Here is a 72,089-nt window from a genome sequence, read left to right on the forward strand (position 1 = left end):
AATCGGTTAACCAACAGCCATTAAACGAGAAACTCTTGTGAGAGGACTTGTGTTGATGAAGAAGAAACACCTGCTGCAAATGTTCAAATTAGGGGTGCATTTCAATAGTCCTCTTTTCCTCTCCTTTCCTCAATCTGCATTGACTTGTAATTGCTGGTAAGAAGTGACAGCTAGACTATTGAGATCTACACCCTGTTCATCAATTAAGTATTGTTAGAAAGGGCAGGTGCTGATTGGTTTGGGGGAGTGTATAGTAACTTGGTAAATCAGTATAAGAAGGGAATGAGCTATCCAGTAAAGCAATTTGAAATAATCAAACATGATGAGTTTTGTTGCAAAGTATAGCAGTGTCTATGCTGTGATTTTGGGACTGCTGCTACATCAGGTAAAAATATATAATTGGGCTCCACTATTACAATTTGAGTAGTGTAACAATACAGATCACGTAGTGAATAGAAATCAGAGACTTGCTTTTACTGCCTGTTTTAGATACATTTCATGACATAGTATATCTGCTGTTATTGACATAGTAGTGGTGACCTTATTTTGCATGTGTTCTTCCAGGCAATCCCATGTAATGTGACGGGAGTGTGGCGAAATGAGCTGGGCTCTGTGCTTGAAATTGAGGTGGTCGGTTCTGAGCTCCGAGGCCGTTATCAGAGTGCAGTGGAGACTGCTCCAGGAGTCACGGGTCCAGAACAACAGGCCAAGCTACTGGGTGTGACTAGTAATCGGGGTCTGCAAACCTCTGTGGCTTTCTCTGTGTTATGGGAGGCAGGTGTGTAAACCTTGATGTGTTCAGCAAGGTCTAATGTTGTGCAATATTTAGATAAGAAATTCATCTTAACCGTCCACAATGTGTCCCAGGTTTAAATCTGAATTACCTTGACTGTAACAATGGATGTGACTGGTCAAATGCCAAGGTTATGCAACTGCATCACATCGCCTGCCCCCCCCCCCCCCCCCACCCCCACCCCCAGGTTCCTGTAGCTCTTGGGTTGGTCAGTGTTTCCAACTGCCTGATGGGATGCGAGTGCTGAAGACCCTGTGGATGCTGCGCTCTGTCGCTTCATGCCCTGCAGACAACTGGAAGAGTACCAGGTAGCCTACAGCTCCTCACTACTTAGCATAAGGGGGGGGGGGGGATGTTACTGTAGAATACAATTGCCCTTCACTAAAAGCCTACTGACATGAGAGCTACAGAGGTATACTCAATGTTTTTAGTGATAATTTAGCACTATTGGGCATATTTGTATTCCACTTGTGTTTTAGACATTCTTTTTATCATTAGGATGGGAGCGGATACGTTCGTCTTCATTTCCTGAAAGCAGAATGTACTGATCATCTGACTGCTGCATTTGGTTTGCTGCCCTCTACTGAATTTCCTTTGAACTCTCTCTGTAGAAATAATCTGTTTTATACTCCCTGGGTTGCTCTCTCATCCATGCAATAAATTATGTAACTTGTTCAATTCATGAATACAAATGTGTTATTTACCTTGTCTTGCCTGACATAAATACAAGTTTAAACTCAGATGGGGATATGTTTGGGTTTATTCTCCAACAAACGGTCTGTCAAATGAACATGGGTGGGATAAACTATTGTTTAAGACATTACAGAGCATTAGGTTTCTATGCCAAGTTAATAAACCTATTGACCACTTACATGCGCACCAACTTCCTGTACTGGTCAGGGTAGTTGGGTAGTCTACTTGAGTGGTTGCATGTAAACATTGTTTACAATGACCAGAAAAAGCTTGTATCCCGGTTTAGATTAAATATATTTTTGGACTGGCTACTATGGCATGTACACATCTTATCCAGTTTGCTGTTTTTTGCAGGGTGTGCAGGCCCAGTATTGCATAGCATGGGTGATGGTGTTGCAGGAATTAAATTCCTGTTTTAATACCCAATTAAACACTCTGTCAATTCATAAGAATTTGTATGACTCATTTGTATAAAATGGACAGAGCCCAGTCTTAAAGTCAACCAGCAGCGTTTATTCACGAGAGTACTGCCCATTATACATTTTACCACAGGTTATAAACTGAAAATGACGTCATTAGTTTAAGTACTAGCCCGTGTCATCTCCGCTCTAGTACAATGGCTGTATGGTTCTCACATCGTCTCTCCCTATTAAGATACTTTATGACCGAGCCAAGGCCAGCTTGTGTAGATAAGCCTTCTAGCCAGTCTGGCTATAAGTTCATTTCTACCATGGTACAGACAGTCATTGTTCTAATTCTTGATTATATTTACACATTCAGTACTAGGATTAAAAAGAATTCATACATATACAGTACCATAATAGGTTTCTGATTAGTACATACAACGTAACATAACAGAATTCTGATTAGTCAGTCCTGATTGAAATGTATACATTAGTCATTGTTAAAAATTCCTTTAACAGATGGTCAAACAAATCACATCAATTAGTAGGGTCCCCGTGCAATTCAATCCATTAATTTGTTGATACTCTGTATTGGACTGTAGCTTAGTGGCTACCTTCACCCCTAATTTAGAGAACTTTCTACTTATTGAAATTACAGGTAGGCCATATTTCTGACATTGTCAACTTATTAGGCCTACGTGTAGCTTCTGTCAACTTGTTGCCCCAGAAGACGGAACGAGTGCTCTCCAGAATGTCTTGCATTAATTATTGCATTAGTAATCAGTAAAGTTGCCTGTTTTGTTTAGGCACCGGGGAGAAAAGATTGGTCTTGAGCAAAATGTCCATGTCATCTGTTTGACTGTTTTTAAGGAAATTAATATTAACTTGTCTTGGGTGCATATTTTGTGGTTGAGATACTGTCTGCGTAAGTGTCAACACATTACACATTTGCATTTTCTCGGTGCTGAAAAATCATTTCTCCACTCCAGTTCCCAAGATGAATTAACATTTTACTGCCGGAAATGCATATTTCTGCAGGAGTAAATAAATTATGTGAGATGTTGTAGGCCTACAGTCAGTGTTCATATTTCAGTTACTATTCTATTTAGCCCATATGAATTTAAGAGGTATATTCTGTTTATTCAGGGTCACTCATTGCGGGAAATCAAAGGTGCGTGTTAACAGCTTATCCTGAATAAGACCTTAAGCGGGACATGAGCTATTAACCGGAATACTGTCGGCATGTACTCATGGTCAATGATTTCGGTCCCTACATACTGCATAGGATATCTCTATCCACAATAGTGGAGGTAGACTATAAACCTCTAATTACATGTTGACGGTTATCTTCAGTCTTTGTTTTTATCATGTAGTTTAACTACTTTAACTGAACTAAATTAGGTTTTTAAATACTATTAGGTTTGCAATAGATAAACCAATGTGCCACTGGATTATTTGTCAGCATTTTGTACAATCAAGCAACTGATTTCAGGCACTTCTGTAACCTCGGTGCTGTCAATGCAAGTCTTTATTTAATTTTATTCAATGTACTCAGTGACTGTGATACAACTAAACACGAAACTTTTGATAAAATATTTATTGACCCATTTGACCTTCCAGAAACATCAGGTTCTCATGTACAAACACGGTCAGTTCTCACATCTCCATGCTCACCTCGCAAAGAGCAGGAAGCCACTGATTGAGTTCTGGTTTTGAGTATCATCATAGACTTTTGCTTAGGACCCAAGCGCATGTTGACCGTGTCCCATTTCTCCAGCTGTAGTGTGATCCCACTGGAGAAATGATCAAGGCCTGTGACTCTCTCATTGTCTAAAATATACATCATCGTAGCAGTGTTCTTAATAAGTGCTGCACCCCTGCTGGATGCACTGTCAGCCCCTGCAACAGTAAATCTGAAGTAGTATGCTCCTCTCACTGGTGCAGTGAATTTACCTGTATCAGAGAAGAGACGAAATCACCATACTTAATTCAACAATGTGGGTTACTGTGCTATACTTTCATGTGCTGTAATTGAAAGTCCAGTGCCTCTGAAGCTCATTGTGGTGGCTCTACATACTAATCTATAGGTCATTATAAATATATGACATGCTGTGTAGATTATCCCACAGCAAGAAGATATGGCCAAATATTTTATAAAGAATTAAAACGATGCAATATATTTGCTGTATAAGAAACACTTAATTTATTTGTTATTTTACCAGATAAGTTGACTGAGAACACATTCTCATTTGCAGCAACAACCTGGGGAATAGTTACAGGGGAGAGGAGGGGGATGAATGAGCCAATTGTAAACTGGTGATTATTAGGTGACTGATGGTTTGAAGGTCAGATTGGGAATTTAGCCAGGACACCAGGGTTAACACCCCTACTCTTACGATAAGTGCCATGGGATCTTTAATGACCTCAGAGAGTCAGGAAACCCATTTCACGTCTCATCCAAAAGAGGGCACCATACACAGGGAAATGTCCCCAATCACTGGCCTGAGTCATTGGAATATTTTTTTTTAGACCAGAGGAAAGAGTGCCTCCTACTGGCCCTTCAACAACACTTCCAGCAGCATCTGGTCTCCCCTCCAGGGACTGACCAGGACCAACCCTGCTTAGCTTCAGAAGCAAGCCAGCAGTGGTATGCAGGGTGTTATGCTGCTGGCATCAATGGAATGGGAATATACATATGAATGCAGCAGGGTACCTGTGGATGTACTGTAAGCTTCTCCGATGTTTACATCTACTCTCTTGTTGATCAGGTCATAATAGTAAATAATAGTAAATATCGTTGAGGAAGGGTCCAAAGTAGCCACCAATTTCTAAAGATGCAGAGAATGACACCTCTGGTGTGTCTGTGAGCACAACTAATTATCGAAGCACGGATTGTTACGCTACTGTAAAGTCAACAACTCAAAACACTATATGTAATGATGTCTAATGTGTACACTTCGCCGTACATGAACTGGCTTTCTTAAGCTCGTCAACCTCTCCTCTAAGCTCCACCACCTCTGACTCCTGCTCTTGTAGCTGGATCTCTCAGTGTTGTTTGAGCTAGTAATAAGGGCCTTTAGTTCCCGGGCTTGAGCTAAGGGAAAGATATCAGACTACCTCCCATGACAACATTACCAAATAACATCTGTGTAATAATGTATTGTTCTCTTTAGCAGTACCACAAACCTTTTTTTGTATGACAGAGGTAATTTTGGACTTATATGTAAAATAGCACGCACCATAATGCTCCCTCCACAGTGCTACTACTTCAACCTTCTTCAGGTTATCCACCATAGCTCTCAGCTTCCCCACTTCTGTCCCCTGCTCCTCTAGCTGGATCTCAGTGTTGTTTGACTTGCCATTAAGGGCCTTCAGTTCCCGGGCTTGACCCAAAGGAAATATATCACAATTAATACACTAACTCCCAACGACAACATTACCAAACACCATGGTGTTGTTTTTGAGATTAATCCTTTAATTTGTTCTCTTCAGCAGTAACAGACTTTGTAATGTCACTGCCAGAGGAGATTGTTGACCTGTAAACAAGAGGGTCTGTACTGTGTGTACGTACCAAAATGCTCCCTCCACAGTTGCACTACTTCTGTTTTCTGACGTGTCAGGTCCTTCTTCTGTTCCCCGACCTCAGCCACAGTGCTGTTCAGCCTGACATCAAGGACCACTAGTTCCTGGGCTTGCAATTATACACATTTTGCTATGGGGCAGAGAGAAAATGTTGATGTAAAGATAATTTCTTGCTATTCTATTCATTTTGACATGAGGCTGAGAGAAAATATTGCAGTTTTAAAGCTAATTTCCTGTAAATCTAAACATTTTGCAATGGTTCTTGACGTGTTCATATTGGGGAGGGACCCGACCTCCAGGGGACCCTAAAAAAATATAAATCATATATACACTGCTCAAAAAAATAAAGGGAACACTTAAACAACACAATGTATAGGCATTTAGCAAGACACCCCCAATAAAGGAGTGGTTCTGCAGGTGGGGACCACAGACCACTTCTCAGTTCCTATGCTTCCTGGCTGATGTTTTGGTCACTTTTGAATGCTGGCGGTGCTTTCAATCTAGTGGTAGAATGAGACGGAGTCTACAACCCACACAAGTGGCTCAGGTAGTGCAGCTCATCCAGGATGGCACATCAATGCGAGATGTGGCAAGAAGGTTTGCTGTGTCTGTCAGCGTAGTGTCCAGAGCATGGAGGCGCTACCAGGAGACAGGCCAGTACATCAGGAGACGTGGAGGAGGCCGTAGGAGGGCAACAACCCAGCAGCAGGACCGCTACCTCCGCCTTTGTGCAAGGAGGAGCAGGAGGAGCACTGCCAGAGCCCTGCAAAATGACCTCCAGCAGGCCACAAATGTGCATGTGTCTGCTCAAACGGTCAGAAACAGACTCCATGAGGGTGGTATGAGGGCCCGACGTCCACAGGTGGGGGTTGTGCTTACAGCCCAACACCCTGCAGGACGTTTGGCATTTGCCAGAGAACACCAAGATTGGCAAATTCGCCACTGGCGCCATGTGCTCTTCACATATGAAAGCAGGTTCACACTGAGCACGTATGACAGACGTGACAGTCTGGAGACGCCGTGGAGAATGTTCTGCTGCCTGCAACATCCTCCAGCATGACCGGTTTGGCGGTGGGTCAGTCATGGTGTGGGGTGGCATTTCTTTGGGGGGCCATGTGCTCACCAGAGGTAGCCTGACTGCCATTAGGTACCGAGATGAGATCCTCAGACCCCTTGTGAGACCAGATGCTGGTGCGGTTGGCCCTGTGTTCCTCCTAATGCAAGACAATGCTAGACCTCATGTGGCTGGAGTGTGTCAGCAGTTCCTGCAAGAGGAAGGCATTGATGCTATGGACTGTCCCACCCGTTCCCAAGACCTGAATCCAATTGAGCACATCTGGGACATCATGTCTCGCCCCATCCACCAACGCCACATTGCACCACAGACTATCCAGGAGTTGGCGGATGCTTTTAGTCCAGGTCTGGGAGGAGATCCCTCAGGAGACTATCCGCCACCTCATCAGGAGCATGCCCAGGCGTTGTAGGGAGGTCATACAGGCACGTGGAGGCCACACACACTACTGAGCCTCATTTTGACTTGTTTTAAGGACATTACATCAAAGTTGGATCAGCCTGTAGTGTGGTTTTCCACTTTCATTTTGAGTGTGACTCCAAATCTAGACCTCCATGGGTTGATAAATTTGATTTCCATTGATAATTTTTGCGTGATTTTGTTGTCAGCACATTCAACTATGTAAAGAAAAAAGTATTTAATAAGAATATTTCAGTCATTCAGATCTAGGAAATGTTATTTTAGTGTTCCCTTTATTTCTTTGAGCAGTGTATATATTTATAGTATTAGTGATACGTCAGTGGCACCCATTCAATGTCATTATTTTCAGTGGATTAGATTACAATAACAAATCTGTGCCTATATGGTTTGTATATGCAGCTTTAACAAATAAAAATCATTGAAGTTGACAAAGAAAATAGGAAAAGTACAGAATAATGTGGCTGGTGTGGTAGCAGAATCTTTTAGGTAACATTGATAAAAATGTTTTTTTATTTTTTCATAAGTATGCTTATGTGGCAAAAGTTCATTGGGCCCAGAGAGTGGAGAGGTCGGGTTAGTCTTATCTGTAAATGTGTCTGTCACTATTCCTAAACCATGTGAAGGGATGGTGTGATTAATGGGGAACCAGTTAGGTGGCTCCACAAAGTCTGTGTGCCAGTCACTCTTTTCTCTGTAAGCTTGTCCAAGAGGGGTTGTATTTGTTATGGGAGTATCTAGAAATTGACAATTGATATATGCCATTGGAAGAGGTAATGTTTTGGTTCTAAGTGGTACCAAGAACGAGATAGGAACTTCGGTTTAGGAGACCAAAATGAAGGATAATTTATAGCTAATGCTGTCTGCCTATAGGATTCTCCTTTTTTCAAGTAAAAGGTTTGTGTAATGTTCCTAAGATCTGTTATTTGTCATGTGAGTTTAGATGGGTGTGTCTTTGCTATAAAGGATATCAGTTGCCATTATGTTGACACTCTCAGAGAATTAATTTATGGACACTGAATTGATCTGAGAGTCACAGGGCTATGGTGAAGCTCATATACAGTGCCTTGCGAAAGTATTCGGCCCCCTTGAACTTTGCGACCTTTTGCCACATTTCAGGCTTCAAACATAAAGATATAAAACTTAATTTTTTTGTGAAGAATCAACAACAAGTGGGACACAATCATGAAGTGGAACGACATTTATTGGATATTTCAAACTTTTATAACAAATCAATAACTGAAAAATTGGGCGTGCAAAATTATTCAGCCCCTTTACTTTCAGTGCAGCCAACTCTCTCCAGAAGTTCAGTGAGGATCTCTGAATGATCCAATGTTGACCTAAATGACTAATGATGATAAATACAATCCACCTGTGCGTAACCAAGTCTCCATATAAATGCACCTGCACTGTGATAGTCTCAGAGGTCCGTTAAAAGTGCAGAGAGCATCATGAACAACAAGGAACACACCAGGCAGGTCCGAGATATTGTTGTGAAGAAGTTTAAAGCCGGATTTGGATACAAAAAGATTTCCCAAGCTTTAAACATCCCAAGGAGCACTGTGCAAGCAATAATATTGAAATGGAAGGAGTATCAGACCACTGCAAATCTACCAAGACCTGGCCGTCCCTCTAAACTTTCAGCTCATACAAGGAGAAGACTGATCAGAGATGCAGCCAAGAGGCCCATGATCACTCTGGATGAACTGCAGCTGAGGTGGGTCTACAGCTGAGGTGGGAGACTCTGTCCATAGGACAACAATCAGTCGTATATTGCACAAATCTGGCCTTTATGGAAGAGTGGCAAGAAGAAAGCCATTTCTTAAAGATATCCATAAAAAGTGTCATTTAAAGTTTGCCACAAGCCACCTGGGAGACACACCAAACATGTCGAAGAAGGTGCTCTGGTCAGATGAAACCAAAATTTAACTTTTTGGCAACAATGCAAAACGTTATGTTTGGCGTAAAAGCAACACAGCTGAACACACCATCCCCACTGTCAAACATGGTGGTGGCAGCATCATGGTTTGGGCCTGCTTTTCTTCAGCAGGGACAGGGAAGATGGTTAAAATTGATGGGAAGATGGATGGAGCCAAATACAGGACCATTCTGGAAGAAAACCTGATGGAGTCTGCAAAAGACCTGAGACTGGGACGGAGATTTGTCTTCCAACAAGACAATGATCCAAAACATAAAGCAAAATCTACAATGGAATGGATCAAAAATAAACATATCCAGGTGTTAGAAAGGCCAAGTCAAAGTCCAGACTTGAATCCAATCGAGAATCTGTGGAAAGAACTGAAAACTGCTGTTCACAAATGCTCTCCATCCAACCTCACTGAGCTCGAGCTGTTTTGCAAGGAGGAATGGAAAAAATTTCAGTCTCTCGATGTGCAAAACTGATAGAGACATACCCCAAGCGACTTACAGCTGTAATCGCAGCAAAAGGTGGCGCTACAAAGTATTAACTTAAGGGGACTGAATAATTTTGCACGCCCAATTTTTCAGTTTTTGATTTGTTAAAAAAGTTTGAAATATCAAATAAATGTCGTTCCACTTCATGATTGTGTCCCACTTGTTGTTGATTCTTCACAAAAAAATACAGTTTTATATCTTTATGTTTGAAGCCTGAAATGTGGCAAAAGGTCGCAAAGTTCAAGGGGGCCGAATACTTTCGCAAGGCACTGTAATTAAAGATGGGACTTTATGATAACTCTGACTTGTGTGTGGTTTGCTCTCTCATGATTTGGTAATACAGGAAATTTCCACAACAGTGGAAAATCATTGAAAAACAATAAGAGTTCAGAGTCCAGGTTATTATAGGATCCCTCTGGTTTAGCCTAATCGATGGCCTTGCATGACCCTTAGATGCCAGGATCAATGGCTTTGATTACTGGAGGAACACCTCTGTCATGAGTGTCGAACACCCACACTGCTCAATGCTGTTTGATGGAGAGCCCTCCGTGCCTGGTTACCAAGCTGCTCTGACAACTGTGGAGCTCCAGGAAAACATTTCCCGCAAAATTAGAGTGAAAATTTGCAGTTTACGAAAAAGAGTATCATAATATAAATGGAGGCTACTTAACATATGTTATATTACTGGGATATGAGAAAATGTATAATGAGTAATGGTGGTATAGGCCTATATGCTGTAAACATATGGATAGACACAGAATGTCTGATATTTAAAATGAACTAAGCTGCATTATGAATATTTTGAAGATCTACTTTGAATATCAAAGACAATGTAAATAAACTACCACATCAAAATATTTCAAAAGCTCATTTTTCCAGCTTCACACGATTCTGTAAATATATCACTGTTTATAATGCTGTTTCTGTCTGTCTGACAGAAACCTGTCACGCTCCCTCCCTCCTACATCCCCCCCAAACACCTAAAGCAATAAAGTTTGATCATCATAATAAAATAATTTACCCCATGTGAGGCCATTCGAGTGTGTTTCACTCATTAATATATATTGTTTTTTAAGCAAGACCATAAAACCATAGTGTGTAATTTCCGTCAGTTAAATTAAGACAGGATATTGAATGCTAGTATAAATATACAATTACAACCAATCAAGCCCAAAAGAACCACCATCTATTTCAAAAGTCACAGTTTTTGAGGTGGGGTAGAATATGCCAAGTCATGGAAAAATCTAAATAGCATACTCCTTCCTACTGCTCAAAGCCCATTGGAGGATAAGGTCAAAGGGACGGGACCTCTGGATTTCTCATCCAATGGGTTTTGAGAAAGACGCAAGGTCATAATTGGAGTATGCAATTGAGATTCTCTCATGGTGTTGATTACATAAGGTGACTGGCAAGTCTTGATTGCTTTCACAATGTGCTCACTGCTCTACTCTGACTGACACATTTACCCCTCAAGCCTATAGTAGAATATAACCCAACGGAGAGTGTCTGGTATGGGGTTTATTAATTAAAAAGTGAAAATCCATTTTGAAAAATGTTGATATTGGATAAGCTGTCTGAAAATAGTTAACCACATCAAAACACGATTAACCTCATGCTACTGGTGAGGTGATGCGACAAAGGAATGTATCTGAGTTGGTACTTTTACCTGTGAATCAAAATTGCATCGCTGTAGTGGCCTACCAATTTCAAAGACAGATTTCAGAATGATATATCTATGTGAGGAAGATATACAAACCCAATGTTAGTCCAGTCATACATTGACTAGGGCACATGGTTCTTTACAGTTTAATTCATGTTTGTTATAGGTTGTTAACAATTATGCTTTCCAGCTCTCACGGAGTGATGGAGTAACCTTGTTCAAGTCCAATAAAATATTACCCTCTATTGATCAACATAACACATCGTTTTCTGTATCGATTGAATTGATGATGCGTATCAAATATATGCCCAGGATGATATAATGCTGAATTTATCATCGTCCATAGCTAGATTTCCATACAAATGGCGACAGATTATCATGCGAATATTCTAAAAATGTGCATTTTCACACCAGAGACGTGTTTCCATCAAATGGACTTGTTGCGGATAACTTTTGTGGTTCAATTCCCATGTACTGAATATAAAATACAAGTTAAATGGGTTTCCGTTGCATTTTCAACTCTACTGATGGTTTTGTCACAAAAATGTTGCGTTACGTAGCCAATGTGCCCATTCTGGTATTGGCACGTGCGCTCTAGCCAAAACAATGACATTATAGGACAAAAGAGCGATGTTATTTTTGTCAAATGTTAGTCAATCATTATTATCACCAGAATAAGACCCTCGATATTTATTGGAAAGGGGCGTCACGCATATACCGTGCACTATCACCACCCTGTGAAATTCATCATGTATTTAATTTGTAGCCTAATAAAGTGCATGCTTCCCCGACGAGTAGTAGTGGGAGGACCTCACACCATATCATTGCGTGACTCCCAAGTTTATTTCGATATGATGGTTATTTTATGAATATTTTCGCATTAAGTCGTCTCCACCGACATTGCTCGCATAGTTAATTTTACCGGCACAAAAGATCCACCATGTCTAGGTTATTTTGTTTCGTGGACATTGTGAAAGTTTACAGACAAAATGCTTATTTCGATCAGGCCTGTTATGACATTTTCTATCCGACGTACCTTACTCACATAAAAAGTTTGGATGGAAACCTGGTTCATGTGTGAGAATTGTCGAGACAGGGGTGTACATTTCATTGGCCAATCGGTTAACCTACAGCCAATAAACTAGAAACTCTTGTGAGAGGACTTGTGTTGATAGAGAAGAAACACCTGCAAATGTTCAAATTAGGGGTTAATTTCAATAGTCCTCTTTTCCTCAATCTGCATTGACTTTTAACTGCTGGTAAGAAGTGACAGCTGAGATTGAGATCTACACCCTGTTCATCAATTAAGTCTTGTTAGAAAGGGCAGGAGCTGATTGGTTTGGGGGAGTGTATAGTAACTTGGTAAATCAGTATAAGAAGGGAATGAGCTGTTCAGCAAAGCAACTTGAAATAATTGAACATGATGAGTTTTGTTGCAAAGTATAGCACTGTCCATGCTGTGATTTTGGGACTGCTGCTACCTCAGGTAAAATTAATCAGTTGGCTCCACTATTACAATTTGAGCAGTGTAACAATACAGATCACGTAGTAGATAGGTCAGGGACTTGCTTTTACTTCCTGTTTTAGATATACTATGTCATGAAATGTATCTGCTGTTATTGACACAGTGGTGACCTTATTTTGCATGTGTTCTCCCAGGCAATCCCATGCAATGTGACGGGAGTGTGGCGAAATGAGCTGGGCTCTGTGCTTGATATTGAGGCGGTCGGTTCTGAGCTCCGAGGCTGTTATCAGAGTGCAGTGGAGACTGCTCCAGGAGTCACGGGTCCAGAACACCAGGCCAAACTACTGGGTGTGACTAGTAATCGGGGTCTGCAAACCTCTGTGGCGTTCTCTGTGTTATGGGAGGCAGGTGTGTAAACCTTGAAGTGTTCAGCAAGGTCTAATGTTGTGCAATATTTAGATAAGAAATGTCTCTAACTTCTTGCACCACTTCTCTCCAACTTTCCACAACGTGGCCCTTGTTTCAATCTGAATTACCTTGACTGTAACAATAGATGTGACTGGTCAAATGCCATGCACCCCCAGGTTCCTGTAGCTCTTGGGTTGGTCAGTGTTTCCAACTGCCTGATGGGATGCGAGTGCTGAAAACCCTGTGGATGATGCGTTCTGTCGCTTCATGCCCTGCAGACAACTGGAAGAGTACCAGGTAACCTACAGCTCCTCACTACTTAGCATAAGGGGGGGGGATGTTACTGTAGAATACAATTGCCCTTCACTAAAAGCCTACTGACATGAGAGCTACAGAGGTATACTCAATGTTTTTAATGATAATTTAGCACTATTGGGCATATTTGTATTCCACTTGTGTTTTAGACATTCTTTTATCATTAGGATGGGAGAGGATACGTTCGTCTTCATTTCCTGAAAGCAGAATGTACTGATCATCTGACTGCTGCATTTGGTTTGCTGCCCTCTACTGAATTTCCTTTGAACTCTCTCTGTAGAAATAATCTGTTTTATACTCCCTGGGTTGCTCTCTCATCCATGCAATAAATTATGTAACTTGTTCAATTCCTGAATACAAATGTGTTATTTACCTTGTCTTGCCTGACATAAATACAAGTTTAAACTCTGATGGGGATATGTTTGGGTTTATTCTCCAACAAACGGTCTGTCAAATGAACATGGGTGGGATAAACTATTGTTTAAGACATTACAGAGCTTTAGGTTTCTATGCCAAGGTAATAAACCTCTTGACCACTATTACATGCACACCAATTTCCTGTACTGGTCAGGTTAGTTGTGTAGTCTACTTGAGTTGTTGCATGTGACCATCCTGTTTACAATGACTGGAAAAAGCTTGTCTCCCGGTATAGTTTAGTTTTTTTGGATGGGCGACTGTGGCATGTACACACCTTATCCAGTTTGCTGTTTTTTTGCAGGTTGTGCAGGCCCAGTATTGCATATCATGGGTGCTGTGTGATTTCATGTGATGGTCAAACAAATACTTCAAAAAGTAGGCTCCCTGTGCAGGTCAATCCACTTTTGTTGATACTCTTAGTGGCTACCTTAACCCCTAATTTAGAACTTTCTACTTATTGAAATTTCAGGTAGGCCATATTTTGTACATTTGTCAATTTATAATTAGGCCTACATGTAGCTTGTCAACTCGTTGCCCCAGAAGATGGAATGACTGCTCAATAGAATGTTGTGCATTGATAATACATTAATCACCAGTAAAGTTGCCTGTTTCCTTTAGGCACCAGGAGGAACACAACACAAACAGTGGAATGATATGTCTTGCACAAAATGTCAATCTAAGTGAATTAACATGACTTGGGTGGGTATTTTGTGGTTGAGATACTGTCTGCATAAGTGTCAACACATTACACATGCATTTTATCTTTGCTTGTTGGGGTTCATTCCTTGTTAGTCATTTGTGATGTTAGCATTCTGACCATATCTAAGTAAATCAAAAACCTTGAATGCAATTGCAGACAGGTTGACAACAGGAAAAAAGCATGTGTTTGTGTAAAATGGATGGTTTTATAGAACCACCTCTCCAAAACCAAAATAAGTATTGATCGCTGCATTACTTCCCAATATATAAAGGATGATTAAGCAATGCGACTCGATGTGGTATATGGCCAATAAACCCCGGCTAAGAGCTGTTCTTATGCACTACACAACGTGCCTGGACACCACCATCCCTGAGGTGCCTTATTACTATTATACACCGGTTACCAACGTAATTAGTAGTAATGTTTTGTCGTACATGTGGAAAACGGTCTGATTTACCATGGCTGTCAGCCAATCAGCATCCATTGCTTGAACCATCCTGTTTATAATGCACAACATCCTTGGTCTGAGGTTTTTTTATTGAGCAACTGGATGACAGGTGTTGGTCTCTATGGAGAGAGGTGTGATCGGCATCTGTTGAATTCTGATGGCTTTGATTGAAAGCCAAACATTTGCTGTACAGTACTAGCTAAGCAAAACATATCCCGAAGTCCTGATGGGGACTTCTGTCTCAATCCAGTCCTCTCTATATAGAGGAGTTCATATGCCCAGTTAAATAAATGCAGCCTCATGGTGTTCTTTAAGTAACCTACACTCAGAAAGCTGTACAATCTGTTCAGTCCAATGACAGCGGCCCGGCTACTTGTAAAATGCAGCGGAAGGATGGGCCCGGGGATATGTTACCACCATTCATAGCCCCAATTCATAAATGGGGCTATGAATGCAAGGCCTGACAGTCCATGTGATCAACAGGATACAATAGATTTACACATATTTGGCTATATGTTTGTTTGCAAATGCTCAAAATGGGAGCGTTATAAATAATATATCATAAACAGGCCTACTCATAATTTGGATTATTTCAAGGTAAAACAGGTGTAGGAAGGTGGTTGTACTAGACTCATGAGCAGTGCTGACACATCATTCACGTTAGGTGGGGCTCCAAGAAATATATACACAGTTGAAGTCGGAAGTTTACATACACCTTAGCCAAATACATTTAAACTCAGGATTTCACAATTCCTGACATTTAATCCTAGTAAAAATCCCCTGTTTTAGGCCAGTTAGGATCGCCACTTTATTTTTACAATGTGAAATGTCAGAATAATAGTAGAGAATTATTTATTTGAGCTTATATTTCTTTCATCGCATTCCCAGCGGGACAGAAGTTTACATGCACTCAATTAGTATTTGGTAGCATTGCCTTTAAATTGTTTGACTTGGGTCAAATGTTTTGGGTAGACTTCCACAAGCTTCCCACAATAAGTTGGGTGAATTGTGGCCCACTCCTGACAAAGCTGGTGTAACTGAATCAGGTTTGTAGGCCTCCTTGCTCGCACACACTTTCAGTTCTACCCACACATTTTCTATGGGATTGAGGTCAGGGCTTTGTGATGGCCACTCCAATAACTTTACTTTGTGGTCCTTAAGCTATTTTGCCCCAATTTTTGAAAGTATGCTTGGGGTCATTGTCCATTTAGAAGACCCATTTGCGACCAAGCTTTAACTTCCTGACTGATGTCTTGAGATGTTGCTTCAATATATTCACATGATTTTCCGTCTTCATGATGCCATCTATTTTGTGAAGTGAACCAGTCCCTCCTGCAGCAAAGCACCCCCACAACATTATGCTCCCACCCCCGTGCTTCACGGTTGGGATAGTGTTCTTCGGCTTGCAAGCCTCCGCCTTTTTCCTCCAAAAATAACAATGGTCATTGTGGCCAAACAGTTATATTTTTGTTTTCTCAGACCAGAGGACATTTCTCCAAAAAGTACAATCTTTGTCCCCATGTGCAGTTGCAAACCATAGTCTGGCATTTTATTGCGGTTTTTGAGCAGTGGCTTCTTCCTTGCTGAGCGGCTTTTCAGGTTATGTCGAAATAGGGCTCGTTTTACTGTGGATATTGATACTTTTGTACCTGTTTCCTCCAGCATCTTCATAAGGTCCTTTGCTGTTGTTGTGGGATTGATTTGCACTTCTCGCACCAAAGTATGTTCATCTCTAGGAGACAGAATGCATCTCCTTCCTGAGCGGTATGATGGCTGCGTGGTCCCATGGTGTTTAAACTTGCAAACTATTGTTTGTACAGATGAACTTGGTACCTTCAGGCATTTGGAAATTGCTCCCATGGATGAACCAGACTTGTGGAGGTCTAAAAATAAAATTGACTGATTTCTTTTGATTTTCCCATGATGTCAAGCAAAGAGGCACTGAGTTTGAAGGTAGGCCTTGAAATACATCCACATGTACACCTCTAATTGACTCAAATTATGTCAATTAGCCTATCAGAAGCTTCTAAAGTCATGATAATTTTCTGGAATTTTCCAAGCTGTTTAATGGCACAGTCAACTTAGTGAATGTCAACTTCTGACCCACTGGAATTGCGATACAGTGAATTATAACTTAAATAATCTGTCTGGAAATAATTGTTGGAAAATTTACTTGTGTCATGCACAAAGTAGATGTCCTAACCGACTTGCCAAAACTATAGTTTGATAACAAGAATCTTGTGGAGTGGTTGAAAAACGAGTTTTAATGACTCCAACCTAAGTGTATGTAAACTTTCGACTTCAACTGTACAGTGCTTTCGGAAAGTATTCAGACCCCTTAACTTTTTCCACATTTTTTTACGTTACAGCCTTATTCAAAAATGGATTAAAAAAATAATTCCCACTTATAAATCTACACACAATACCCCATAATGACAAAGCAAAAACTGTTTTTTAGAAATTTGCAAATTTATAAAAACTCATATCACATTTACATAAGTATTTAGACACTACTCAGTACTTTGTTGAAGAACCTTTGGCAGCAATTACAGCCTTGAGTCGTCTTGGGTATGACGCTACAAGCTTTGCACACCTGTATTTGGTGAGTTTCTTCCATTCTTCTCTGCAGATCCTCAAGCTCTGTCAGGTTGGATGGGGAGCATTGCTGCACAGCTATTTTCAAGTCACTCCAGAGATGTTCAATCGGGTTCAAGTCCGGGCCCTGGCTGGGCCACTCAAGGACATTCAGAGACTTGTCTTGAAGCCACTCTTGCGTTGTCTTGGCTGCGTGTTTATAGTCGTTGACCTGTTGGAAGTTGAGCGCTCTGGAGCAGGTTTTCAAAAAGGATCTATCTGTACTTTGCTCTGTGCATCTTCGTCTCGATCCTGACAAAAAAAAAAACAGCATGATGCAGATTTTGAAATGATGCTTTACAGCGAAAGCAATACAGGCGTTTGGGTAAGTTTATCAATCGCTCGACAAAACAATAAGTACACTTAGCATCAGATAACTTGGTCACGAAAATCAGAAAAGCAATCAAATTAATCGTTTACCTTTGATGATCTTCGGATGTTTTCACTCACGAGACTCCCAGTTAGACCACAAATGTTCCTTTTGTTCCATAAATATATTTTTTATATCCAAATACCTCCGTTAGTTTGGTGCGTTATGCCCAGGAATCCACTGGAAAGAGCGGTCACGACAACGCAGACAAAAATTCCAAATTATATCCATAATGTCCACAGAAACATGTCAGACGTTTTTTATAATCAAGCCTCAGGGTGTTTTTCAAATATTTATTCGATAATATATCAACCGGGACAGTTGGCTTTTCACTAGGACCGGGAGAAACAATGGCCGCCTTTCTCGTTTGTGCACAACTCACTCTGAGAGCCCCCACCTATCCACTTACGCAATGTGGTCGTTCACGCTCATTCTTCAAAATAAAAGCCTGAAACTATGTCTGAAGACTGTTGACACCTTGAGGAAGCGATAGGAAAATGAATCTGGTTGATATCCCTTTAAATGGAGCAATGGGAGGCTATGGAACATGGAGTTTTCAAAATAAAAGCCACTTCCTGGTTTGATTTTTCTCTGGGTTTCGCCTGCAATATCAGTTCTGTTATACTCACAGACAATATTTTAACAGTTTGGGAAACTTTAGAGTGTTTTCTATCCTAATGTGTCAATTATATGCATATTCTAGCATCTGGTCCTGAGAAATAGGCCGTTTACTTTGGGAACGTCTAAAGAGGTTAAAAGGTAATTTACCACCTTCACAAGTGCAGTCTCAGTGCTATGATGGAGTCTAAAACCAGACTGAAGCATTTCGTATACATTGTTTGTCTTCAGGAAGGCAGTGAGTTGCAGCGCAACAGCCTTTTCTAAAAAAATTGAGAGGAATGGAAGATTCGATATAGGCCGATAGTTTTTGATATTTTCTGGGTCAAGGTTTGGCTTTTTCAAGAGAGGCTTTATTACTGCCACTTTTAGTGAGTTTGGTACACATCTGGTGGATAGAGAGCCATTTATTATGTTCAACACAGGAGGGCCAAGCACAGGAAGCAGCTCTTTCAGTAGTTTAGTTGGAATAGGGTCCAGTATGCAGCTTGAAGGTTTAGAGGCCATGATTATTTTCATCATTGTGTCAAGAGATATAGTACTAAAACACTTGTGTCTCTCTTGATCCTAGGTCCTGGCAGATTTGTGCAGACTCAGGACAACTGAGCTTTGAAGGAATACCCAGATTTAAAGAGGAGTCCGTCATTTGCTTTCTAATAATCATAATCTTTTCCTCAAAGAAGTTAATGAATTTTTTACTGCTGAAGTGAAAGTCATCCTCTCTTGGGGAATGTTGCTTTTTAGTTAGCTTTGCTACAGTATCAAAAGGAATTTCGGATTGTTCTTATTTTCCTCAATTATGTTGGAAAAATAGGATGATCGAGCAGCAGTAAGGGCTCTTCGATACTGCACGGTACTGTCTTTCCAAGCTAGTCGGAAGACTTCCAGTTTGGTGTGGCGCCATTTCCGTTCCAATTTTCTGGAAGCTTGCTTCAGAGCTCGGGTATTTTCTGTATACCACGGAGCTAGTTTCTTATGATAAATGTTTTTAGTTTTTAGGGGTGCAACTGCATCTAGGGTATTGTGCAAGGTTAAATTGAGTTCCTCAGTTAGGTGGTTAACTGATTTTTGTCCTCTGACGTCCTTGGGTAGACAGAGGGAGTCTGGAAGGACATCAAGGAATCTTTGTGTTGTCTGTGAATTTAAAGCACGACTTTTGATGTTCCTTGGTTGGGATCTGAGCAGATTATTTGTTGCAATTGCAAACGTAATAAAATGGTGGTCCGATAGTCCAGGATTATGAGGAAAAACATTTATTCCATGTCAACAACATTTATTCCATGGGACAAAACAAGGTCCAGTGTATGACTGTGACAGTGAGTAGGTCCAGAGACATGTTGGACAAAACCCACTGAGTCGATGATGGCTCCGAAAGCCTTTTGGAGTGGGTCTGTGGACTTTTCCATGTGAATATTAAAGTCACCAAAACTTAGAATATTATCTGCTATGACTACAAGGTCCAATAGGAATTCAGGGAACACAATGAGGAACGCTGTATATGGCCGAAGAGGCCTGTAAACAGTAGCTATAAAAAGTGATTGAGTAGGCTGCATAGATTTCATGACTAGAAGCTCAAAAGACGAAAAAGTCATTTTGGTATTTTTTTGTAAATTGAAATTTGCTATCGTAAATGTTAGCAACACCTCCGCCTTTGCGGGATGCACGGGTATATGGTCACTAGTGTAGCCAGGAGGTGAGGCCTCATTTAACACAGTAAATTCATCAGGCTTAAGCCATGTTTCAGTCAGGCCAATCTCACCAATGACTAGGGTTTTCAATTTGTCAGAGCTAATGGTGGGAAGCTTCGGCATCTCAGACCCCGTAACGGGAGGAGTTGAGACAAGAGAAGGTTCTGTCTCTGACTCCTACTCGTTGCTTAATGGGGAAAACCGGTTGAAAGTTTCTGTCTTTGCTGGACACTGGTTGAGCATTCCTACAGCATTTCCCTCCAGAAACCGTGAGAAAGATGTCCTGTTTCATGCTTTCCTACACTGAAATTACCCTTGCCTAACGATTGCGTCTGAAGCTGGGCTTGCAGCACAGCTATCCTCGCGGTAAGGCGGTCGTTCTCCTGTATATTATGAGTACAGGGACTGCAATTAGAAGGCATCATGTTAATGTTACTACTTAGCTTCGGCTGTTGGAGGTCCTGACGAACCACGTCCAGATAAAGCGTCCGGAGTGAAAAAGTTTAATGAAAAAAAGTTGAGTGAGGGAAAAAACAAAAATATAAACGGTAATTAAAAAGTAAAAACCGTAAAGTTGTCAGGTAGCAAAGTAAGGTTGGCAACAAAACGCACAGCAACACGTAAAAAAGTCTGCAAGTTGGGACCTGAAATGGCGTCATGACAAATGTCTGCTCTACCCAAAATTACAACCAACTAATTGCAGCATTACCACAAAAATGGAAGAGACTACCGTGTTCATTGGTACTTTCAATGCTGCAGACAGTTTTTTGGCATCCTTCCCCAGACATAATCCTGTTTCGGAGCTTTATGAACAATTCCTTTGACCTCGTGGCTTGGTTTTTTGCTCTGACATGCACTATCAACTGTGGGACCTGATATAGACAGGTGTGTGCCTTTCCAAATCATGTCCAATCATTTGAATCTACCACAGGTGGACTCCAATCAAGTTGTCGAAACATCTCAAGGATGATCGATGGAAACAAGATGCACCTGAGCTCAATTGAGTCTCATAGCAAAGTGTCTGAATACTTATGTAAATGTGATTGTGTGCTGATTGCTGAGGATTTTTTATTTATTTAATCTATTTTAGAATAAGGCTGTAACGTAACAAAATGTGGAAAAAGTTAAGGGGTCTGAATACTTTCTGAAGGCACTGTATATATATACATTTATTTTCTGTATTTAATGTTATTTTGGAATTGATACGTGTCACATACCAGTTTGCAAACAATGTAAAAAAAAAGATCATTGAGTTAATAAAGCCGCATACAAACTCTTTTTTTGCTTTCTTGATTAAGGCAGCTCCACAATGCAGGTATTTCAACCTAGCTCAGTGCTTTCTGTGCTGCAGCCAACATAAAATACGGAGCATAGAGATTGGTAATGTTCTCTAGTTCCGCCGTGATTGGCTCAGTGTTCTGTCACTCATGGGGACACTATGTCACCACAAAATCTATGGGAGAGCTCGAAAATTCAAGCCCCTTGGGTGCTGCCATAGATTTACATTAGAAGTGCCCATCCAAGAAGGCTCAAGGTCATTGGCCACAGATAAAATGATGGTTATATCTACGGTAGCTTTGATTGTGCTGATCATGTCAACATTATACTTTCAAGATCTTAGCTAGCAAGCTAGTCAAGCAGTCATCGGCATGCATCAAGTTGACAATCTACTGGCAAATCCTTTTCAATCCTTGTCATATGAAGAGAAATTATAGATAAAACAAATCGGTGCTAATCGGCCATTTGACATAAATATTATACAACAAGTTGGAAATCGCAAATTCAACAATGAGTGGGTTGAAAGTGAATCAGTGTCTAACTGCAAGCATTGCAAAGCAATCACTAGCTTGCTATTCAGTGGAGCGGGTGTGCAGTCCAAGTCTGGGTTTAAGGGTCTCTTTTCCAAGTTTAAAAGGATAAACATTCAACACCATGGGTCAGAAAAGGTTGAATACAAAGCTGGGAGGAGGTGCTCTTGTTCTCCATGGACTTTACAATGTCCCAGAACTTTTTGGAGTTAGAGCTACAGGATGCAAATTTCTGCCTGAAGAAGCTGGCCTTGGCTTTCGTGACTGACTGTGTGTATTGGTTCCTGACTTCCCTGAACAGTTGCATATCGCGTGGACTATTCGATGCTATTGCAGTCCGCCACAGGATGTTTTTGTGCTGGTCGAGGGCAGTCAGGTCTGGAGTGAACCAAGGGCTATATCTGTTCTTAGTTCTGCATTTTTTGAACGGAGCATGCTTATCTAAAATGGTGAGGAAGTTACTTTTCAAGAATGACCAGGCATCCTCAACTGACGGGAAGAGGTCAATAGCCTTCCAGGATACCCGGGCCAGGTCGATTAGAAAGGCCTGCTCGCAGAAGTGTTTTAGGGAGCGTTTGACAGTGATGATGGGTGGTCGTTTGACTGCGGATCCGTAGCGGATACAGGCAATGAGGCAGTGATCGCTGAGATCCTGGTTGAAGCCAGCAGAGGTGTATTTGGAGGGCCAGTTGGTCAGGATGACGTCTATGAGGGTGCCCTTGTTTACAGATTTAGGTTTGTACCTGGTGGGTTCCTTGATGATTTGTGTGAGATTGAGGGCATCTAGCTTAGATTGTAGGACTGCCGGGGTGTTAAGCATATCCCAGTTTAGGTCACCTAACAGAACATACTCTGACGCTAGATGGGGGGCAATCAATTCACAAATGGTGAATGATGCTGAATGAACTGTTTCGCTGCCATACAAGGCTCCGCTGATAGCCAGGTGTAGCAATGATAAAGATTCACTCCATGGTGCTGAAAAGAACGCTCTGCTGTTGGGACAGCTTTATGTAAGCCCTAACAGTTTGTGGGCACCGTTTGTCACCGTTATAGTGCAATTCATGTATTGTTCAGTGTTGTGTTGTGTAGTGGCTTTGCTGGCATGCATTTAAAATACCTGTATATATTTTTTGGTTTGCCCCACCAGGATTTACTTACTAAAATCGCCACTCCTCATCAGAAATGTATATGTTATTATTCAGGAATATATGTCTATACTATATTACATTATAAGACAATTGAACAGCATGACATATCCCAGATTGTGCCATTTATTAATATTCATAATTTCAAGAAGGCAGTGTAGCCTGCCATGTAAAACAACCAAGAAAAAGTGTTAAATTAAAGATGCACGGTGTAGAAATCGCTTCACCATTTCCTGGTTGCTAAAATTTGAATGGTTTGCTTAATTTCAGATTATGTGACAAAACAAGCAAGTATAGTGTAGAGAATCATTGTACCATCTAAACCACTGTGAAATGTCTTTCCATAACTACAAATATATTTTCAGCTGTTTGGAGCTGGCATACAAAACTGAAAGTAAAAGACACAAAAATGAAACTTAAGAACCGGAAGCATAGAAAAAGCGCACATAGAACAAATATACCCCTTCTTAGACTTTCAATGAGAATGACAGATCTATAACAAAAATGTCTATGTGAATTTCGTTGGTTTGCCCAAAAAGTTACATATTGCAGCTGTAAATATTGACATTTTGCACATTATAAAAGGCAAGCTTGTTCCTTTGATTTGATATCAAATGTCAAACAAAAATCAAAGTGACTTCTCCGCTGACTCAACCTGAAGTATAAGGGATACTCTTGCTAATAGGACATAATGTCTTGGTACTATTATGATGGTGATTTATCTCCCAAGTGTCGCACTTATGTTTTCTGTGTAAGGTTTCTGTGATCGAACTCAGAATGATCCCACTGACTTTCGAAATCGTGCGCCTCGACATCTGAATTCCTAGGGATTTCTTCTACTTGAGTCTGATATATACCGTTGTGGTCCTCATATGTATTAATCGAAACGATTTGTTGGTTGTGATGGTCGCCGTTGCTGTACACCGTGTTATCATACCACTCTCCTCTCGGATTCTGTCGTCCTCTGTACAAAGCATCCGGAAGAAGAGTCATACATCGGGATAAAGATGGGGGATTTAAAAGCGGAGTATCATCGACAACAGTTGATGGCAACGGTTGGGGATCAACCTCCCACTGCTGAGGTGCGCTCTCATGACCTTCGTCTCTATTGAGTGGGGAGGAATCCGCGGCTGCTCTCATCATGAGTGTGTGGCTTCAGGGTGGTTCCAACAGTATTTCCCTAGTCTAGTCCTGGTTCTGAAACAAAAAGATGCAACAAATAGCTACCAATACATCACTCTTGAGCAGTCACAATAAATAAGGGGGAGCAAATCTGATGTAAACTGATGTAAACCGAAGGTTGTATTTAGAGTTATTACTTGAATGTTATGTGCTTGGGCACTGATCTTGTCTTTTGTGAAAATTGATAACAAATCATAATATGTATGCAATCTTGCTTACACCCATTGGTGGCATATCACACAGTTTCACAAGGCCCCCGCAAGGTTTTTGTAATTTGTTGTTTTTGCGGAAAATAGCTAACTGTCTGCAATTATACACATTTTGCCATGGGGCAGAGAGAAAATATTGAGATGTATAGCTAATTTCCTGCTAATCTATATATTTTGCCATGAGGCTGAGAGAAAATGTTGCAGTTTTAAAGCTAATTTCCTGTAAATCTAAACATTTTGTCATGGTTTATGACGTGTTCATATTGGGGAGGGGGCCCAACGTTCAGACCCTAACAAAAAAACAACTAATATATATATATTTATAGTATTAGTGGTACGTCAGTGGCACCCATTCATGTCATTATTTTCAGTGGATTATATTACAATAACAAATCTGTGCCTATATGGGTCGTATATGCAGCTTTATTAACAAATAAAAATCATTGAAGATGACAAAAAAAATAGGAAAAGTACAGAATAACGTGCCTGGCAAATCAGTGAAAAACAACAAGAGTTCAGAGTCCAGGTTATTATAGGATCCCTCTGGTTTAGCCTAATCAATGGCCTTGTATGACCCTTAGATGCCAGGATCAATGGCTTTGATTACTGGAGGAACACCTCTGTCATGAGTGTTGAACGCCCACACTGCTCAATGCTGCTTGATGGAGAGCCCTCCGTGCCTGGTTACCAAGGTGCTCTGACAACTGTGGAGCTCCAGAAAAACATTTCCAACAAAATTAGAGTGAAAATTTGAAGTTTATGAAACAAGAATCATAATATAAATATGTTATATCACTGAGGTATGCGAAAATGTATCTTGAGTAATGGTGGTATAGGCCTACCTGCTGTAAACATGGATAGACACAGAATGCCTGATAGTTCAAATAAACTAATCTGCATAATTAATCTGTTGAAGATCGTCTTTGAGTATCGAAAGACAATGTAACTAAACTACCACATAAAAATAAACAAAAATCTCAGTATTCCAGCTTCACACGATTCTGTAACTCCATCACTGATAGTAATGTGTTGTTTCTGAGAGGAACCTGTCTGGTACACACGCACGCACGGACACACACACACACACATACACACACACACACACACACACACACACACACACCACCACACACACACACACACACACACACACACACCTAAAGCAATAAAGTTTGATCATCCTAATTAAATAATTTACCCCATGTGAGGCCAGTCTAGTGTGTTTCACTCATTAAAATATAGGTTTTTGATGCAATACCATAAAATCATAGTGTGTAATTTCTGTCAGTTAAATTACAGGATATTGAATGTTAGTGGAAATAGTGTAAATATCCAATCAAAAGTCACAGTTCTTGAGGTGGGGTAGAATATGGCAAGTCATGGGAAAATCTAAATAGCATACTCCTTTGTCATGACGTTGGCCTGGGGGTAGGTTTATGACAGTCATAAATACATTTTCCCCCCTTTTTCCTCTCTCTACCCTACTGATGTTACATTTGCAAACCCCTTTGGTTAACATAGAGATTCTGGGAAAATCCGAAGGTGGGGGGAAATGAACTATATTCTGGTAATCCGACCAATTGAACATATGCGGTGGTACTTATTGAATATGATGTCAGTTCGGGTGCCATCTGGGACATTCTCATCAATGATAAGATGACAAACTCTACAGTGGAAAGTCTACACATCAGAGTTATCGGATTCACATGGAATTGTTGTTCAATTTAAATCTTTGAATATGAAATTATTCGTGATGGGATGAAATGTGATTTTAGCTTCTAAAATGTGAGATTTGGGTTTTCATAAGGTTAGGGCTCTGCTCAATCAGTGGCCCACCCCTGTGAAGGGACATGGGCTATAAAACTTTTAAAACACTCCCTCCTCTCCCTTCCTATATAAAGCCTTGACGACAATATAACCTCCTGTTCCGAGGATATGAGGACGACGGTCCGATGTCAGAATGGTTCAGATAATAACTACAGAAGAAGCCAACATCAGCGTGAGCTTTGGTTGCGAATGGTATGAACTTTGAACTCTTATTCACTACAGAAGTGATACCTCCTAGCCGTTGAGTTAGCAACAGCAGCTGCAAACGCAGGTTCGGAAGGAACTGACAAGAGTATTCCGTCTACCACACAACGACGTTACTACAACGTATCCAATTTACCAGCAGAGATATTCTTCAAAAGACAAAGGACTCGGTTGGGCAACACGGCCTTCCATCTTCCACCAGCCTACTGAAGCGCAGCTCAGAGTAAATATTTATTGCATTTTCCTTTTCCAAATGTGCGGTAATTTAGAATGCATAAGATTCTGTATTTACGATAGCACAGCTTCTCCCTGTGTCCCTCCGTCTTCCCGCTCTTTCACTCAAACCCAGCCCCTTTTCGTTTGTGTAACCAGCTGTCATATCTGTTCCGCCCGCCAGGGATGTTTTCCTTTATGACGTAATTTGTAATCAAGGTATGATTAATGATGTGTTTGTGTAATTCTGTGTGATTAGTTAGGTATTTAGCAAATAAATAATTAAACCACATTTTGTATTGCTGATTCTACTTGCTAGCCAGGGATCGTGCAGATAACCAAGAATGTACAACTTTCAGATGAGACGGAATTAAGGTGAGGATTAATATTGACTGCTATTGATGTAAAATATTACTAGGTCTTTAAGAGTTTATTCGGAAGATAGCAGCTCTATAAATATTATTTTGTGGTGCCCCGGCTCTCTAGTTAATTACATTTACATGATTAGCTCAATCAGGTAATATTAATTGCGTGAAAATTATTTTATAGAATAGAATGTCATATAATTTAATCCGGCATAGCCAAAGACAAGACACCTTCCTACTGCTCAAAGCTCAATTGAAGGATAAGGTCAGAGGGGCGGGACCTCTGGCTTTCTCATCCAATGGGTTTTGAGAATGAGGCGAGGCGAGAGGACGCTAGGAGAATGCAATTGAGATTCTCTCATGGTGTTGATTGCATAAGGTGACTGGCAAAACTTTATTGCTTTCACAATGTGCTTAATGCTCTACTCTGACTGACACATTTACACATCAAGCCTTCAGTAGAATATAACCATAGGAGAGTGTCTGGTATGGGGTTTATTAATGAAAATGTGAAAATCCATTTATCATCATTTGGATATTGGATAACTTTTTGATATTTCTGACTTAACTCACATAAAAGTTTGGATGGCAACCTGGTTCATGTGTGAGAATTGTCTAGACAGGGGTGTACATTTCATTGGCCAATCGGTTAACCTACAGCCAATAAACTAGAAACTCTTGTGAGAGGACTTGTGTTGATAAAGAGGAAACACCTGCTGCAAATGTTCAAATTAGGGGTGCATTTCAATAGTCCTCTTTTCCTCTCCTTTCCTCAATATGCATTTACTTGTAATTGCTGGTAAGAAGTGACAGCTTAACTATTGAGATCTACACCCTGTTCATCAATTAAGTCTTGTTAGAAAGGGCAGGTGCTGATTGGTTTGGGGGAGTGTATTGTAACTTGGTAAATCAGTATAAGAAGGGAATGAGCTATTCAGTAAAGCAACTTGAAATAATCAAACATGGTGAGCTTTGTTGCAAAGTATATCAGTGTCCATGCTGTGGTTTTGGGACTGCTGCTTCCTCAGGTAAACATATAATTAATCAGTGGGCTCCACTATTACAATTTGAGCAGTGTAACAAATATAGATCAAGTAGTAGGTAGAAATCAGAGACTTGCTTTTACTTCCTGTTTTAGATATACTATGTCATGAAATGTATCTGCTGTTATTGACACAGTGGTGACCTTATTTTGCATGTGTTCTCCCAGGCAATCCCATGCAATGTGACGGGAGTGTGGCGAAATGAGCTGGGCTCTGTGCTTGATATTGAGGCGGTCGGTTCTGAGCTCCGAGGCTGTTATCAGAGTGCAGTGGAGACTGCTCCAGGAGTCACGGGTCCAGAACACCAGGCCAAACTACTGGGTGTGACTAGTAATCGGGGTCTGCAAACCTCTGTGGCGTTCTCTGTGTTATGGGAGGCAGGTGTGTAAACCTTGAAGTGTTCAGCAAGGTCTAATGTTGTGCAATATTTAGATAAGAAATGTCTCTAACTTCTTGCACCACTTCTCTCCAACTTTCCACAACGTGGCCCTTGTTTCAATCTGAATTACCTTGACTGTAACAATAGATGTGACTGGTCAAATGCCATGCACCCCCAGGTTCCTGTAGCTCTTGGGTTGGTCAGTGTTTCCAACTGCCTGATGGGATGCGAGTGCTGAAAACCCTGTGGATGATGCGTTCTGTCGCTTCATGCCCTGCAGACAACTGGAAGAGTACCAGGTAACCTACAGCTCCTCACTACTTAGCATAAGGGGGGGGGGATGTTACTGTAGAATACAATTGCCCTTCACTAAAAGCCTACTGACATGAGAGCTACAGAGGTATACTCAATGTTTTTAATGATAATTTAGCACTATTGGGCATATTTGTATTCCACTTGTGTTTTAGACATTCTTTTATCATTAGGATGGGAGAGGATACGTTCGTCTTCATTTCCTGAAAGCAGAATGTACTGATCATCTGACTGCTGCATTTGGTTTGCTGCCCTCTACTGAATTTCCTTTGAACTCTCTCTGTAGAAATAATCTGTTTTATACTCCCTGGGTTGCTCTCTCATCCATGCAATAAATTATGTAACTTGTTCAATTCCTGAATACAAATGTGTTATTTACCTTGTCTTGCCTGACATAAATACAAGTTTAAACTCTGATGGGGATATGTTTGGGTTTATTCTCCAACAAACGGTCTGTCAAATGAACATGGGTGGGATAAACTATTGTTTAAGACATTACAGAGCTTTAGGTTTCTATGCCAAGGTAATAAACCTCTTGACCACTATTACATGCACACCAATTTCCTGTACTGGTCAGGTTAGTTGTGTAGTCTACTTGAGTTGTTGCATGTGACCATCCTGTTTACAATGACTGGAAAAAGCTTGTCTCCCGGTATAGTTTAGTTTTTTTGGATGGGCGACTGTGGCATGTACACACCTTATCCAGTTTGCTGTTTTTTTGCAGGTTGTGCAGGCCCAGTATTGCATATCATGGGTGCTGTGTGATTTCATGTGATGGTCAAACAAATACTTCAAAAAGTAGGCTCCCTGTGCAGGTCAATCCACTTTTGTTGATACTCTTAGTGGCTACCTTAACCCCTAATTTAGAACTTTCTACTTATTGAAATTTCAGGTAGGCCATATTTTGTACATTTGTCAATTTATAATTAGGCCTACATGTAGCTTGTCAACTCGTTGCCCCAGAAGATGGAATGACTGCTCAATAGAATGTTGTGCATTGATAATACATTAATCACCAGTAAAGTTGCCTGTTTCCTTTAGGCACCAGGAGGAACACAACACAAACAGTGGAATGATATGTCTTGCACAAAATGTCAATCTAAGTGAATTAACATGACTTGGGTGGGTATTTTGTGGTTGAGATACTGTCTGCATAAGTGTCAACACATTACACATGCATTTTATCTTTGCTTGTTGGGGTTCATTCCTTGTTAGTCATTTGTGATGTTAGCATTCTGACCATATCTAAGTAAATCAAAAACCTTGAATGCAATTGCAGACAGGTTGACAACAGGAAAAAAGCATGTGTTTGTGTAAAATGGATGGTTTTATAGAACCACCTCTCCAAAACCAAAATAAGTATTGATCGCTGCATTACTTCCCAATATATAAAGGATGATTAAGCAATGCGACTCGATGTGGTATATGGCCAATAAACCCCGGCTAAGAGCTGTTCTTATGCACTACACAACGTGCCTGGACACCACCATCCCTGAGGTGCCTTATTACTATTATACACCGGTTACCAACGTAATTAGTAGTAATGTTTTGTCGTACATGTGGAAAACGGTCTGATTTACCATGGCTGTCAGCCAATCAGCATCCATTGCTTGAACCATCCTGTTTATAATGCACAACATCCTTGGTCTGAGGTTTTTTTATTGAGCAACTGGATGACAGGTGTTGGTCTCTATGGAGAGAGGTGTGATCGGCATCTGTTGAATTCTGATGGCTTTGATTGAAAGCCAAACATTTGCTGTACAGTACTAGCTAAGCAAAACATATCCCGAAGTCCTGATGGGGACTTCTGTCTCAATCCAGTCCTCTCTATATAGAGTTCATATGCCCAGTTAAATAAATGCAGCCTCATGGTGTTCTTTAAGTAACCTACACTCAGAAAGCTGTACAATCTGTTCAGTCCAATGACAGCGGCCCGGCTACTTGTAAAATGCAGCGGAAGGATGGGCCCGGGGATATGTTACCACCATTCATAGCCCCAATTCATAAATGGGGCTATGAATGCAAGGCCTGACAGTCCATGTGATCAACAGGATACAATAGATTTACACATATTTGGCTATATGTTTGTTTGCAAATGCTCAAAATGGGAGCGTTATAAATAATATCATAAACAGGCCTACTCATAATTTGGATTATTTCAAGGTAAAACAGGTGTAGGAAGGTGGTTGTACTAGACTCATGAGCAGTGCTGACACATCATTCACGTTAGGTGGGGCTCCAAGAAATATATACACAGTTGAAGTCGGAAGTTTACATACACCTTAGCCAAATACATTTAAACTCAGGATTTCACAATTCCTGACATTTAATCCTAGTAAAAATCCCCTGTTTTAGGCCAGTTAGGATCACCACTTTATTTTTACAATGTGAAATGTCAGAATAATAGTAGAGAGAATTATTTATTTGAGCTTATATTTCTTTCATCACATTCCCAGCGGGACAGAAGTTTGCATGCACTCAATTAGTATTTGGTAGCATTGCCTTTAAATTGTTTGACTTGGGTCAAATGTTTTGGGTAGACTTCCACAAGCTTTCCACAATAAGTTGGGTGAATTGTGGCCCACTCCTGACAGAGCTGGTGTAACTGAATCAGGTTTGTAGGCCTCCTTGCTCGCACACACTTTTTCAGTTCTACCCACACATTTTCTATAGGATTGAGGTCAGGGCTTTGTGATGGCCACTCCAATAACTTTACTTTGTGGTCCTTAAGCTATTTTGCCCCAATTTTTGAAAGTATGCTTGGGGTCATTGTCCATTTAGAAGACCCATTTGCGACCAAGCTTTAACTTCCTGACTGATGTCTTGAGATGTTGCTTCAATATATTCACATGATTTTCCGTCTTCATGATGCCATCTATTTTGTGAAGTGCACCAGTCCCTCCTGCAGCAAAGCACCCCCACAACATTATGCTCCCATCCCCGTGCTTCACGGTTGGGATAGTGTTCTTCGGCTTGCAAGCCTCCGCCTTTTTCCTCCAAAAATAACAATGGTCATTGTGGCCAAACAGTTATATTTTTGTTTTCTCAGACCAGAGGACATTTCTCCAAAAAGTACAATCTTTGTCCCCATGTGCAGTTGCAAACCATAGTCTGGCATTTTATTGCGGTTTTTGAGCAGTGGCTTCTTCCTTGCTGAGCGGCTTTTCAGGTTATGTCGAAATAGGGCTCGTTTTACTGTGGATATTGATACTTTTGTACCTGTTTCCTCCAGCATCTTCATAAGGTCCTTTGCTGTTGTTGTGGGATTGATTTGCACTTCTCGCACCAAAGTATGTTCATCTCTAGGAGACAGAATGCATCTCCTTCCTGAGCGGTATGATGGCTGCGTGGTCCCATGGTGTTTAAACTTGCAAACTATTGTTTGTACAGATGAACTTGGTACCTTCAGGCATTTGGAAATTGCTCCCATGGATGAACCAGACTTGTGGAGGTCTAAAAATAAAATTGACTGATTTCTTTTGATTTTCCCATGATGTCAAGCAAAGAGGCACTGAGTTTGAAGGTAGGCCTTGAAATACATCCACATGTACACCTCTAATTGACTCAAATTATGTCAATTAGCCTATCAGAAGCTTCTAAAGTCATGATAATTTTCTGGAATTTTCCAAGCTGTTTAATGGCACAGTCAACTTAGTGAATGTCAACTTCTGACCCACTGGAATTGCGATACAGTGAATTATAACTTAAATAATCTGTCTGGAAATAATTGTTGGAAAATTTACTTGTGTCATGCACAAAGTAGATGTCCTAACCGACTTGCCAAAGCTATAGTTTGATAACAAGAATCTTGTGGAGTGGTTGAAAAACGAGTTTTAATGACTCCAACCTAAGTGTATGTAAACTTTCGACTTCAACTGTACAGTGCTTTCGGAAAGTATTCAGACCCCTTAACTTTTTCCACATTTTGTTACGTTACAGCCTTATTCAAAAATGGATTAAAAAAATAATTCCCACTTATAAATCTACACACAATACCCCATAATGACAAAGCAAAAACTGTTTTTTAGAAATTTGCAAATTTATAAAAACTCATCACATTTACATAAGTATTTAGACACTACTCAGTACTTTGTTGAAGAACCTTTGGCAGCAATTACAGCCTTGAGTCGTCTTGGGTATGACGCTACAAGCTTTGCACACCTGTATTTGGTGAGTTTCTTCCATTCTTCTCTGCAGATCCTCAAGCTCTGTCAGGTTGGATGGGGAGCATTGCTGCACAGCTATTTTCAAGTCACTCCAGAGATGTTCAATCGGGTTCAAGTCCGGGCCCTGGCTGGGCCACTCAAGGACATTCAGAGACTTGTCTTGAAGCCACTCTTGCGTTGTCTTGGCTGCGTGTTTATAGTCGTTGACCTGTTGGAAGTTGAGCGCTCTGGAGCAGGTTTTCAAAAAGGATCGATCTGTACTTTGCTCTGTGCATCTTCGTCTCGATCCTGACAAAAAAAAACCAGCATGATGCAGATTTTGAAATGATGCTTTACAGCGAAAGCAATACAGGCGTTTGGGTAAGTTTATCAATCGCTCGACAAAACAATAAGTACACTTAGCATCAGATAACTTGGTCACGAAAATCAGAAAAGCAATCAAATTAATCGTTTACCTTTGATCTTCGGATGTTTTCACTCACGAGACCACAAATGTTCCTTTTGTTCCATAAAGATATTTTTTATATCCAAATACCTCCGTTAGTTTGGTGCGTTATGCCCAGGAATCCACTGGAAAGAGCGGTCACGACAACGCAGACAAAAATTCCAAATTATATCCATAATGTCCACAGAAACATGTCAGACGTTTTTTATAATCAAGCCTCAGGGTGTTTTTCAAATATTTATTTGATAATATATCAACCGGGACAGTTGGCTTTTCACTAGGACCGGGAGAAACAATGGCCGCCTTTCTCTTTTATGCACAACTCACTCTAAGAGCCCCCACCTATCCACTTACGCAATGTGGTCGTTCACGCTCATTCTTCAAAATAAAAGCCTGAAACTATGTCTGAAGACTGTTGACACCTTGAGGAAGCGATAGGAAAATGAATCTGGTTGATATCCCTTTAAATGGAGCAATGGGAGGCTATGGAACATGGAGTTTTCAAAATAGAAGCCACTTCCTGGTTTGATTTTTCTCTGGGTTTCGCCTGCAATATCAGTTCGGTTATACTCACAGACAATATTTTAACAGTTTGGGAAACTTTAGAGTGTTTTCTATCCTAATGTGTCAATTATATGCATATTCTAGCATCTGGTCCTGAGAAATAGGCCGTTTACTTTGGGAACGTCTAAAGAGGTTAAAAGGTAATTTACCACCTTCACAAGTGCAGTCTCAGTGCTATGATGGGGTCTAAAACCAGACTGAAGCATTTCGTATACATTATTTGTCTTCAGGAAGGCAGTGAGTTGCAGCGCAACAGCCTTTTCTAAAAAAATTGAGAGGAATGGAAGATTCGATATAGGCCGATAGTTTTTGATATTTTCTGGGTCAAGGTTTGGCTTTTTCAAGAGAGGCTTTATTACTGCCACTTTTAGTGAGTTTGGTACACATCTGGTGGATAGAGAGCCGTTTATTATGTTCAACACAGGAGGGCCAAGCACAGGAAGCAGCTCTTTCAGTAGTTTAGTTGGAATAGGGTCCAGTATGCAGCTTGAAGGTTTAGAGGCCATGATTATTTTCATCATTGTGTCAAGAGATATAGTACTAAAACACTTGTGTCTCTCTTGATCCTAGGTCCTGGCAGATTTGTGCAGACTCAGGACAACTGAGCTTTGAAGGAATACCCAGATTTAAAGAGGAGTCCGTCATTTGCTTTCTAATAATCATAATCTTTTCCTCAAAGAAGTTAATGAATTTTTTACTGCTGAAGTGAAAGTCATCCTCTCTTGGGGAATGTTGCTTTTTAGTTAGCTTTGCTACAGTATCAAAAGGAATTTCGGATTGTTCTTATTTTCCTCAATTATGTTGGAAAAATAGGATGATCGAGCAGCAGTAAGGGCTCTTCGATACTGCACGGTACTGTCTTTCCAAGCTAGTCGGAAGACTTCCAGTTTGGTGTGGCGCCATTTCCGTTCCAATTTTCTGGAAGCTTGCTTCAGAGCTCGGGTATTTTCTGTATACCACGGAGCTAGTTTCTTATGATAAATGTTTTTAGTTTTTAGGGGTGCAACTGCATCTAGGGTATTGTGCAAGGTTAAATTGAGTTCCTCAGTTAGGTGGTTAACTGATTTTTGTCCTCTGACGTCCTTGGGTAGACAGAGGGAGTCTGGAAGGACATCAAGGAATCTTTGTGTTGTCTGTGAATTTAAAGCACGACTTTTGATGTTCCTTGGTTGGGATCTGAGCAGATTATTTGTTGCAATTGCAAACGTAATAAAATGGTGGTCCGATAGTCCAGGATTATGAGGAAAAACATTTATTCCATGTCAACAACATTTATTCCATGGGACAAAACAAGGTCCAGTGTATGACTGTGACAGTGAGTAGGTCCAGAGACATGTTGGACAAAACCCACTGAGTCGATGATGGCTCCGAAAGCCTTTTGGAGTGGGTCTGTGGACTTTTCCATGTGAATATTAAAGTCACCAAAACTTAGAATATTATCTGCTATGACTACAAGGTCCAATAGGAATTCAGGGAACACAATGAGGAACGCTGTATATGGCCGAAGAGGCCTGTAAACAGTAGCTATAAAAAGTGATTGAGTAGGCTGCATAGATTTCATGACTAGAAGCTCAAAAGACGAAAAAGTCATTTTGGTATTTTTTTGTAAATTGAAATTTGCTATCGTAAATGTTAGCAACACCTCCGCCTTTGCGGGATGCACGGGTATATGGTCACTAGTGTAGCCAGGAGGTGAGGCCTCATTTAACACAGTAAATTCATCAGGCTTAAGCCATGTTTCAGTCAGGCCAATCTCACCAATGACTAGGGTTTTCAATTTGTCAGAGCTAATGGTGGGAAGCTTCGGCATCTCAGACCCCGTAACGGGAGGAGTTGAGACAAGAGAAGGTTCTGTCTCTGACTCCTACTCGTTGCTTAATGGGGAAAACCGGTTGAAAGTTTCTGTCTTTGCTGGACACTGGTTGAGCATTCCTACAGCATTTCCCTCCAGAAACCGTGAGAAAGATGTCCTGTTTCATGCTTTCCTACACTGAAATTACCCTTGCCTAACGATTGCGTCTGAAGCTGGGCTTGCAGCACAGCTATCCTCGCGGTAAGGCGGTCGTTCTCCTGTATATTATGAGTACAGGGACTGCAATTAGAAGGCATCATGTTAATGTTACTACTTAGCTTTGGCTGTTGGAGGTCCTGACGAACCACGTCCAGATAAAGCGTCCGGAGTGAAAAAGTTTAATGAAAAAAAGTTGAGTGAGGGAAAAAACAAAAATATAAACGGTAATTAAAAAGTAAAAACCGTAAAGTTGTCAGGTAGCAAAGTAAGGTTGGCAACAAAACGCACAGCAACACGTAAAAAAGTCTGCAAGTTGGGACCTGAAATGGCGTCATGACAAATGTCTGCTCTACCCAAAATTACAACCAACTAATTGCAGCATTACCACAAAAATGGAAGAGACTACCGTGTTCATTGGTACTTTCAATGCTGCAGACAGTTTTTTGGCATCCTTCCCCAGACATAATCCTGTTTCGGAGCTTTATGAACAATTCCTTTGACCTCGTGGCTTGGTTTTTTGCTCTGACATGCACTATCAACTGTGGGACCTGATATAGACAGGTGTGTGCCTTTCCAAATCATGTCCAATCATTTGAATCTACCACAGGTGGACTCCAATCAAGTTGTCGAAACATCTCAAGGATGATCGATGGAAACAAGATGCACCTGAGCTCAATTGAGTCTCATAGCAAAGTGTCTGAATACTTATGTAAATGTGATTGTGTGCTGATTGCTGAGGATTTTTTATTCATTTAATCTATTTTAGAATAAGGCTGTAACGTAACAAAATGTGGAAAAAGTTAAGGGGTCTGAATACTTTCTGAAGGCACTGTATATATATATATATATACATTTATTTTCTGTATTTAATGTTATTTTGGAATTGATACGTGTCACATACCAGTTTGCAAACAATGTAAAAAAAAAGATCATTGAGTTAATAAAGCCGCAGAAAAACTCTTTTTTTGCTTTCTTGATTAAGGCAGCTCCACAATACAGGTATTTCAACCTAGCTCAGTGCTTTCTGTGCTGCAGCCAACATAAAATACGGAGCATAGAGATTGGTAATGTTCTCTAGTTCCGCCGTGATTGGCTCAGTGTTCTGTCACTCATGGGGACACTATGTCACCACAAAATCTATGGGAGAGCTCGAAAATTCAAGCCCCTTGGGTGCTGCCATAGATTTACATTAGAAGTGCCCATCCAAGAAGGCTCAAGGTCATTGGCCACAGATAAAATGATGGTTATATCTACGGTAGCTTTGATTGTGCTGATCATGTCAACATTATACTTTCAAGATCTTAGCTAGCAAGCTAGTCAAGCAGTCATCGGCATGCATCAAGTTGACAATCTACTGGCAAATCCTTTTCAATCCTTGTCATATGAAGAGAAATTATAGATAAAACAAATCGGTGCTAATCGGCCATTTGACATAAATATTATACAACAAGTTGGAAATCGCAAATTCAACAATGAGTGGGTTGAAAGTGAATCAGTGTCTAACTGCAAGCATTGCAAAGCAATCACTAGCTTGCTATTCAGTGGAGCGGGTGTGCAGTCCAAGTCTGGGTTTAAGGGTCTCTTTTCCAAGTTTAAAAGGATAAACATTCAACACCATGGGTCAGAAAAGGTTGAATACAAAGCTGGGAGGAGGTGCTCTTGTTCTCCATGGACTTTACAATGTCCCAGAACTTTTTGGAGTTAGAGCTACAGGATGCAAATTTCTGCCTGAAGAAGCTGGCCTTGGCTTTCGTGACTGACTGTGTGTATTGGTTCCTGACTTCCCTGAACAGTTGCATATCGCGTGGACTATTCGATGCTATTGCAGTCCGCCACAGGATGTTTTTGTGCTGGTCGAGGGCAGTCAGGTCTGGAGTGAACCAAGGGCTATATCTGTTCTTAGTTCTGCATTTTTTGAACGGAGCATGCTTATCTAAAATGGTGAGGAAGTTACTTTTCAAGAATGACCAGGCATCCTCAACTGACGGGAAGAGGTCAATAGCCTTCCAGGATACCCGGGCCAGGTCGATTAGAAAGGCCTGCTCGCAGAAGTGTTTTAGGGAGCGTTTGACAGTGATGATGGGTGGTCGTTTGACTGCGGATCCGTAGCGGATACAGGCAATGAGGCAGTGATCGCTGAGATCCTGGTTGAAGCCAGCAGAGGTGTATTTGGAGGGCCAGTTGGTCAGGATGACGTCTATGAGGGTGCCCTTGTTTACAGATTTAGGTTTGTACCTGGTGGGTTCCTTGATGATTTGTGTGAGATTGAGGGCATCTAGCTTAGATTGTCGGACTGCCGGGGTGTTAAGCATATCCCAGTTTAGGTCACCTAACAGAACATACTCTGACGCTAGATGGGGGGCAATCAATTCACAAATGGTGAATGATGCTGAATGAACTGTTTCGCTGCCATACAAGGCTCCGCTGATAGCCAGGTGTAGCAATGATAAAGATTCACTCCATGGTGCTGAAAAGAACGCTCTGCTGTTGGGACAGCTTTATGTAAGCCCTAACAGTTTGTGGGCACCGTTTGTCACCGTTATAGTGCAATTCATGTATTGTTCAGTGTTGTGTTGTGTAGTGGCTTTGCTGGCATGCATTTAAAATACCTGTATATATTTTTTGGTTTGCCCCACCAGGATTTACTTACTAAAATCGCCACTCCTCATCAGAAATGTATATGTTATTATTCAGGAATATATGTCTATACTATATTACATTATAAGACAATTGAACAGCATGACATATCCCAGATTGTGCCATTTATTAATATTCATAATTTCAAGAAGGCGGTGTAGCCTGCCATGTAAAACAACCAAGAAAAAGTGTTAAATTAAAGATGCACGGTGTAGAAATCGCTTCACCATTTCCTGGTTGCTAAAATTTGAATGGTTTGCTTAATTTCAGATTATGTGACAAAACAAGCAAGTATAGTGTAGAGAATCATTGTACCATCTAAACCACTGTGAAATGTCTTTCCATAACTACAAATATATTTTCAGCTGTTTGGAGCTGGCATACAAAACTGAAAGTAAAAGACACAAAAATGAAACTTAAGAACCGGAAGCATAGAAAAAGCGCACATAGAACAAATATACCCCTTCTTAGACTTTCAATGAGAATGACAGATCTATAACAAAAATGTCTATGTGAATTTCGTTGGTTTGCCCAAAAAGTTACATATTGCAGCTGTAAATATTGACATTTTGCACATTATAAAAGGCAAGCTTGTTCCTTTGATTTGATATCAAATGTCAAACAAAAATCAAAGTGACTTCTCCGCTGACTCAACCTGAAGTATAAGGGATACTCTTGCTAATAGGACATAATGTCTTGGTACTATTATGATGGTGATTTATCTCCCAAGTGTCGCACTTATGTTTTCTGTGTAAGGTTTCTGTGATCGAACTCAGAATGATCCCACTGACTTTCGAAATCGTGCGCCTCGACATCTGAATTCCTAGGGATTTCTTCTACTTGAGTCTGATATATACCGTTGTGGTCCTCATATGTATTAATCGAAACGATTTGTTGGTTGTGATGGTCGCCGTTGCTGTACACCGTGTTATCATACCACTCTCCTCTCGGATTCTGTCGTCCTCTGTACAAAGCATCCGGAAGAAGAGTCATACATCGGGATAAAGATGGGGGATTTAAAAGCGGAGTATCATCGACAACAGTTGATGGCAACGGTTGGGGATCAACCTCCCACTGCTGAGGTGCGCTCTCATGACCTTCGTCTCTATTGAGTGGGGAGGAATCCGCGGCTGCTCTCATCATGAGTGTGTGGCTTCAGGGTGGTTCCAACAGTATTTCCCTAGTCTAGTCCTGGTTCTGAAACAAAAAGATGCAACAAATAGCTACCAATACATCACTCTTGAGCAGTCACAATAAATAAGGGGGAGCAAATCTGATGTAAACTGGTGTAAACCGAAGGTTGTATTTAGAGTTATTACTTGAATGTTATGTGCTTGGGCACTGATCTTGTCTTTTGTGAAAATTGATAACAAATCATAATATGTATGCAATCTTGCTTACACCCATTGGTGGCATATCACACAGTTTCACAAGGCCCCCGCAAGGTTTTTGTAATTTGTTGTTTTTGCGGAAAATAGCTAACTGTCTGCAATTATACACATTTTGCCATGGGGCAGAGAGAAAATATTGAGATGTATAGCTAATTTCCTGCTAATCTATATATTTTGCCATGAGGCTGAGAGAAAATGTTGCAGTTTTAAAGCTAATTTACTGTAAATCTAAACATTTTGTCATGGTTTATGACGTGTTCATATTGGGGAGGGGGCCCAACGTTCAGACCCTAACAAAAAAACAACTAATATATATATATTTATAGTATTAGTGGTACGTCAGTGGCACCCATTCATGTCATTATTTTCAGTGGATTATATTACAATAACAAATCTGTGCCTATATGGGTCGTATATGCAGCTTTATTAACAAATAAAAATCATTGAAGATGACAAAAAAAATAGGAAAAGTACAGAATAACGTGCCTGGCAAATCAGTGAAAAACAACAAGAGTTCAGAGTCCAGGTTATTATAGGATCCCTCTGGTTTAGCCTAATCAATGGCCTTGTATGACCCTTAGATGCCAGGATCAATGGCTTTGATTACTGGAGGAACACCTCTGTCATGAGTGTTGAACGCCCACACTGCTCAATGCTGCTTGATGGAGAGCCCTCCGTGCCTGGTTACCAAGGTGCTCTGACAACTGTGGAGCTCCAGAAAAACATTTCCAACAAAATTAGAGTGAAAATTTGAAGTTTATGAAACAAGAATCATAATATAAATATGTTATATCACTGAGGTATGCGAAAATGTATCTTGAGTAATGGTGGTATAGGCCTACCTGCTGTAAACATGGATAGACACAGAATGCCTGATAGTTCAAATAAACTAATCTGCATAATTAATCTGTTGAAGATCGTCTTTGAGTATCGAAAGACAATGTAACTAAACTACCACATAAAAATAAACAAAAATCTCAGTATTCCAGCTTCACACGATTCTGTAACTCCATCACTGATAGTAATGTGTTGTTTCTGAGAGGAACCTGTCTGGTACACACGCACGCACGGACACACACACACACACACACACACACACACACACACACACACACACACACACACACACACCACCACACACACACACACACACACACACACACACACCTAAAGCAATAAAGTTTGATCATCCTAATTAAATAATTTACCCCATGTGAGGCCAGTCTAGTGTGTTTCACTCATTAAAATATAGGTTTTTGATGCAATACCATAAAACCATAGTGTGTAATTTCTGTCAGTTAAATTACAGGATATTGAATGTTAGTGGAAATAGTGTAAATATCCAATCAAAAGTCACAGTTCTTGAGGTGGGGTAGAATATGGCAAGTCATGGGAAAATCTAAATAGCATACTCCTTTGTCATGACGTTGGCCTGGGGGTAGGTTTATGACAGTCATAAATACATTTTCCCCCCTTTTTCCTCTCTCTACCCTACTGATGTTACATTTGCAAACCCCTTTGGTTAACATAGAGATTCTGGGAAAATCCGAAGGTGGGGGGAAATGAACTATATTCTGGTAATCCGACCAATGGAACATATGCGTTGGTACTTATTGAATATGATGTCAGTTCGGGTGCCATCTGGGACATTCTCATCAATGATAAGATGACAAACTCTACGGTGGAAAGTCTACACATCAGAGTTATCGGATTCACATGGAATTGTTGTTCAATTTAAATCTTTGAATATGAAATTATTTGTGATGGGATGAAATGTGATTTTAGCTTCTAAAATGTGAGATTTGGGTTTTCATAAGGTTAGGGCTCTGCTCAATCAGTGGCCCACCCCTGTGAAGGGACATGGGCTATAAAACTTTTAAAACACTCCCTCCTCTCCCTTCCTATATAAAGCCTTGACGACAATATAACCTCCTGTTCCGAGGATATGAGGACGACGGTCCGATGTCAGAATGGTTCAGATAATAACTACAGAAGAAGCCAACATCAGCGTGAGCTTTGGTTGCGAATGGTATGAACTTTGAACTCTTATTCACTACAGAAGTGATACCTCCTAGCCGTTGAGTTAGCAACAGCAGCTGCAAACGCAGGTTCGGAAGGAACTGACAAGAGTATTCCGTCTACCACACAACGACGTTACTACAACGTATCCAATTTACCAGCAGAGATATTCTTCAAAAGACAAAGGACTCGGTTGGGCAACACGGCCTTCCATCTTCCACCAGCCTACTGAAGCGCAGCTCAGAGTAAATATTTATTGCATTTTCCTTTTCCAAATGTGCGGTAATTTAGAATGCATAAGATTCTGTATTTACGATAGCACAGCTTCTCCCTGTGTCCCTCCGTCTTCCCGCTCTTTCACTCAAACCCAGCCCCTTTTCGTTTGTGTAACCAGCTGTCATATCTGTTCCGCCCGCCAGGGATGTTTTCCTTTATGACGTAATTTGTAATCAAGGTATGATTAATGATGTGTTTGTGTAATTCTGTGTGATTAGTTAGGTATTTAGCAAATAAATAATTAAACCACATTTTGTATTGCTGATTCTACTTGCTAGCCAGGGATCGTGCAGATAACCAAGAATGTACAACTTTCAGATGAGACGGAATTAAGGTGAGGATTAATATTGACTGCTATTGATGTAAAATATTACTAGGTCTTTAAGAGTTTATTCGGAAGATAGCAGCTCTATAAATATTATTTTGTGGTGCCCCGGCTCTCTAGTTAATTACATTTACATGATTAGCTCAATCAGGTAATATTAATTGCGTGAAAATTATTTTATAGAATAGAATGTCATATAATTTAATCCGGCATAGCCAAAGACAAGACACCTTCCTACTGCTCAAAGCTCAATTGAAGGATAAGGTCAGAGGGGCGGGACCTCTGGCTTTCTCATCCAATGGGTTTTGAGAATGAGGCGAGGCGAGAGGACGCTAGGAGAATGCAATTGAGATTCTCTCATGGTGTTGATTGCATAAGGTGACTGGCAAAACTTTATTGCTTTCACAATGTGCTTAATGCTCTACTCTGACTGACACATTTACACATCAAGCCTTCAGTAGAATATAACCATAGGAGAGTGTCTGGTATGGGGTTTATTAATGAAAATGTGAAAATCCATTTATCATCATTTGGATATTGGATAACTTTTTGATATTTCTGACTTAACTCACATAAAAGTTTGGATGGCAACCTGGTTCATGTGTGAGAATTGTCTAGACAGGGGTGTACATTTCATTGGCCAATCGGTTAACCTACAGCCAATAAACTAGAAACTCTTGTGAGAGGACTTGTGTTGATAAAGAGGAAACACCTGCTGCAAATGTTCAAATTAGGGGTGCATTTCAATAGTCCTCTTTTCCTCTCCTTTCCTCAATATGCATTTACTTGTAATTGCTGGTAAGAAGTGACAGCTTAACTATTGAGATCTACACCCTGTTCATCAATTAAGTCTTGTTAGAAAGGGCAGGTGCTGATTGGTTTGGGGGAGTGTATTGTAACTTGGTAAATCAGTATAAGAAGGGAATGAGCTATTCAGTAAAGCAACTTGAAATAATCAAACATGGTGAGCTTTGTTGCAAAGTATATCAGTGTCCATGCTGTGGTTTTGGGACTGCTGCTTCCTCAGGTAAACATATAATTAATCAGTGGGCTCCACTATTACAATTTGAGCAGTGTAACAAATATAGATCAAGTAGTAGGTAGAAATCAGAGACTTGCTTTTACTTCCTGTTTTAGATATACTATGTCATGAAATGTATCTGCTGTTATTGACACAGTGGTGACCTTATTTTGCATGTGTTCTCCCAGGCAATCCCATGCAATGTGACGGGAGTGTGGCGAAATGAGCTGGGCTCTGTGCTTGATATTGAGGCGGTCGGTTCTGAGCTCCGAGGCTGTTATCAGAGTGCAGTGGAGACTGCTCCAGGAGTCACGGGTCCAGAACACCAGGCCAAACTACTGGGTGTGACTAGTAATCGGGGTCTGCAAACCTCTGTGGCGTTCTCTGTGTTATGGGAGGCAGGTGTGTAAACCTTGAAGTGTTCAGCAAGGTCTAATGTTGTGCAATATTTAGATAAGAAATGCCTCTAACTTCTTGCACCACTTCTCTCCAACTTTCCACAACGTGGCCCTTGTTTCAATCTGAATTACCTTGACTGTAACAATAGATGTGACTGGTCAAATGCCATGCACCCCCAGGTTCCTGTAGCTCTTGGGTTGGTCAGTGTTTCCAACTGCCTGATGGGATGCGAGTGCTGAAAACCCTGTGGATGATGCGTTCTGTCGCTTCATGCTCTGCAGACAACTGGAAGAGTACCAGGTAACCTACAGCTCCTCACTACTTAGCATAAGGGGGGGGGGATGTTACTGTAGAATACAATTGCCCTTCACTAAAAGCCTACTGACATGAGAGCTACAGAGGTATACTCAATGTTTTTAATGATAATTTAGCACCATATTTGTATTCCACTTGTGTTTTAGACATTCTTTTATCATTAGGATGGGAGAGGATACGTTCGTCTTCATTTCCTGAAAGCAGAATGTACTGATCATCTGACTGCTGCATTTGGTTTGCTGCCCTCTACTGAATTTCTTTTGAACTCTCTCTGTAGAAATAATCTGTTTTATACTCCCTGGGTTGCTCTCTCATCCATGCAATAAATTATGTAACTTGTTCAATTCCTGAATACAAATGTGTTATTTACCTTGTCTTGCCTGACATAAATACAAGTTTAAACTCTGATGGGGATATGTTTGGGTTTATTCTCCAACAAACGGTCTGTCAAATGAACATGGGTGGGATAAACTATTGTTTAAGACATTACAGAGCTTTAGGTTTCTATGCCAAGGTAATAAACCTCTTGACCACTATTACATGCACACCAATTTCCTGTACTGGTCAGGTTAGTTGTGTAGTCTACTTGAGTTGTTGCATGTGACCATCCTGTTTACAATGACTGGAAAAAGCTTGTCTCCCGGTGTAGTTTTTGGATGGGCGACTGTGGCATGTACACACCTTATCCAGTTTGCTGTGGTTGTGCAGGCCCAGTATTGCATATCATGGGTGCTGTGTGATTTCATGTGATGGTCAAACAAATACTTCAAAAAGTAGGCTCCCTGTGCAGGTCAATCCACTTTTGTTGATACTCTTAGTGGCTACCTTAACCCCTAATTTAGAACTTTCTACTTATTGAAATTTCAGGTAGGCCATATTTTGTACATTTGTCAATTTATAATTAGGCCTACATGTAGCTTGTCAACTTGTTGCCCCAGAAGATGGAATGACTGCTCAATAGAATGTTGTGCATTGATAATACATTAATCACCAGTAAAGTTGCCTGTTTCCTTTAGGCACCAGGAAGAACACAACACAAACAGTGGAATGATATGTCTTGCACAAAATGTCAATCTAAGTGAATTAACATGACTTGGGTGGGTATTTTGTGGTTGAGATACTGTCTGCATAAGTGTCAACACATTACACATGCATTTTATCTTTGCTTGTTGGGGTTCATTCCTTGTTAGTCATTTGTGATGTTAGCATTCTGACCATATCTAAGTAAATCAAAAACCTTGAATGCAATTGCAGACAGGTTGACAACAGGAAAAAAGCATGTGTTTGTGTAAAATGGATGGTTTTATAGAACCACCTCTCCAAAACCAAAATAAGTATTGATCGCTGCATTACTTCCCAATATATAAAGGATGATTAAGCAATGAGACTCGAAGATGTGGTATATGGCCAATAAACCCCGGCTAAGAGCTGTTCTTATGCACTACACAACGTGCCTGGACACCACCATCCCTGAGGTGCCTTATTACTATTATACACCGGTTACCAACGTAATTAGTAGTAATGTTTTGTCGTACATGTGGAAAACGGTCTGATTTACCATGGCTGTCAGCCAATCAGCATCCATTGCTTGAACCATCCTGTTTATAATGCACAACATCCTTGGTCTGAGGTTTTTTTATTGAGCAACTGGATGACAGGTGTTGGTCTCTATGGAGAGAGGTGTGATCGGCATCTGTTGAATTCTGATGGCTTTGATTGAAAGCCAAACATTTGCTGTACAGTACTAGCTAAGCAAAACATATCCCGAAGTCCTGATGGGGACTTCTGTCTCAATCCAGTCCTCTCTATATAGAGTTCATATGCCCAGTTAAATAAATGCAGCCTCATGGTGTTCTTTAAGTAACCTACACTCAGAAAGCTGTACAATCTGTTCAGTCCAATGACAGCGGCCCGGCTACTTGTAAAATGCAGCGGAAGGATGGGCCCGGGGATATGTTACCGCCATTCATAGCCCCAATTCATAAATGGGGCTATGAATGCAAGGCCTGACAGTCCATGTGATCAACAGGATACAATAGATTTACACATATTTGGCTATATGTTTGTTTGCAAATGCTCAAAATGGGAGCGTTATAAATAATATATCATAAACAGGCCTACTCATAATTTGGATTATTTCAAGGTAAAACAGGTGTAGGAAGGTGGTTGTACTAGACTCATGAGCAGTGCTGACACATCATTCACGTTAGGTGGGGCTCCAAGAAATATATACACAGTTGAAGTCGGAAGTTTACATACACCTTAGCCAAATACATTTAAACTCAGGATTTCACAATTCCTGACATTTAATCCTAGTAAAAATCCCCTGTTTTAGGCCAGTTAGGATCACCACTTTATTTTTACAATGTGAAATGTCAGAATAATAGTAGAGAGAATTATTTATTTGAGCTTATATTTCTTTCATCACATTCCCAGCGGGACAGAAGTTTGCATGCACTCAATTAGTATTTGGTAGCATTGCCTTTAAATTGTTTGACTTGGGTCAAATGTTTTGGGTAGACTTCCACAAGCTTTCCACAATAAGTTGGGTGAATTGTGGCCCACTCCTGACAGAGCTGGTGTAACTGAATCAGGTTTGTAGGCCTCCTTGCTCGCACACACTTTTTCAGTTCTACCCACACATTTTCTATAGGATTGAGGTCAGGGCTTTGTGATGGCCACTCCAATAACTTTACTTTGTGGTCCTTAAGCTATTTTGCCCCAATTTTTGAAAGTATGCTTGGGGTCATTGTCCATTTAGAAGACCCATTTGCGACCAAGCTTTAACTTCCTGACTGATGTCTTGAGATGTTGCTTCAATATATTCACATGATTTTCCGTCTTCATGATGCCATCTATTTTGTGAAGTGCACCAGTCCCTCCTGCAGCAAAGCACCCCCACAACATTATGCTCCCATCCCCGTGCTTCACGGTTGGGATAGTGTTCTTCGGCTTGCAAGCCTCCGCCTTTTTCCTCCAAAAATAACAATGGTCATTGTGGCCAAACAGTTATATTTTTGTTTTCTCAGACCAGAGGACATTTCTCCAAAAAGTACAATCTTTGTCCCCATGTGCAGTTGCAAACCATAGTCTGGCATTTTATTGCGGTTTTTGAGCAGTGGCTTCTTCCTTGCTGAGCGGCTTTTCAGGTTATGTCGAAATAGGGCTCGTTTTACTGTGGATATTGATACTTTTGTACCTGTTTCCTCCAGCATCTTCATAAGGTCCTTTGCTGTTGTTGTGGGATTGATTTGCACTTCTCGCACCAAAGTATGTTCATCTCTAGGAGACAGAATGCATCTCCTTCCTGAGCGGTATGATGGCTGCGTGGTCCCATGGTGTTTAAACTTGCAAACTATTGTTTGTACAGATGAACTTGGTACCTTCAGGCATTTGGAAATTGCTCCCATGGATGAACCAGACTTGTGGAGGTCTAAAAATAAAATTGACTGATTTCTTTTGATTTTCCCATGATGTCAAGCAAAGAGGCACTGAGTTTGAAGGTAGGCCTTGAAATACATCCACATGTACACCTCTAATTGACTCAAATTATGTCAATTAGCCTATCAGAAGCTTCTAAAGTCATGATAATTTTCTGGAATTTTCCAAGCTGTTTAATGGCGCAGTCAACTTAGTGAATGTCAACTTCTGACCCACTGGAATTGCGATACAGTGAATTATAACTTAAATAATCTGTCTGGAAATAATTGTTGGAAAATTTACTTGTGTCATGCACAAAGTAGATGTCCTAACCGACTTGCCAAAGCTATAGTTTGATAACAAGAATCTTGTGGAGTGGTTGAAAAACGAGTTTTAATGACTCCAACCTAAGTGTATGTAAACTTTCGACTTCAACTGTACAGTGCTTTCGGAAAGTATTCAGACCCCTTAACTTTTTCCACATTTTGTTACGTTACAGCCTTATTCAAAAATGGATTAAAAAAATAATTCCCACTTATAAATCTACACACAATACCCCATAATGACAAAGCAAAAACTGTTTTTTAGAAATTTGCAAATTTATAAAAACTCATATCACATTTACATAAGTATTTAGACACTACTCAGTACTTTGTTGAAGAACCTTTGGCAGCAATTACAGCCTTGAGTCGTCTTGGGTATGACGCTACAAGCTTTGCACACCTGTATTTGGTGAGTTTCTTCCATTCTTCTCTGCAGATCCTCAAGCTCTGTCAGGTTGGATGGGGAGCATTGCTGCACAGCTATTTTCAAGTCACTCCAGAGATGTTCAATCGGGTTCAAGTCTGGGCCCTGGCTGGGCCACTCAAGGACATTCAGAGACTTGTCTTGAAGCCACTCTTGCGTTGTCTTGGCTGCGTGTTTATCGTCGTTGACCTGTTGGAAGTTGAGCGCTCTGGAGCAGGTTTTCAAAAAGGATCTATCTGTACTTTGCTCTGTGCATCTTCGTCTCGATCCTGGCAAAAAAAAACAGCATGATGCTGCCACCACCATGCGTCACTGTAGGCATGGTGCCAGGTTTCCTATAGATGTGACGCTTGGCATTCAGGACAAAGAGTTCAATCTTGGTTTCATCAGACTAGAGAATTGTTTCTCATGGTCTGAGAGTCCTTTAGGTGCCTTATGTCAAACTCCAAGCGGGCTGTCATGTGCTTTTTTACTGAGGATTGGCTTCTGTCTGGCCACTCTACCATAAAAACCTGATTGGTATAGTGCTGCCAAAGAGACATGTTGGACAAAACCCACTGAGTCGATGATGGCTCCGAAAGCCTTTTGGAGTGGGTCTGTGGACTTTTCCATGTGAATATTAAAGTCACCAAAACTTAGAATATTATCTGCTATGACTACAAGGTCCGATAGGAATTCAGGGAACACAATGAGGAACGCTGTATATGGCCGAAGAGGCCTGTAAACAGTAGCTATAAAAAGTGATTGAGTAGGCTGCATAGATTTCATGACTAGAAGCTCAAAAGATGAAAAAGTATTTTTTTTATTTTTTTGTTAATTGAAATTTGCTATCGTAAATGTTAGCAACACCTCTGCCTTTGCGGGATGCACGGGTATATGGTCACTAGTGTAGCCAGGAGGTGAGGCCTCATTTAACACAGTAAATTCATCAGGTTTAAGCCATGTTTCAGTCAGGCCATTGTCATCAAGATTATGATCAGTGATTAGTTCATTGACTATAATTGCCTTTGAAGTAAGGGATCTAACATTAAGTAGCCCTATTTTGAGATGTGCGGTATCACGATCTCTTTCAATAATGACAGGTCAAGGCACAGACACGGTCTCAATGGGGATAGCTGAGCTGACTACACTGGCTGTGCTAGTGGCAGACTCCACTAAGTTGGCAGGCTGGCTAATAGCCTGCTGCCTGGCCTGCACCCTATTTCATTGTGGAGCTAAAGGAGTTAGAGCCCTGTTTATGTTGGTAGATAAGATGAGAGCACCCCTCCAGCTAGGATGGAGTCTGTCACTCCTTAGCAGGCCAGGCTTGGTCCTGTTTGTGGGTGAGTCCCAGAAAGAGGGCCAATTATCTACAAATTCTATATTTTGGGAGGGACAGAAAACAGTTTTCAACCAGCGATTGAGTTGTGAGACTCTGCTGTAGAGCTCATCACTCCCCCTAACTGGGAAGGGGCCAGAGACAATTACTCGATGCCAAAACATATTTCTAAATGATTTACACGCTGAAGCTATGTTGCGCTTGGTGACCTCTGACTGTTTCATCCTAACATTGTTGGTGCCGACGTGGATAACAATAGCTCTATACTCTCTACACTCGCCAGTTTTAGCCTTAGCCAGCAACATCTTCAGATTATCCTTAACGTCGGTAGCCCTGCCCCCTGGAAAACAGTGTATGATCAATGGATGATTCGTTTTAAGTCTAATACTGCGGGTAATGGAGTCGCCAATGACTAGGGTTTTCAATTTGTCAGAGCTAATGGTGGGAAGCTTCGGCGTCTCAGACCCTGTAACGGGAGGAGTGGAGACAAGAGAAGGTACGGCCTCTGACTCCGACTCATTGCTTAATGGGGAAAACCGGTTGAAAGTTTCTGTCGGCTCAATGAGCAACACTGGTTGAGCATTCCTACAGCATTTCCCTCCAGAAACCGTGAGAAAGATGTCCGGCTGCGGGGACCGTGCGAGGGGATTTATAATAACGTTACTATCTGTACTTGCTGGTGGCACAGACACTGTTTCATCCCTTCCTACAATGAAATGACCCTTGCCTAACGATTGCGTCTGAAGCTGGGCTTGTAGCACAGCTATCCTTGCCGTAAGGCGATAGTTCTCCTGAAAGTTATGAGTACAGGGACTGCAATTAGAAGGCATCATGTTACTACTTAGCTTTGGCTGTTGGAGGTCCTGAAGAACCACGTCCAGATAAAGCGTCCGGAGTGAAAAAGTTTAATGAAAAAAAGTTGATTGAGGGAAAAAACTAAAATATAAACGGTAATTAAAAAGTAAAAACCGTAAAGTTGTCAGGTAGCAAAGTAAGGTTGGCAACAAAACGCACAGCAACATGTAAAAAAGTCTGCAAGTTCTGACCGGAAATGGCGTCACGACAAATGTCTGCTCTACCCAAAATTACAACCAACTAATTGCAGCATTACCACAAAAATGGAATAGACTACCGTGTTCATTGGTACTTTCAATGCTGCAGACATTTTTTGGTATCCTTCCCCAGACATAATCCTGTTTCGGAGCTTTACGAACAATTCCTTTGACCTCGTGGCTTGTTTCTTTGCTCTGACATGCACTATCAACTGTGGGACCTGATATAGACAGGTTTGTGCCTTTCCAAATCATGCCCAATCATTTGAATCTACCATAGGTGGACTCCAATCTAAGCTAGTCAAGCAGTCATCGTCATGCATCAAGTTGACAATCTATTGGCAAATCCTTTTCAATCCTTGTCATATGAAGAGAAATGATAGATAAAACGTATCGGTGCTAAGCGGCCATTTGACATAAATATTATACAACAAGTTGGAAATCGCAAATTCAACAATGAGTGGGTTGAAAGTGAATCAGTGTCTAACTGCAAGCATTGCAAAGCAATCACTAGCTTGCTTTTCAGTGGAGTGGGTGTGCAGTCCAAGTCTGGGTTTAAGGGTCTCTTTTCCAAGTTTAAAAGGATAAACATTCAACACCATGGGCCTGAAAAGGTTGAATACATTGGCCATGCTGTCAATCCAGCATGACTTCTGCAGCGTTCAAAACAACTGGAAACTTGGAACTGGGAAATCTCAGACTTCAGTAAGTCCAAGACAACTGGGAACTCTGAAAAAACTAGCTCTGACTTGGAAAATATGTTTTGAATGGTCATCCAACTCAGAATTCCAAGTTGGGAACTCTAGAGCTCCAACCTGAAGATCACTGACGTCATGATTTAACCTTGTTTTTTTTTCCAGAGTTCCCAGTTGTTTTGAAAGCACCATGAATCCAGAGAATGCCACACTTTGATGACAAAATTTGCCCCCAAAGACCTCATCACCACTTTCCTGTTCAAGAGAGCACAGCACAACAAGTCCAACAATGTCTTGTATGCTGTTGCATAAATTATATAATATGCCAGGGTGATATGTATAGTGTAGCTAAGAAAGTAATACTAAGTATATGTTGTGTAGTAAGCTGTTAGTAGCCCATGTGCCTCACCATAATAATTTGGTCCCTTTCCACCTCATAATTTAGCCTAATGTTCTGCCTTGGTGGTGCACATGTAGCCTATAGCCTGTTTTAGAGAAATGTAATCATTCAAAATTGTCAGAGCTTTCATTGTCTGCTCATATGCCCCCTTTGTTTATCCCATGTTTCTGACTTGGTGTACAGAAGAATGCTGTAAGAACGGCCCATGCTCTGAATTCTGTCGCTGTACATTTCAAAATTGCTGAACAAATAGTTATATTGACTACGTCCATCCTAGCCCGCTAATTAATGTTGTCATTGAAATTACGGATTGCCTATTATCCGCTCACCGTCCCCTTATGCCATAGTTTGTATATCTCAATTGTCAGTAGAAACTCCATTTGTTTTATCAAGTCAGCCGTATTAGCTATGTTTTTTTAAAAGCCAGTAAATGTAAATTTATTTCACCTTTATTTAACCAGGTAGGCTAGTTGAGAACAAGTTCTCATTTACAAATGTGACCTGGCCAAGATAAAGCATAGCAGTGTGAACAGACAACACAGAGTTACACATGGAGTAAACAATTAACAAGTCAATAACACAGTAGAAAAAAGTGTGCAAAAGGCATGAGGAGGTAGGCGAATAATTGCAATTTTGCAGATTAACACTGGAGTGATAAATGATCAGATGGTCATGTACAGGTAGAGATACTGGTGTGCAAAAGAGCAGAAAAGTAAATAAATATATATATAACAGTATGGGGATGATGTAGGTAAATTGGGTGGGCTATTTACCGATAGACTATGTACAGCTGCAGCGATCAGTTAGCTGCTCAGATAGCAGATGTTTGAAGTTGGTGAGGGAGATAAAAGTCTCCAACTTCAGCGATTTTTGCAATTCGTTCCAGTCACAGGCAGCAGAGAACTGGAACGAAAGGCGGCCAAATGAGGTGTTGGCTTTAGGGATGATCAGTGAGATACACCTGCTGGAGCGCGTGCTGCGGGGGGGTGTTGCCATCATGACCAGTGAACTGAGATAAGGTGGAGCTTTACCTAGCATGGACTTGTAGATGACCTGGAGCCAGTGGGTCTGGCGACGAATATGTAGCGAGGGCCAGCCGACTAGAGCATACAGGTCGCAGTGGTGGGTGGTATAAGGTGCTTTAGTAACAAAACGGATGGCACTGTGATACACTGCATCCAGTTTGCTGAGTAGAGTATTGGAAGCTATTTTGTAAATGACGTCGCCGAAGTCGAGGATCGGTAGGATAGTCAGTTTTACTAGGGTAAGTTTGGCGGCGTGAGTGAAGGAGGCTTTGTTGCGGAATAGAAAGCCGACTCTAGATTTGATTTTAGATTGGAGATGTTTGATTTGAGTCTGGAAGGAGAGTTTACAGTCTACCCAGACACCTAGGCACTTATAGATGTCCACACATTCTAGGTCGGAACCATCCAGGGTGGTGATGCTAGTCGGGCGTGCGGGTGCAGGCAGCGAACGGTTTAAGAGCATGCATTTGGTTTTACTAGCATTTAAGAGCAGTTGGGAGCCACGAAGGGGGTTTGTTTGGCGTTCAAGCTCGTTTGGAGGTTAGATAGCACAGTGTCCAAGGAAGGGCCGGAAGTATATAGAATGGTGTCAGCTGCATAGATGTGGATCAGGGAATCGCCCGCAGCAAGAGCAACATCATTGATATATACAGAGAAAAGAGTCGGCCCGAGATTTGAACCCTGTGGCACCCCCATAGAGACTGCCAGAGGAACGGACAACATGCCCTCCGATTTGACACACTGAACTCTGTCTGCAAAGTAGTTGGTGAACCAGGCAAGGCAGTCATTAGAAAAACCGAGGCTACTGAGTCTGCCGATAAGAATGTGGTGATTGACAGAGTCGAAAGCCTTGGCCAGGTCGATGAAGACGGCTGCACAGTACTGTCTTGTATCGATGGCGGTTATGATACCTTGAGCGTGGCTGAGGTGCACCCGTGACCGGCTCGGAAACCAGATTGCACAGCTGAGAAGGTACGGTGGGAGTCGAGATGGTCAGTGACCTGTTTGTTGACTTGGCTTTCGAAGACCTTAGATAGGCAGGGCAGGATGTATATAGGTCTGTAACAGTTTGGGTCCAGGGTGTCTCCCCCTTTGAAGAGGGGGATGACTGTGGCAGCTTTCCAATCCTTGGGGATCTCAGACGATATGAAAGAGAGGTTGAACAGGCTGGTAATAGGGGTTGCGACAATGGCGGAGGGTAGTTTCAGAAATAGAGGGTCCAGATTGTCAAGCCCAGCTGATTTGTACGGGTCCAGGTTTTGCAGCTCTTTCAGAACATCTGCTATCTGAATTTGGGTAAAGAAGAACCTGGAGAGGCTTGGGCGAGTAGCTGTTGGCCGAGGTTGGAGTAGCAAGGAGGAAGGCATGGCCAGCCGTTGAGAAATGCTTGTTGAAGTTTTCGATAATAATGGATTTATCAGTGGTGACCGTGTTACCTAGCCTCAGTGCAGTGGGCAGCTGGGAGGAGGTGCTCTTGGTCTCCATGGACTTTACAGTGTCCCAGAACTTTTTGGAGTTAGAGCTACAGGATGCAAATTTCTGCCTGAAGAAGCTGGCCTTGGCTTTCCTGACTGACTGCGTGTATTGGTTCCTGACTTCTCTGAACAGTTGCATATCGTGGGGACTATTCGATGCTATTGCAGTCCGCCACAGGATGTTTTTGTGCTGGTCGAGGGCAGTCAGGTCTGGAGTGAACCAAGGGCTATATCTGTTCTTAGTTCTGCATTTTTTGAGCGGAGCATGCTTACCTAAAATGGTGGGGTAGTTACTTTTATAGAATGACCAGGCATCCTCAACTGACGGGATGAGGTCAATAGCCTTCCAGGATACCCGGGCCAGGTCGATTAGAAAGGCCTGCTCGCAGAAGTGTTTTAGGGAGCGTTTGACAGTGATAAGGGGTGGTCGTTTGACTGCGGATCCGTAGCGGATACAGGCAATGAGGCAGTGATCGCTGAGGTCCTGGTTGAAGACAGCGGAGGTGTATTTGGAGGGCCAGTTGGTCAGGATGACGTCTATGAGGGTGCCCTTGTTTACAGATTTAAGGTTGTACCTGGTGGGTTCCTTGATGATTTGTGTAAGATTGAGGGCATCTAGCTTAGATTGTAGGACTGCCGGGGTGTTAAGCATATCCCAGTTTAGGTCACCTAACAGAACAAACTCTGACGCTAGATGGGGGGCGATCAATTCACAAATGGGGAATGATGCTGAATGAAATGTTTTGCTGCCAGACAAGGCTCCGCTGATAGCCAGGTGTAGCAATGATAAAGATTCACTCCATGGTGCTGAAAAGAACGCTCTGCTGTTGGGACAGCTTTATGTAAGCCCTAACAGTTTGTGGGCACCGTTTGTCACCGTTATAGTGCACTTAATGTATTGTGCAGTGTTGTGTTGTGTAGTGGCTTTGCTGGCATGCATTTAAAATACCTGTATATATTTTTTGGTTTGCCCCACCAGGATTTACATACTAAAATCGCCTCTCCTCATCAGAAATGTATATGTTATTATTCAGGAATGTATGTCTATACTATATTACATTATAAGACAATTGAACAGCATGACATATCCCAGATTGTGCCATTTATTAATATTCATAATTTCAAGAAGGCGGTGTAGCCTGCCATGCAAAACAACCAAGAAAAAGTTTTCAATTAAAGATGCACGGTGTAGAAATCGCTTCGCCATTTCCTGGTTGCTAAAATTTGAATGGTTTGCTTAATTTCAGATTATGTGACAAAATAAGCAAGTATAGAGTAGAGAATCATTGTACCATCTAAACCGCTGTGAAACGTATTTCCATAACTAAAAATATATTTTCAGCTGTTTGGAGCTGGCATACAAAACTGAAAGTAAAAGACACAAAAATGAAACTTAAGAACCGGAAGCATAGAAAAAGCGCACATAGAACAAATATACCCCTTCTTAGACTTTCAATGAGAATGACAGATCTATAACAAAAATGTCTATGTGAATTTCGTTGGTTTGCCCAAAAAGTTACATATTGCAGCTGTAAATATTGACATTTTTCACATTCTAAAAGGCAAGCTTGTTCCTTTGATTTGATATCAAATGTCAAACAAAAATCAAAGTGACTTCTCCGCTGACTCAACCTGAAGTATAAGGGATACTCTTGCTAATAGGACATAATGTCCTGGTACTATTATGATGGTGATTTATCTCCCAAGTGTCGCACTTATGTTTTCTGTGTAAGGTTTCTGTGATCGAACTCAGAATGATCCCACTGACTTTCGAAATCGTGCGCCTTGACATCTGAATTCCTAGGGATTTCTTCTACTTGAGTCTGATATATACCGTTGTGGTCCTCATATGTATTAATCGAAACGATTTGTTGGTCGTGATGGTCGCCGTTGCTGTACACCGTGTTATCATACCACTCTCCTCTCGGATTCTGTCTTCCTCTGTACAAAGCATCCGGAAGAAGAGTCATACATCGGGATAAAGATGGGGGATTTAAAAGCGGAGTATCATCGACAACAGTTGATGGCAACGGTTGGGGATCAACCTCCCACTGCTGAGGTGCGCTCTCATGACCTTCGTCTCTATTGGGTGGGGAGGAATCCGGGGCTGCTCTCATCATGAGTGTGTGGCTTCAGGGTGGTTCCAACAGTCTTTCCCTAGTCTAGTCCTGGTTCTGAAACAAAAAGATGCAACAAATAGCTACCAATACATCACTCTTGAGCAGTCACAATAAATAAGGGGGAGCAAATCTGATGTAAACTGAAATCCAAATCAATTGAGATACTTTTGTCTGTCAGCAAGTGGTAATCAAAACGGGTTTTCATTTTTCATGAGCTCATCTCCAAAAAGGTTGACATAAACTCAACTACTGTATGATGTATAATGGAGGAGGCCCTTTTAACATGTCAGACTCAATCCATGTTGTGTGATCTAGTGGAGCAGGTACCCGTTTATAACATGTCAGGTGCAATAATTGGCGTCTGTGAACTGCCAAATCTTTCATGATGAATTGGGGCTGTCTGTTGAATCCCAACCTTCTACTTTGGGGCTTTGGTCCACCTCAAAAGCAAACAGGGTTATCAGGACTGGTGTGTTCTGTAGTGCAGCAGGTCGCGCATTATGCTAATCTAATGTGACACACTATCCACGCAAACACAATTTTGTCTATGCCAGAGAATGTAACTAATTTGGCCCGACAGCTTTCTCGTTTCAGCATTGAGAGATATTTCATTACCGAAGGTTGTATTTAGAATTATTACTTGAATGTTATGCGATTGGGCACTGATCTTGTCTTGTGTGAGAACTGATTTCAAATCATAATATGTATGCAATCTTTCTTACACCCATTGGTGGCATATCACACAGTTTCACAAGGCCCCCGCAAGGTTTTTGTAATTTGTTGTTTTTGCATGGAATAGCATGTCATATCACTTAATCTGGCATAGCCAATGACACAACACCTTCCTACTGCTCAAAGCCAATTGAAGGATATGGTCAGGGAGGCGGGACCTCTGGCTTTCTCATCCAATGGGTTTTGAGAATGAGGCGAGGCGAGAGGACGCTAGGAGTATGCAATTGAGATACTCTCATGGTGTTGATTGCATAAGGTGACTGGCAAATCTTTATTGCTTTCACAATGTGCTTAATGCTCTACTCTGACTGACACATTTACCCATCAAGCCTTCAGTAGAATATAACCATAGGAGATTGTCTGGTATGGGGTTTATAATTTTTATATGGGATAACTTTTGAATTTTTCTGATTTAACTCACATAAAAAGTTTGGATGGCAACCTGGGTCATATTTTAGAATTGTCGAGACAGGGGTGTACATTTCATTGGCTAATCGGTTAACCTACAGCCAATGAACTAGAATCTCTTGTGAGAGGACTTGTGTTGATAAAGAGGAAACACCTGCTGCAAATGTTCAAATTAGGGGTGCATTTCAATAGTCCTCTTTTCCTTTCCTCTCCGTTCCTTAATCTGCATTGACTTGTAATTGCTGGAAAGAAGTGATAGCTAGACTATTGAGATCTACACCCTGTTCATCAATTAAGTCTTGTTAGAAAGGACAGGTGCTGATTGGTTTGGGGGAGTGTATAGTAACTTGGTAAATCAGTATAAGAAGGGAATGAGCTATTCAGTAAAGCAACTTGAAATAATCAAAAAATCAAAGTTTTGTTGCAAAGTATAGCAGTGTCCATGCTGTGATTTTGGGACTGCTGCTACATCAGGTAAAAATATATAATATATATAATTCCTATATGGATATTGAGCATATTTGTATAGCACTTGTGTTTTAGACATTATTTTTATCATTCGGATGGGAGAGGATACGTTCGTCTTCATTTCCTGAAAGCAGAATGTACTGATCATCTGACAATGCTGTATTTGGTTTGCTGCCCTCTACTGAATTTTCTTTGAAATCTCTCTGTAGAAATAATCTGTTTTATACTCTCTGGGCTGCTCTCATCCACGCAATAAATCATGAATAACAATGTGTTATGTAACTTCTTGCCTGACATAAATACAAGTTTAAACTCCGATGGGCATATGTTTGGGTTTATTCTCCAACAAATGGTCTGTCAAATGAACATGGGTGGGATAAACTACTGTTTCAGACATTACAGAGCATTTTTCTTAGGTTTCTATGTCACGGTAATAAACCTTTTGACCATTTTTAACATGCGCACCAACTTCCTGTACTGGTTAGGGTAGTTGGGTAGTCTACTTGAGTTGTTGCATGTAAACATATCCTTTTTATTGGACTGACTACTGTGGCATGTACAGATCTTATCCAGTTTGCTGTTTTTTGCAGGGTGTGCAGGCCCAGTACTGCATATCATGGGTGCTGTGTGATTTCATGTGATGGTCAAACATCACTTAAAAGTAGGCTCCCTGTGCAGGTCAATCCACTTATTTTGTTGATACTCTATTGGACTGTAGCTTAGTGGCTACCTTCACCCCTAATTTAGAGCACTTTCTACTTGTTGAAATTACAGGTAGGCCATATTTGACAACTTATAATTAGGCCTACATGTAGCTTCTGTTAACTTGTTGCCCCAGAAGATGGAATGAGTGCTCCCCAGAAAATCTTGCATTAATTATTGCATTAGTAATCAACAGTAAAGTTGCCTGTTTTGTTTAGGCACCGGGGAGAAAACAGATTGGTCTTGAGCAAATTGTCCATTTCATCTGTTTGCCTGGTTAAGGAAATTCAAAATGACATGACTTGTCTCGGGTGTATATTTTGTGGTTTAGATGCTGTCTGCATAAGTTTCAAAACATTACACATGCATTTGCATTTTCTCGGTGCTGAAAAATAATGTATCCACTCCAGTTCCCAAGATGAAACATTGTACTGCTGGAAATGCATATTTCTGCAGTTGTAAATGAATGTGAGTTGTTATAGGCCTACAGTCAGTGTTCATATTTCAGTTACTATTCTATTTAGCCCATATGAACCTAAGAGGAATATTCTGTTTATTCAGGGATACTTGTTAGCTGGATAACAAAGGTGTGTATAAACAGCTTATCCTGAATAAGACCTTAAGCGAAATGTGAGGTGTTAACCGGAATACTGTCCACATGTAATCGTGGTCAATGATTCTACTCCCTACCCACTGCATAGGATCTCTATCCACAATAGTGGAGGTACACTATAAACCTATCAAAACTTATTACGCTATTAAACTGATTAATCACGTAACTAACTAGGAAGTTGGGGCACCAAGGAACATTTTCAGATTATAAAGTTATAATTTTCCTAATATAACTAAGATATTTTGATATCTGATCACTTAGTCTTCTGATTAATGAATTATTATTTACCTCAGTCTCATTCCAAACATCGTAAATTGCACAATCTGCACAAACCCAGTCTTCACTATGAGTCATCCATACATCAATTGTCTTAAATCATTTAAGTAATTCACAGAAATGCATAAACAGATCGTTACAAGGAAATGATAACGGAGTTTCCCTAGTGGGATAAACCGGTATCGTGGCTTGGTGGACACAAAGGGAAGTGGGGGTCAACTGAGATGAGACACTACAAAGTCGATAATTATAACAATTGAAATGCTAATCCTTTGCACATGAACGCTCACTCATTCGGGAATAATTGCAATCAATATATATATATATTTACGCTCAGTGTGTCATCGGGATCTCTGTTCAAAAGTTTGTTTCTGTTTGTCCGCCCTCTGTTGTGGTTAGAATGGATAGTTCAGAGTGACATTCATTCATGTCGTTATAAAATAGATGTTTCGGCGGATGTCGGACTTCGCGTTCAATGATACCGAATTCCTAGGTGTAGACCAGTAATTAATATCAAAGACTTGTTCTTATTCTGTCGGTATCGATAGTCTAAGAGTTTAACCTTGTGGTATGGTTAAAAGATTCAGCCATCTACTCAAACCTTAGCTTACAGTCAGGTTTATGGTCCCCTCTCAAACCTTGGCCCTCTTGTAATCGAGGTTACGCTGGTCTCAACCTTAGTCATCTCGTAATTGGGAGAAACATGGTCTGTTGAGAAATTCTCAAGGTGGGGGTTTTATTCGGGAGAGTAAAAAGGGCTGTCCCATGACGCCAGATCATGCCTTTGTTCATAGGGGCGTGCAAGTGACTTAAGTGAAACTTTACACAGAAACACAATTCTCTCACATTACATCATTACACAGCATTCCATAATTTCACAGATAGTTTAATCTTTCCTCATTCATCCTGAACAACAATTAGATGTAAACCTAATAACTGAGGCTATTGTATAAACAGCGTTATGATAATGTGGCCGTATTGGCTCCCATGAGTTTCACAAAATTGTACCAAATGGACCAGTTAGTAACTGGATTCTTCACTGATCTTTTATACCTTCTCCAGAACATAAATGTTGTTCGGATTGGAGGGTGAGGGCTAGGGCCATCCCCCCCGGAAATGTCCTGGATCTTGTGGTGCCTTGATGGAAGAGTGGGGTAACATCTCACAGGAAGAACTGGCAAATCTGGTGCAGTCCATGAGGAGGAGATGCACTGCAGTAGTTAATGCAGCTGGTGGTCACACCAGATACTGACTGTTACTTTTGATTTTGACCCCTCCCCCTTTGTTCAGGGACACATTATTCCATTTGTTAGTCACATGTCTGTGGAACTTGTTCAGTTTATGTCTCAGTTGTGGAGTTCATTCAAATATTTACACATGTTAAGTTTGCTGAAAATAAATGCAATTGACAATGAGAGGGCATTTCTTTTTTGAGATTATGTTTGAGATGAGTAATATACAGTCGTTGCCAAAAGTTGAGAATGACACAAATATACATTTTCACAAAGTTTGCTGCTTCAGTGTCTTTAGATATTTTTGTCAGATGTTGCTATGGAATACTGAAGTATAATTACAAGCATTTCATAAGTGTCAAAGGCTTTTATTGACAATTACATGAAGTTGATGCAAAGAGTCAATATTTGCAGTGTTGACCCTTTTTCAAGACCTCTGCAATATGCCTCGGCATGCTGTCAATTAACTTCTGGGCCACATCCTGACTGATGGCAGCCCATTCTTGCATAATTAATGCTTGGAGTTTGTCAGAATTTGTGGGTTTTTGTTTGTCCACCAGCCTCTTGAAGATTGATCACAAGTTCTCAATGGGATTAAGGTCTGGTGAGTTTCCTGGCCATGGACCCAAAATATTGATGTTTTGTTCCCCAAGCCACTTAGTTATCACTTTTGACTTATGGCAAGGTGCTCCATCATGCTTGAAAAGGCATTGTTCATCACCAAACTGTTCCTGGATGGTTGGGAGAAGTTGCTCTCAGAGGTACAATTCTTTATTCATGGCTGTGTTCTTAGGCAAAATTGTGAGTGAGCCCACACCATGGGCTGAGAAGCAACCCCACACATTAATGGTTTCAGGATGCTTTACTGTTGGCATGACACAGGACTGATGGTAGCGCTCACCTTGTCTTCTCCAGACAAGCTTTTTTTTTTTCGGATGTCCCAAACAATCGGAAAGTCCTCAGCAGTCCAATCCCTGTACCTTTTGCAGAATATCAGTCTGTCCCTGATGTTTTTCCTGGAGAGAAGTTGCTTCTTTAATGCCCTTCTTGACACCAGGCCATCCTTCAAAAGTCTTCACCTCACTGTGCGTGCAGATGCACTCACACCTGCCTTTGTAACGGCTCTCGTTTGTTGAATGAAGAGTGGACCAAGACACAGCGTGGAAAGTGTTCATGATTTTAATATTCAAAAACCACTCAAACAAAATAACGTGAAAACGAAAGCGAACAGTTGTCAGGCAAAAACACTAAACCTAAGACAAGATCCCACAAAACCCAAAAGGAAAATTACAACTTATATATGATCCCCAATCAGAGACAACGATAGACAGCTGCCTCTGACTGGGAACCACACTCGGCCAAAAACAAAGAAATAAACAGATTTTCCCACCGGAGTCACACCCTGACCTAACCAAACAGAGAATAATAAGGAACTCTAAGGTCAGGGTGTGATAGCCTGCCTCCATTCCTGAGCAAGCTCTGTACTGGTGTTGGCCCAATCCCGCAGCTGAATCAACTTTAGGAGACGGTCCTGAAGCTTGCTGGACATTCTTAGGTGCCCAGAAGCCTTCTTCACAACAATTGAACCCCTCTCCTTGAAGTTCTTGATGATCCGATAAATAGTTGATTTATGTGCAATCTTACTGGCAGCAATATCCTTGCCTGTGAAGCCCTTTTTGTGCAAAGCAATGATGACGGCACGTGCTTCCTTGCAGGTAACCATGGATGACAGAGGAAGAACAGTGATTCCAAGCACCACTCTCCTTTTGAAGCTTCCAGTACGTTATTCAAACTCAATCAGCATGACAGAGTGATCTCCAGCCTTGTCCTCGTCAACACTCACCTGTGTTAACGAGAGAATCACTGACATGATGTCAGCTGGTCCTTTTGTGGCAGAGCTGAAATGCAGTGGAAATGTTTTTTGGGGGATTCAGTTCATTTGCATGACAAAGAGGGACTTTGTAATTAATATGATAATTATTTACAACATTCTAGAGTGTAAGTAAATTGCCATCATACAAACTGTGGCAGCAGAATATGTGAAAATTCATATTTGTGTTATTCTCAAAACCTTTGGCCACGACTGTGGGATATGTAAACATTATTAAAGTAACGTTTTTTAAAGTGAAAATGATAGGCATAGGCAAGATGCAGTAGATGGTATAGAACAGTATTATACATATGAGATGAGTAATGTAGGATATGTAAACATTATTAAAGTGGCGTTATTTAAGGTGACTAGTGATACCTTTTATTAAGTCAATTCATTAAAGTGGTGAGAGACTTCAGTCTGTATGTTGACAGCAGCCTCTCTATGTTAGTGATGGCTGTTTAATCAGTCTGATGTCCTTGAGATCTCTCGGTCCCAGCTTTGATGCACCTGTACTGACCTTGCCTTCTGGATGATAGCGGGGTGAACAGGCAGTGGCTCGGGTGGTTGTTGTCCTTGATAATCTATTTGGCCTTCCTGTGACATCGGGTGCTGTAGGTGTCCTGGAGGGCAGGTAGTTTAACCCAGGCGATGCGTTGTGCAGACCTGACTACCCTCTGGAGAGCCTTACGGTTCTGGGCGGGCAGTTGCCGTATCAGGCGGTGATACAGCCTGACAGGATGCTCTCGATTGTGCATCTGTAAAAGTTTGTGAGTGTTTTAGGTGACAAGCCAAATTTCTTCAGCCTCCTGAGGTTGGAGGCACTGTTGCGTCTTCTTCACCACTGTGTCTGTGTGGGTGGATGTTACGAATCCCTTTTGGCTCGACAGTCTAGGGGGATGGTAATGAGACCCGTAACATAACTCATGCAAATTATAATAGTGACAAAGTAAAAGTGTGAACGAAATAACCAGGACAACTGAAATCTACCGTCAAACTCAAGGTTTATTTGAAAACACACGGTAATGGGGGGAGCAGGAAAAGGGGCTGAGCTGGACCCAAGGAAAGAAACAATAAGTATTCAAAAACACCCCTAAGCTAGACTAGCCTACTTTAACAACAGCTAACTAACCAAAAATACAGTGGGTGGTCCGCCCAGTTCTAACTAGTGTATTTAACAAAGTCTACCTACGGGTAGTGTATGCCCATGGGCGACTTGTTTTGGTTTCCCCTTTTCCCACCAGCAATCAAACACAAACACCATAACCAAAAACAATACTCACAGGTGATGACAAAGTGCTATGGAGGTGCTCAAACAAAAGAGAGGTTAATACACAAAGAGAGAGTGAAACAGAGAGATCTACAGACATGGCATTCAGGGTGAGGATCCAGAGAGATTGAGCTCTAGAGCAAACAACTGATGGGGTTTTTAAACCAAGGGAAAGGAACTGTGATAGGGTAGGAAACAGGAGGAGGTGTGTCTTCTGATTGATGATTGGATTGGTGACTGATTGGGGAGTGATGATTTTCACCTGTGAGGGGAGAAGGAGAGAAAAGAACACAGGATACACACACACACACACACACACACACAGGATACACACACAGGATAATGTTATTCGTAACAGTGGACCATTTCAGTTTGTCCGTGATGTGCACACCGAGGAACTTAACCTTTCACCTTCTCCACTACTGGGGGGGGGCGTCTCGTCATTGTTGGTAATCAAGCCTACCACTGTACTGTCATCTGCAAACTTGATGATTGAGCTGGAGGCGTACATGGCCACGCAGTCATGGGTGAACAGGGAGTACAGGGGAGGGCTGAGAATGCACTCTTGTGGGGCACCAGTGTTGAGGATCAGTGGAGTGGAGATCTTTTTTCCTACCTTCACCATCTGGGGGTGGCCCTTCAGAAAGTCCAGGACCCATTTCCACGAGTTTGGAGGGTACAATGGTATTAAATGCTGAGATGTAGTTAATAAACAGCATTCTTACATAGGTATTCCTCTTGTCTAGATGGGATAGGGCAGTGTACAGTGTGATGGCGAAAGCATCGTCAGTGGACCTATTGGGGCGGTAAGCAATTGGAGTGGGTCTATGGTATCACGTAGGGTGGAGGTGATATGATCCTTGACTAGTCTCTTAAAGCACTTCATATGACAGAAGTGAGTGCAACGGGGCAATAGTCATTTAGTTCAGTTACCTTAGCTTTCTTGGGAACAGGAACAATGGTGGCCATCTTGAAGCATGTGGAGACAACAGTCTGGGATAGGGATTGATTGAATATGTCCGTAAACACACCAGCCAGCCGGTCTGCGCATGCTTTGAGGACACGGCTAGGGGTGTTGTCTAGGCCGACAGCTTTCTGAGAGTTAACACGCTTAAATGACTTACGTCGGCAACGGAGGCGTCGGTGGCTGGCTGGCTTTCCCTTTTTAATCCTTAATTATCTTGTGTCCTTGATGTCGAATTGCAGTCCTTGTAGCCGTCCCGGAAGGGAGAGTAGCAAAGATCAAGAGTTTGTGATGCACGTGTAGCACCGGTGATGTGTTGATAGAATTTGGTTTTCCTCAGATTTCCTTCATTAAAGTCCCCAGCTACAAAAAAGTGGCCTTAATATATGCGGTTTCCAGTTTGCACATAGTCCAGTGTAGTTCCATGAGAGCCGTTGTGGTGTCTGCTTGGGGGGAATGTACACGGCAGTGATGATGAGCAAAGAAAATTATCCTGGGAGGTAATTTCACTGGAGAATTAACTGGATGATCTCGTTTCGAGACTATCCTACCAACGTGACATTAAAAACTGTAATATCTTATGTTTCACCAAGTCGTGGCTGAACAACGACACAGATAATATACAGTTGGCTGGGTTTTCCGTGCATCGGCAGGACAGAACAGCTATGTCTGGTAAGATGAGGGGTGGGAGTGTGTGTCTAATTGTCAATAACAGCTGGTTCGTGATGTCTAATATTGAGGAAGTATTGAGGTATTGCTCGCCTGTGGTAGAGTACCTCATGATAACCTGTAGACCACACTATCTACCAAGTGAGTCTACATTTTAGATTTAGCCATCTATTTACCACCACAAACCGATGCTGGCACTAAGACCACCCTCAACGAGCTGTATAAGGCCATAAGCAAACAAGAAAATGATTATTCAGAAACGCCGCTCGTAGTGGTCGGTGACTTTAATGCAGCCAAACTTATAACTGTTTTACCTCATTTCTACCAGCATGTCACATATGCAACTAGAGGAGAAAAAAACTCTAGACCTGCTTTACTCCACACGCAGACACATACAAAGCTCTCCCTCTGTTACGGTGCGTGAATGAGGACCCAAAAGCGAATTAACGTAAACAGAGCTTCTTTAATAACAAAACAAACGTAGGCTCAGATGGACCGGCAGATTCCGACAGGACAGGACAAGGTTGCAGCAAACATGACGATAGTCTGGTTCAGGCATGAATAACACAAACAAGAATCCGACAAAGACAGAAACAAAAACAGAGAGAGATATAGAGGACTAATCAGAGGGAAAAAGGGAACAGGTGGGAAAAGGGGTGAGGAGGTAGTTAGGAGGAGACAAGGAACAGCTGGGGGAAAGAGGGGGAGAAAAGGTAACCTAATAACGACCAGCAGAGGGAGACAGGGTGAAGGGAAAGGACAGAAACAAGACACAACATGACACTACATGACACCCTCGCCCTCCATTTGACAAATCTGACCATAATTCTCTCCTCCTGATTCCTTCTTACAAGCAAAACCTAAAGCAGGAAGTACCAGTGACTCACTCAATACAGAAGTGGTCAGATGACACGGATGCTACGCTACAGGACAGTTTTGCTAGCATAGACTGTAGGCTAGAGCTGCCGCTTTCAAGGAGCTGGACACAAATCCAGAAGCTTATAAGAAGTCGCGCTGTGCACTCAGATGGACCATCAAACAGGCATAGCGTCAATACAGGACTAAAATGTAACCCTACTACACCGGCTCTGAAGCTTGTCGGATGTGGCAGGGCTTGCAAACTATTACGGACTACAAAGTGAAACCAGGTGAACCAGGGCACCCACAATTGGTGGCTGACTAAATACTTTTTTGTCCCACTGTAACTGCATAGTTTCCTAAGGACCTGAAGCGAGGCGACCATCTCTGTCAGCGCCATTTCCGATGTTTACATGTACTCTCTTGTAGATCAGGTCATAATAGTAAATAATAGTAAATATTGTTGAGGAAGGGTCCAAAGTAGCCATCAATTCCTAAAGAAGCAGAGAATGACACCTTTGGTGTGTCTGTGAACACAATGTCATCACAAGGTAAAAACGTTGTGGAACAACTAATTACCGATGCACGGATTTTTACGCTACTTTGAAGTCAACAACTCAAAGCACTATATGTAATGATGTCTAATGTGTAATGTGTACACTTCGCCACACATGAACTTGCTTTCTTCAGCTCGTCAACCTCACCTCTAAGCTCCACCACCTCTGACTCCTGCTCTTGTAGCTGGACCTCAGTGTTGTTTGAGCTGGTAATAAGGGCCTCTAGTTGCCGGGCTTGAACTAAGGGAAAGATATCACACTAACTCCCATGACAACATTACCAAATAACATCTGTGTAATCACGTATTGTTCTCTTTAGCAGTACCACAAACCTTTTTTTAATGAAGGAAGTAATTTTTGACTTAAATGTAAAATAGCACATACCATAATGCTCCCTCCACAGTGCTACTACTTCAACCTTCTTCAGGTTACACAGGTCCACCATAGCTCTCAGCTTCCCCGCTTCTGTTCCCTGCTCCTCTAGCTGAATCTCAGTGTTGTTTGACTTGGCAATAAGGGCCTTCAGGTTCTGGGCTTGACCCAAAGGAAATATATCACAATTAATACACTAACTCCCAATGACAACATTAGAAAAACAAAGGTGTTGTTTTTGAGAATAATCCTTTAATTTGTTCTCTTCAGCAGTAACAAACTTTGTAATGTCACTGCCAGAGGAGATTGTAGACCTGGAAATCAAATCAAATGTATTTGTATTGCCCTTAGGACATCAGCTGATATCTCAAAGTGCTGTACAGAAACCCAGCCTAAAACTCCAAACAGCAAGCAATGCAGGTGTAGAAGCACGGTGGCTAGGAAAAACTCCCTAGAAAGGCCAAAACCTAGGAAGAAACCTAGAGAGGAACCAGGCTATGAGGGGTCCTCTTCTGGCTGTGCTGGATGGAGATTATAACAGAACATGGCCAAGATGTTCAAATGTTCATAAATGACCAGCATGGTCAAATAATAATAATCACAGTAGTTGTCGAGGGTGCAGAAAGTCAGCACCTCAGGAGTTAATGTCAGTTGGCTTTTCATAGCCGATCATTAAGAGTATCTGTCACGTTCTGACCTTAGTTCCTTTGTTTTGTCTTTGTTTTCGTTTGGTCAGGGCGTTAGTTGGGGTGGGCTGTCTATGTTTGTTTTTCTATTTTGGTTTTTGTGTTCGGCCTAGTATGGTTATCAATCAGAGGCAGGTGTCGTTGGTTGTCTCTGATTGAGAATCATACTTAGGTAGCCTGTTTTCCCCATTTTGGTTGTGGGTGTTTGTTTTCTGTTCTGTGTTTTGTTGCGTCGTTCAGGACTGTTCGTTTGTCGTTTTTTGTTTCAGTATTCATTCTTTATTAAATTACAATGAATACTTGCCACGCTGCACCTTGGTCCCCGACGACAACCCTTACAGAAACACCCACCACCAAAGGACCAAGCAGCGTGATAACGGGCAGCAGCAGCAGCAGCAGCAGCAGCGGCCGAAATCTCAAGACTCCTGGACATGGGAGGAGATTCTGGACGGCAAGGGACCCTGGGCACACGGGGAGTGTGGCAGAGTCAGGAGTCAGACCTGAGTCAACTCCCCCTGCTTACCGTAAGGAGCCAAGGATGAAACCAGAGCCGGTCAGGGCAGAATTGGAGGTGAACGAAGGGAGGGAAGCAGAGACAGTGAAGGAGTTAATGGGGAGACTGGAGGAGAGAGTTATGAGGGAGTTGCTGTGTTGGTGCATGAGGCACGACATCCACCTGCATGAGCATGTCAGGGATTTGATGACACCTGGGTCAGCTCTCCATACTCGTCCTGAGGTGCGTGCTAGCTGTCTGGTGAAGACTGTGCCAGCCCCACGCACCAGGCCTCCTGTGCGCCTCCCTAGCCCTATACGTCTTGTGGCAGCTCGGCGCTACAGCTCTGAAAGCCGTGCTTACCATGGCGGGCTTCGTACTGGTCAGGTACCGCGTTATGCGGTGGAGCGCACGGTGTCCCCAGTACGCGTGCTTAGCCCAGTACGCCACATCCCAGCTCCCCACATCTGCCAGGCTAGGGTGAGGATCGAGCCAGGGAGGATGGTGCCAGCCCTGCTCTACAGACATCCAGTGTGCCTTCACGGTCCATCCGGTGCCACCTCCACGCACCTGCCCTCTGGTGGCAGCCACCCGCACCAGGCTGTCTCTCCGTCTCCTCCCTACAGGTGCTCCCACCTGTCCAGTGCTTCCAGAGTCTCCCTCCAGCCCGGAGCCGCCAGAGTCTCCCTCCAGCCTGGAGCCGCCAGAATCTCCCTCCATCCCGGAGCCGCCAGAGTCTCCCTCCATCCCGGAGCCGCCAGAGTCTCCCTCCAGCCTGTCCTGAGCCGCCAGAGTCTCCCTCCAGCCTGTCCTGAGCCGCCAAAGCCGCCAGTCTGTCCTGAGCCGCCAGAGCCGCCAGTCTGTCCTGAGCCGTCAGTCAGCATGGAGCTGCCAGAGCCGTCAGTCAGCCAGGACCTGCCAGAGCCGTCAGTCAGCCAGGAGCTGCCAGAGCTGCCTGTCATGCCTGCGATGCTAGAATCGCCCTTCACTCCAGCGCTGCCAGAGCCTTCCTCCTGCGCAGCGCTGCCGGAGTCTCCCGCCTGTCCGGCCCTGCCGGAGTCTTCCGCCTGTCCGGCGCTGCCGGAGTCTCCCGTCCACTCGGGACCCGTGACGAGCGTCCCCAGTCCGAGGTCGGTGGCGAGGGTCGCCGCTCATAAGAGGCCATAGGGGCGGTTGAGGAGGCGGAGAAAAACTATGGTGAAGTTGGGTCCACGTCCAGCGCCAGTGCCGCCACCACGGACAGACGCCCACCCAGACCCTCCCCTATAGGTTCAGGTTTTGCGGCCGGAGACCGCACCTTTGGGTGCCGAGGGTGCAGAAAGTCAGCACCTCAGGAGTAAATGTCAGTTGGTTTTTCATAGCCGATCATTAAGAGTATCTGTCATGTTCTGACCTTAGTTCCTTTGTTTTGTCTTTGTTTTAGTATGGTCAGGGCGTGAGTTGGGGTGGGCAGTCTGTTTGTTTTTCTATGTTGGTTGTGGGTGTTTATTTTCTGTTCTGTGTTTTGTTGCACCGTTCAGGACTGTTCGTTTGTCGTGTCTTGTTTTTTGTTTCAGTGTTCATTCTTTATTAAATTACAATGAATATTTACCAAGTTGCACCTTGGTCCTCTCTTTCTCCCAACGACAACCCTTACAGTATCTCTATCACTCCTGCTGTCTCTAGAGAGTTGAATACAGCAGGTCTGGGACAGGTAGCACGTCCGAAACAAGAGGGTCTGCACTGTGTGTACGTACCAAAATGCACCCTCCACAGTTGCACTACTTGTGTTTTCTGACGTGTCAGGTCCTTCTTCTGTTCCCTGACCTCAGCCACAGTGCTGTTCAGCCTGACATCAAGGACCACTAGTTCCTGGGCTTGACCTGAAATCAGATGAATAGCCTTAAAGAAATAGCCTCAAGTTCCCAGGTCAAATCCCCAATAATTTTAGCTATTATAGTTTTCTTTCCTTCATCCTCTCGCCACAAATTGAGTACTTCAATTGTCAGCTTCACCTCCTTCATCTTCTGTTCCTCCAGTTGGGTGTCAATAGCGTTTGACCTCATGGTGAGGGCCTCCAGTTCGTCTGATTGAGCTTTATATAGGTTCCAATAGAAAGCAGCCACAGTGAGTGGAAAAATAAATTGGATGGCCTTGAGGCAGTTTAATAAATGTGGCCCCCTGATACAATCATTTTTTTCAGACCACAACATCCTGACCTTTATTAAACCTCTGTGTACAATGTAACGACTGTGTGCTATAATAAACAACATACTGTACCTTCACTCTCTCTTCAGCTCCTCCACCTCAGCTTTCAGCTCAGTCAAATCCACCCGCTGTTCTCCCACCTTTTTATACAGTAAAGAGAATATACATCTCCCCATCAGTTCATGTCTTTAAGAATGTGAAATGTCAGAATAATAGTAGAGATAATGATTTATTTAAGCTTTATTTCTTTCATCACATTCCCAGTGGGTCAGAGGTTTACATACACTCAATTAGTTTTTGGTAGCATTGCCTTTAAATTGTCTAATTTGGGTCAAACGTTTCGGGTAGCCTTCCACATGTTTCCCACAATAAGTTGGGTGAATTTTGGCCCATTCTTCCTGACAGAGCTGGTGTAACTGAGTAAGGTTTGTAGGCCTGCTTGCTCGCACATGCTTTCTCACTTCTGCTCACACATTTTCTATAGGATTGAGGTCAGAGCTTTGTGATGGCCACTCCAATAACTTTACTTTGCTGTCCTTAAGCCATTTTACCACAACTTTGGAAGTATGCTTGGGGTCATTTTCTATTTGGAAGACCCATTTGCGACCAAGCTTTAACTTCCTGACTGATGTCTTGATGGTGCCTCAATATATCCACATAATTTTCCAACCCTCATGATGCCATCTATTTTGTTAAGAGTACCAGTCCCTCCTGCAGCAAAGCACCCCCACAATATGATGCTGCCACCCCCGTGCTTCACGGTTGGGATGGTGTTCTTCGGCTTGCAAGCCTCCCCCTTTTTCCTCCAAACCTAGCGATGGTCATTATGGCCAAACAGTTCTATTTTTGTTTCATCAGACCAGAGGACATTTCTCCAAAAAAGTATGATCTTTGTCCCCATGTGCAGTTGAAAACCTTAGCCTGGCTTTTTTATGGTGGTTTTGGAGCAGAGGCTTCTTCCTTAGCTGAGTGGCCTTTCAGGTTATGTCAATATAGGACTCGTTTTACTATGGATATAGATACTTCTGTACCTGTTTCCACCAGCATCTTCACAAGGTCCTTTGCTGTTGTTGTGGGATTGATTTGAACTTTTTGCACCAAAGTATGTTCATCTCTATGACGGCT

The 72,089-nt window shown here is 41.8% G+C and overlaps 4 protein-coding genes across 4 annotated transcripts; all 4 read left to right on the plus strand.

The window, feature by feature from the left end:
* Nucleotides 1–243: 243 nt before the first annotated feature.
* Nucleotides 244–1,532, plus strand: LOC118937878 (avidin-related protein 3-like). The gene is made up of 4 exons (XM_036939651.1): nt 244–385; nt 565–778; nt 981–1,101; nt 1,292–1,532. Exons 1-4 carry the CDS (start codon nt 320–322, stop codon nt 1,323–1,325), a joined length of 435 nt encoding a protein of 144 aa, XP_036795546.1. The 5' UTR covers nt 244–319; the 3' UTR covers nt 1,326–1,532.
* Nucleotides 1,533–12,368: 10,836 nt separating this feature from the next.
* Nucleotides 12,369–13,635, plus strand: LOC110537228 (avidin-related protein 1). Its single transcript, XM_021623108.2, has 4 exons — nt 12,369–12,522; nt 12,696–12,909; nt 13,086–13,206; nt 13,392–13,635. Exons 1-4 carry the CDS (start codon nt 12,457–12,459, stop codon nt 13,423–13,425), a joined length of 435 nt encoding a protein of 144 aa, XP_021478783.2. The 5' UTR covers nt 12,369–12,456; the 3' UTR covers nt 13,426–13,635.
* Nucleotides 13,636–27,927: 14,292 nt separating this feature from the next.
* Nucleotides 27,928–29,203, plus strand: LOC110539134 (avidin-related protein 1-like). The gene is made up of 4 exons (XM_036937233.1): nt 27,928–28,080; nt 28,263–28,476; nt 28,653–28,773; nt 28,960–29,203. Exons 1-4 carry the CDS (start codon nt 28,015–28,017, stop codon nt 28,991–28,993), a joined length of 435 nt encoding a protein of 144 aa, XP_036793128.1. The 5' UTR covers nt 27,928–28,014; the 3' UTR covers nt 28,994–29,203.
* A 14,290-nt stretch (nt 29,204–43,493) lies between these two features.
* On the plus strand, nt 43,494–44,763 carry LOC110539133 (avidin-related protein 1-like). Its single transcript, XM_036937234.1, has 4 exons — nt 43,494–43,647; nt 43,830–44,043; nt 44,220–44,340; nt 44,520–44,763. The coding sequence occupies exons 1-4, from the start codon at nt 43,582–43,584 to the stop codon at nt 44,551–44,553; spliced, it is 435 nt and encodes a 144-aa protein (XP_036793129.1). The 5' UTR covers nt 43,494–43,581; the 3' UTR covers nt 44,554–44,763.
* Nucleotides 44,764–72,089: the final 27,326 nt, after the last annotated feature.

Source organism: Oncorhynchus mykiss, chromosome 12 (genome assembly GCF_013265735.2).
Source record: "Oncorhynchus mykiss isolate Arlee chromosome 12, USDA_OmykA_1.1, whole genome shotgun sequence".
Taxonomy (NCBI): domain Eukaryota; kingdom Metazoa; phylum Chordata; class Actinopteri; order Salmoniformes; family Salmonidae; genus Oncorhynchus; species Oncorhynchus mykiss.

Bases quoted from the DNA above. Each gene is read 5' to 3' on its own strand.
- LOC110537228 (XM_021623108.2), top strand. From the start codon at position 12,457: ATGATGAGTTTTGTTGCAAAGTATAGCACTGTCCATGCTGTGATTTTG. The intron at 12,523-12,695 runs GTAAAATTAATC...GTGTTCTCCCAG, and splicing joins TGGGACTGCTGCTACCTCAG to GCAATCCCATGCAATGTGAC. The intron at 12,910-13,085 runs GTGTGTAAACCT...ATGCACCCCCAG, and splicing joins CTCTGTGTTATGGGAGGCAG to GTTCCTGTAGCTCTTGGGTT.
- LOC110539134 (XM_036937233.1), top strand. From the start codon at position 28,015: ATGGTGAGCTTTGTTGCAAAGTATATCAGTGTCCATGCTGTGGTTTTG. The intron at 28,477-28,652 runs GTGTGTAAACCT...ATGCACCCCCAG, and splicing joins CTCTGTGTTATGGGAGGCAG to GTTCCTGTAGCTCTTGGGTT. The intron at 28,774-28,959 runs GTAACCTACAGC...TTTTATCATTAG, and splicing joins GACAACTGGAAGAGTACCAG to GATGGGAGAGGATACGTTCG.
- LOC110539133 (XM_036937234.1), top strand. From the start codon at position 43,582: ATGGTGAGCTTTGTTGCAAAGTATATCAGTGTCCATGCTGTGGTTTTG. The intron at 43,648-43,829 runs GTAAACATATAA...GTGTTCTCCCAG, and splicing joins TGGGACTGCTGCTTCCTCAG to GCAATCCCATGCAATGTGAC. The intron at 44,341-44,519 runs GTAACCTACAGC...TTTTATCATTAG, and splicing joins GACAACTGGAAGAGTACCAG to GATGGGAGAGGATACGTTCG.
- LOC118937878 (XM_036939651.1), top strand. From the start codon at position 320: ATGATGAGTTTTGTTGCAAAGTATAGCAGTGTCTATGCTGTGATTTTG. The intron at 386-564 runs GTAAAAATATAT...GTGTTCTTCCAG, and splicing joins TGGGACTGCTGCTACATCAG to GCAATCCCATGTAATGTGAC. The intron at 779-980 runs GTGTGTAAACCT...CCCCACCCCCAG, and splicing joins CTCTGTGTTATGGGAGGCAG to GTTCCTGTAGCTCTTGGGTT.